The sequence below is a fragment of the Nuphar pumila genome, chromosome 11, assembly GCF_984573655.1.
Source record: "Nuphar pumila chromosome 11, dmNupPumi1.hap1.1, whole genome shotgun sequence".
NCBI classification, from domain to species: domain Eukaryota; kingdom Viridiplantae; phylum Streptophyta; class Magnoliopsida; order Nymphaeales; family Nymphaeaceae; genus Nuphar; species Nuphar pumila.
The window spans coordinates 33,349,229-33,421,317 of NC_143259.1; the positions used below are offsets into that span (position 1 = coordinate 33,349,229).

The window sequence follows — 72,089 nt, forward strand, 5'->3', positions numbered from 1 at the left end:
GATTGTCTTAAGAAAATTTCATTCTCTGGAAATCGATTCCTCAAGAAACTATGAAGATTTTCGAAGTTGGATTTCCCAAGTCAAAGTTTTATCGTGATTTTCTCTGAAAATGTTATTTTTTTAATATTCATTTTCAAAAGGAATTTCTCATCTTTCTCAGGAATCAAAATCGATTTTCAGATATTTCAAGGACAATATTCTCAGGATTTCAATTTCCTGAGTTTTGATTTTCCATCTCCAAAGACTTTTCCAATGAATTCCAATCATTTTCCAAAGAAAATTTTCAAAGTCAGAGTTTTCTTGACAAATATTTTCCTTTTCAAATATTCATCTTTTCTCGAGAATTCTCTCTATTTTCTCAGAATTTTCTCACATCTTCATAAACTTTCTGGTGATTTCCAAATACTTTCATCTGAGTTTTCTGAGAGATTGATTTCCATCTTTTTCCTGAGAATTGCTTTTCAACTCCAAATGTTTTTTAAGCATACATTATCTTTTTCCAACTTACAAAATCTCATAGCACATGCCTAAATTCTCTGTGCATTTAGGATAGAACACAATTTCGATGATTTCACTAAGTCAAGCACATTTTTTGTCCTTGGTTCGATTACCCCTGTTAAAGGCGGCATGAACGGTCGAACCTCGTACCGACAGGTCGAGCTTCATCCCATGGATTTCCCACGATTTTCAAAACAGAGGCGAGTATTTCAAAAATAAATTTCCAAAATCCGATCAAGTTTGAATCGCGAAAGCATTTTCCTCTCTCCCCCGCAAGGGAAGGGAAGAGGGAAAAAATTTTGCGATGATAACAGGTTTGGCGACCGAGATGGGACCTGTCCTTGTCTGATCAAAATTGTGCTTGATTATCGAAACTGTGTTCACAAATTGTCAGCTCTTTTATTTTTGATATCATGGAAACCTAGGAGCCTAGATTCTGACCTAGCTGGCATTGACTGCATATAGCTTAGGCATGGTTTGGTAGGACCAGATTGAGGAGATATTTTCATGCTCACATAGACTTAGGTCTAAACACAACCCTCCTGAATTTAGGATCTGAATGCAAACAATGTATGCTTCTTCAAAGTTTTCAAAATCTATCTCTTTAGGATTTAGAGCCCTCTATTTCTTGCATGTGATCATTTTTTCAAACCCCCTTACCTATCATTACTCGACCATCACGTTGTTGGGCTCTCTTCCAGAACCCTAGTTCGGGACAGAGCCTCACAACTGGGCCACTTATTTGGGTTAACACCCCCTACCACGTACTGTGGGCCACAGTCCAAAGTATATCGGTAGACGCTCAAGGATGTTGGAAAACCTTACCTTAGAACCAGAGTTAAGATTATATGCCATGTACCACAGATTTCAATTCGAGTATATCGGCATAACTGGATTTGACAAAGATGATCTGAACCTAGAGTTAGGATTAAGGTCCTACAACTATTTTCAAAATGATGCATCTAGAGTCAGCCTTTTAGAGAGTACTATATGTGCATGAATGTTTGTGCAGGATGTGATTGTTTGTACGTTACCTTTATCTCTCTCATATTTTCCCCAAAATTATTTTTAAATATCCATATTCTCATCTTTTCCCTTTATTTCTCAAACCCTGGATGATTTTTCCAAATATCCAATTTCTTTCAAAACTCCGGGTGATTTTTCATTCCACCGTTCTACTGGATCTCGAATTTTCAGCTGCATTTTATATCCTGCCTGCAAATTTTTCAAAATTTCTTATATTTTCCTAAGTCTCATTCCGAGTCTTTTTTTTCCAGTCTGATGGCAACCAGTCAAGTCGATCCTATCTTTCCTGAAGGTCACATCTCCTACGAGGTGCGACAAGGTCGTCTTGAACATCGAGCCCTTAGCACCGGAACTTTTATTTCCTGGTGGTACTATTCTTGGCTCAAAAGCTTTTCTCGAATGTTCCCGAACCATTTGAGCGAGTGCGGATTAGAATTGGCGTCAGCAGTCGGAAAATAGACCATCAATGACAACCTGATCCACGCAATGGCGGAGCGATGGAATCCACGGACGTGTACCTTCTGGTTCCCATGGGGAGAAATGACCGTTTTAATGGATGAATTTTCAGAAATTATGGGATTACCAGAACCAGCCGGTCAACCTGGAGATTCGTTAGAGCATCAATTCCTTATCAATGTCAAGGGTTTGGACCCCCGAGACTCCTTAGCTCGTATGACAGGCCACCGATTTTGGCCCCTGATCCAGTTGGACGAAAATGAATATGTCAACTTGCTCGAGTTGTACCATTAATACGGAACCTTTGTTGAAGTCAGCTCAATATCAAGGACAACTAGAGAAAGGATTCAAAATGCAATGGTTCTATGCGCTATAGGATTATCTCTCTTCCCAGATGGACAAAACTACATGGATATTAGAATAATCCAGCTTATGAGAAGATGGGGAAGTCGACAGACCAACCGACTCTCCATAGCCATGGCAGCGTTTGCTTTCCTATATCGGAGTCTGACTTGTTTCTCACTTGGAGAATCCATCTTAGTTGAAGGATGCATTTACGTGCTTCAATCCTGGTTCTTCCAGCACATTCCAACCCGAGCAAATTCTCTCAGATACAATGGGCAATAACTTCTTCCAGTGGCGCAGTACCGATCCATGATCGACAGCATCCAAGAAGACGACATAGACTGGGACTATTTTGATCGACAATTATCTCCTCCCAGATATACGTACGCTTATGGCAAGCGGTTCAAGTTGTTGGGACCATTCTTCTGCACTTACTACCAACTGGAGCGATGTGTTTGGCAATTCTCTCAGAGACAGCAGTACATTGAAGCCAGACTACTATCAGGAGCTATGGCAGAATTCGATCTCACTTCCGCACAATGGTCCGGGGCATATCATTCTACCCGCTATGGCTGAGATTCCTTTGTTTCTCTTAAATTTTTTCCTGGTCCTAAAGTATCTGCTGACTATCGTGAATGGTGACAAATTGTTTGTCCTCCACCTCTCTGTCAAGATCAATAAAAAAAATCCAATTTTTCTTACTTCAATAAAATCTTCTCTTTTTCTATTGTGGTTTGACGACCTCGCCTAGGTAACAAGGCACATTTTCCGTTGTTTATTTCTCTTGCAAAAGATGACAACACAATTGTCGTGATTTCTGCGATGACTCAGTCCCTAGTAATGGGATATCTTTTTTTAAAATTGTCTACCATACTTCCAGCAAATATTGTTTCCAAAAGCAAATTCCTTCAGAATCTAATCAGGTCTTTGCCCTGCAGAGAGCATCCACAACATTTGATGGTTAGAACAAGATCAGAAATAAGAACCACATCACCCCAACACTTCTCAGCCTCAGAAGGAGAAATGGATCCCCCCAGAAACCAAGATCAGCAACAAGAGGACGATGGCATAAATTCACAGATGTACTCCATATTCTAGAAAATGATGAACAAGATGATGAGTGAACAAGCTAGGACCAGTGCAGAGAAGAATCCAATTAGACAGAAGTTCCATGGTCACAAGGATAAGAGGACTTCCAAGAAGCAAGTTCAGCCAGAAGAAATTTCAGATGAATCAGAATCAGCGGAAGACACCGATGAAGAGTATGATGTGCCTCCGACATTTCAGAAACATGGCCGGGAACAAAGGAAAAGCCGCAAATTAAAAAATCAGGTCACAGAAGAACCCCTGCAGACACAATTCAAAGAAATGGCTAGAGTGATAAAAGATCTGCAAGCCCGTGACAAGGGCAAGAAAGTCTTCACCAGTGAAGATTTTTATGATGGTTTAGAAGGGGATGAAAATCTGGAGAATTTGCCCCGCAAGTTCATCAAGTTCGACGGTTCTAGTGACCCGAAAGCCCATCTCGCCACGTTCTTCGCAGAATGCTTTAGGTTCAAGAGGCACAACAGAGCATTGTTTTTATGCTTCCCTCGCAGCTTGGAAGGAGTCGCGACCAAATGGTATGTGGAACATATCAATTCTATAGAACTGAAAGAGTTCGACAAAGTTGTGAATTTGTTCATTGAACGATTCCTATTCAATACTGAAGCACTACCAATGCTAAATCACCTCTATAATCTGAAGCAGGGAGATAGTGAAAAAGCCAGGGACTTCATTCGCAGATGGAGAGAGACCTGCAACAAAATGAGGGACCCTATATCCGAGAGGCATGCTTTATCCCTGATCCTCAACAATTTTTCACAACCTCTGAGAAGATTAATTTTTACCTCACCCTCCAAGTCTTTCATTGAACGAGCCAAATGACTCGAAATGGGAGTGGAGAATGGAGTCTATGAAGGCATTACCATTGCAAGAAACAGTCAAGATGCCAAAAAGAAGGCTCACTTCACTTTTGCGGCCAAATCTTTCAATAATAGCAAAGGCAACAAGAATGATCATGGCAACAGTTTGGAGAGAATCAAAAGGCAAAAAGGGAAGGACATCAACAGTGATAAACCTCTCCAATCCAGCCCTCAACATCAAAAGAAAGATCAGGAAAAATCAAAGCGCAAGGACTGGAGAATTGATAGAGAATTCACCCCTCTGGATCAGACACTCGAAAGTATCCTCGAGTATATGCTTGCGAAAGACATTGTCCGGTTGCCTAAAGTCGCTGATCCTCCAGCAATTATGGGCATATTCAAAGAACAGTTTTGCAAGTTTCATCGAGCAGTAGGGCACGATACAGAAAATGGCTTCGTCCTTAAGAACATTGTTCAAGACTGCATTGACAAGAAGCTCCTCGTTGAAGATGAAAAGGAGGACTAGTCATCCTGACAAAGATTTTTTTTTCACAATCATTCCAGAAGATGACAATGCCAACACTTTCTCATTTCTCATCTTGCTTTTTCAAAAGAATAATGTAATCCCATTCTCTTTCCTTGATTTTAAAGCATCAATAAAGTCATCAAATTTTTCAATAGCTTGGCGCCATCTTATTTGCTTCTTCTTCCTTTTCACAATGTATCTCTTGTGAGAAATGATTTTGAGAACGTCTATCATTCAAGAAGCTTGTCGCCTTATTCATCAATTATCCTTTTGTTATTCAAAATTTTCCTCCCTAGTCACACTGGGGCATTTTTTTTTGAAAATTTATTTTTACCTCAAGACATCCTGTATGCAGGCAGGATAAACCAATCTCTCATTTTGCATATATATGCACCCATTTGCATTAATTTTGCATTCATTTGCATTAAATTTACATCAAAATTCTCCTTTAGGTTAAGGGATAAACTTGAATCATTTTTCATAATTCTTCAATTTTGACCCTTGGGTCATTCAATTCTTCAATTTCGACCTCTGGGTCACCCAATTTCCAATTTCCAATTTCCAATTTTCAAATTACCAAAATTCTCAATTTCGACCGCCAGGTCATCGAATTTCTATTCTCCGTTCAGGATAAAGGGATAATCCTGAAACTATTCACAAAAGCGATCCAACTCTCTATAATGGTCCTCGTTCTTCATTGAACTGATAGTGTTCCCAGTGAACTGATAGTCGTTCTTCATTGAACGGATAATGTTCCCAACGAACTAATAGTTGTTCTTCATTGAACTGATAGTGTTCTAAGTGAACTGATAGTTGTTCTTCATTGAACTGATAATGTTCTGAGTGAACTGATAGTCGTTCTTAATTGAACTGATAGTGTTCCAAGTGAACTGATAGTCGTTCTTCATTGAACTGATAGTGTTCCAAGTGAACTGATAGTCGTTCTTCATTGAACTGATAGTGTTCCAAGTGAACTGATAGTCGTTCTTCATCGAACTGATAGTGTGTCAAGTGAACTAATAGTCGTTTTTCATTGAACTGATAGTGTTTCAAGCGAACTAATAGTCGTTTTTCATTGAACTGATAGTGTTTCAAGCGAACTGATAGTCGTTCTTCATTGAACTGATAGTGTTCCAAGTGAACTGATAGTCGTTCTTCATTGAACTGATAGTTGTTCTTCATCGAACTGATAGTGTTCCAAGTGAACTGATAGTCGTTCTTCATTTAACTGGTAGTGTTCCAAGTGAACTGATAGTCGTTCTTCATGGAACTGATAGTGTTCCAAGTGAACTGATAGTCGTTCTTCATTGAACTGATAGTGTTTCAAGTGAACTAATAGTCGTTCTTCATCAAATTGATAGTGTTTCAAGTGAACTGATAGTCGTTCTTCATTGAACTGATAGTGTTCCCAAGGAACTGATAGTCATTCTTAATTAAATTGATATTGTTCTCAGTGAACCGATGGTCATTCTTAATCGTTCCAATATTATTCCCAGCGAACCGACTGTCGTTCGTAATTGAACTGATATTATTCCCAGTGATGGTCATTCTTAATCTTTCTGATATAGTTCCCAGTGAACCGATGGTCGCTCTTAATTGAATTGATATAGTTCCTAGCGAACTGATAGTCGCCTCCTTTGGGGAAAGGAGAGGATAATTTTTGTCACGGATGTGTTGAGTCGGACCTAAAATACTCTCTTTCACCAAGGATTTCAAGAACACATTGTCAATTTGTCAATCAATTACTTGTTGATTTAAAAAACTTTATAACACAAATCTTTACCTTAGCACCTTCAGTATTACTTCCAAAAGAGTGAAGCTTTTGCGAAGAGGGATTCCAAAATCCAAATTCTTTCCGTTGGCCAACCAAAATGATGAAGGATAAGTCCTTGATATGACCAGCAAAGAAAATTCAATGTTATTTCAAAGCCATAAATGATTGATATTGATCGCAGTCAATGACACATTTTTAAAGACCATTCTTGTAAAGACGAGGCAGTGAAAATATCCTGAGCGCTAGAAAAAGAGAGCATTCACCCAAGCCATGTCTCCTCAAAATCACCCAAGCTGCAATTAAATACCCGCAAAAGGGATCTCTCAATTGTCGCCAAGATGAAGGCGAATTAAGTGAGTAGACCCCCGGGGCCAAAGAAGATTTGAAACATCTCCAAGATGACGGACTTTGTAACGGATCCTTCCAGGGAAAGTCCAAAGCACTATCGAGATGAAGGCAGATGCGATGAACCTCCCGACAATCCCCAAAAGATATTTAATTTCAGCTATCATCCAAAGATCTCTAACCCATGAGCCAACATCGTCGAAGAAGGATCGAAACATCTCCAAGTTGAAGGAGTTTGTGATGTACTCTTCCCCAAAAGAGAGCAAGAGAGGAAAAAGAAAGAGAGAAAGTCAGGACATCTCCAAAATGAAAGAGAATGTAACCGAAACCTAAAAGAGTGCAGAAAGATTATCATGAGAGAAACTCCCAGGATATCAAACTTCCAAATCTATCAAGAATCTTCTTTAAATTTGTGAAATACTATTATCAATATTCTTTCGTCAATGACTCTCATAATATTAAATTTTCTCTTTCTTGTTCATATCAAGGAAATTGATATCTTCCTTGAAGAAGGTCAATCGCAAGTAATTTGGATTCCAAATCTCGATTCTATGAAGTTAATCTTGTTTGGAGGTAATGCTTCAGGTAGAAAAGAAGAAATATTTTGCAACAATGTGCATCATTTTCAAATACTTTGAATCAACAACAAAATTCTCAAGCATTTTGATAATATTTTCTAGCCATCCTGACGTGAAGCGAGAGTTTGATGTCCATTTTTGATACATCCTGACACCAATTTTACATGCCTCTTAAGGACTTGATTCCTTCCCTTCTTTGAGAGCGTGAGCTCTCAGATTTGCACACTTCCCTGTGTCTCCACTGTCCAACCATAGACAGTCCTATTTCGGTTCGAGGTCTAACCACCAATCATTTTCTCGCAAAAGGCAATTCAAAAGCTAATTTTAGTCTCAGCAATGAGACGTCCAAGATCAATCCCTTTTCAAGCTTTAGGGACCCCATTTTCCTTCCTTTTGCAAAACCCTATCGGATTTATTGTGCAAAATCCGAAGGTTCCATCATGGTCTTTTCTTTTGAGGACTCCATTCATTTTCCACCCAATCAGGATAAGGGTACAAACCTGAGCCTCCTTCGATGAGGTGTTTCATTTTCCGCCCAATCAGGATAAGAGCACAAACCTGAGCCTCATTTGATGAGGTATTCCATTTTCCGTCCGATCAGGATAAGAGTATAAACCTGAGCCTCATTCAAAGAGGTATTTTCATTTTCCGCCCGATCAAGATAAGAGTATAAACTTGAGTCTCATTCAAAGAGGTATTTTCATTTTCTGCTCAATCAGGATAAGGGTATAAACCTGAGCCTCATTCAAAGAGGTATTTTCATTTTCCGCCCGATCAGGTTAAGGGTACAAACCTGAGTCTCATTTCCATGAGATATTTTCATTCCCCAATCAGGTTAAGGGTCAAACCTGAGCTTCGTTCCATACGAAGCATTTTCTGTCTCATCCAGGATAAGGGCAAAACCTGAACTTCACTCTCACAGAGCAAATCTATTCGTCTTCATTCTATATTTCATGTCTAGCATCTTCATCAGGCCAATATTGCTATACCCAGTTAGATCCTTCTGACTGGGGCATTTTATATATAGCCCAAATTTGGTGTGCTTTTCTTTGCCACTAAGCTCAGCCACAAACCGACTTAGTAGCAAAGAGGGGCATCTGTAAACACCCCAAATTTTTACTCACCTCCCTGACATCTCCACCAATCATCACATTTCAGTTCTCTGAAAGCAATGAAGGGCAAAATGATCATTTTCTGAGATTGAACCTTGCAGAAAGTCCTAAATTCCATTCTTGAGCCTTAAAATTGCTATATTTAGGTTCAGAAACATTTTCAAGCTGCAAATTTTCAAAATCTTATTCCTGACAAGAAGTTAGAATTTTCAATTCTAGATTCAGAATGACATTTCATAGAACATGTCTTTGCATAGCATTGCATGAACACTTCACATCATTTCACTGCACATCATGTCATTTTGAGATCCAGAACTCCTGATTTTCAAAATTGTCAATCTAGATTTGATTTTTATACTTTTTAAAATTGATTTTTAAAACCCTGGGTCTTCAAAATTACCAATTTTTCCCATTTTACCCCCAGGACTTTGAATTACAAAAGTTTTTCTTAGGAAAACAATCTCGATATTTGGATATTGATTTTAAAGATTTTATCTCAAAACTTTTTGCAAAAAGATTTTAAATCTCTTTACAAAATTTCTGTATTTTCTTTATCCATATTTTTGCCCTGAAAAACCAAAATTTTCCAAATTCTTGAAAACAAACAAAGTTTTATCTCGTATTATAAAAATTCCAAAAAGAAGTTATTTCTTTTGCTTTTTATTTATTTTTTTTAAATAAATGGTGTGGGACCCGCCTTGAACTAGCATCACACTCAGATTCCCAGGTATGTTTCTTATTTTCAAGCGGGCCCCACCTGTAGATGGTACCAATTTGCAAATTCCTCTTTTTAATTTCTTAATGTTATTTATTTTTTTATAGTTAGTGGTCCCACACACATGTGGCACCCCACTTGAAAATAAAAGATTTGCCAAAACAAAATAAAACTTTATTTTTCAAAAGGATTTTAAAAGTGGGTTGAGGTGGCATTTCCCTAAAAGCCTCGCATTTATTTCACTATTCATTTTTATTTCTTTTTATTTATTTGCTTGCATAAGATTTTTATTTTCAAAAGGAAGCAGCCTTAAATGGCACCACAATCGAGCATTCAAAAAAAAAAATATTCATTTTACCTAAAACTTAGGTAAATGAAACGAAAATTTTGAAAAACATAAGATGCGCCCCTTTTGAAAACGACAAATTTTCAAATATCGGTTTCAAAGTTTCAAAAACCATAACGGAAACTCAAAAAAGAGAAAACTGCATTTTTTTAGAAAGAGGCTGAAGGTCTTTAAAAGGACCCAGCTATTGATCGAGAGGAGAATCTTGGCCGATTGAAGGGGGTCTTTTCGTTCTTACCGCAGGGGAGTCACAAGGCTTTGAGCCAGTTCCTTTCAGCTGAAGAGAAGAGGAGGGGGCCCGATTGATTTTCACCCCTTTGGTTTTATCGCAGGACATCCAACAAAAGAAGGAAGGTGGGCTCTGGCCGATTGAGGTGGTCTTTTGTTCTTATTGCAGGGGATTCACCAAAAAAGGGGATCCATTTTCCTTCAGCCGAAGAGAAAGGAGGCCAATCTGCGTGCCCTCTTCTCTGCCGTGGAGCTCTTTCCACATTGGGGGTTTCATCTCCTCCATCCAGCGTGAGGACCATCCATCAAGATCATTTGACGCAGGAGATTCACCAAGCTTTTACCCCTTTCCTTCAGCCCAATAGAAGAGGACCAGGCCCCTTTATCGCTGGTTACAGAAGATCCAGCTGGTTCCTTTCCCTATATTTCTTCAGCCCAGCAGCAAGTCACATGGTGCAAGGGATCCAGCTGCTCCCTATCTTTCTTCAGCTCAGCAGCAGGGAGTCCAGCCAGCGTTTTCCCCATCCACCTTCAGCCCAGCAGCAGAGGAAATCCAACAGGGGATTCACAAGGCCTACTTCTCATCTTCTTTCAGTCCAGCAGCCGAAAATCAATCTTCATTTCCCTCCTGCAGATCTCCAGCCACATTGTAAGATTCACCAACATTCATCTTCTTCTTTCTTCAATTGATTCTGTGGAAAAACAAAAGGAAAAATTTAGATTGAATATGATTATGTGTGAAAAACGAAAAGAAAAAAATTAGATCGAATATTGTAGTTGTTATTTCCTGATTTTTTTATGATTCTTTGAGTTTTTCTGTTTTGTTATTTTGATTTTTTTTTGTTGCTCATGCTTGTGATTTCCTGCATTAGCTGTTTTAACATTGTTTGAGTTTGTTGTTATATTTCAATTTACAAATAAAATTTTGTTTCAATGTATCGTATAAATTGAATTTTCTCTTTTGCATTAGTTGATGTCATATTTACTGAATCTTTGATTTTTTTTCAGCTTTGTACATTCCGTTCTGCATTTTCTAGTGTGTTTGTCTCTTTGCTTGTGATTCATCACATTGACTTATCATTCCTTGTTTTAATTTTTAATTTCCAGTTTTAGTTCATCACATTTGCTGTTTTCATTTTCCATTGATTTTCCAGTTTTAGTTCATCACATTGAATGTTTTTTTTTTTTTTGTCTCTTTCATTCATCATCTATTCCTGTTTTTTAAAATTTCCTATTTTCAGCAAGTTCTTATTTTCTGAAATCTGTAATTTCCTTTTGTTTGCTTTTACATTCATTCTATGCTTTCATTTACTCCATTTTCCAGTTTTTTTTAGTTCAATTCCTGTTTCTTTCATTTCCAATTCCTTGTTTTCCAGTTTTCCATTTCATGTTTTGTTTTTCCTGTTTTGTAGTTCCATTATTTCTCAGTTTCCATCATTACTTCTTGAGATTGGCCATGAGACACACATTGTATTTGGTTGGTTCTTGCAAAATGCAGTTTTAGATGACGTGGTAGCCATATAGGTTCCATCGACCCCTTTTGGATAACTTGTAGCATATGATGAACTGTTCATTTTCTGCTGTAGGTACCGAGTCTTGATAATTAGTCATATTCATGGATGGATATGTCAGTATCCATTCATGATTTCTAGACCATCTTTGGCATGCTCTTTTATTGGCATATAAAGAAGCTTCATACCAAATTTTACTGAAAAATATGTTATAATTTAGGAATTATGACTTTGCAAAGTCATGTACAGAAATTGTGTATATCCTATATTTTCTGATTTATGCATTATACATGAAATTTCAATTACTATATGTATTTTCTCATTATATGTATACATATCTATATATATATCTATGTATATCTATATATCTATCTATCTATATATATATACTTATATATATATGGATATCTTCATGTGCACTTGTTTTCACATATAAGCATTTAGGTAGATATTTTTTTTTTATAAATACACCTCCATTGTCATATGTCACTTAGCATAAATTTGAGCATTTAGATATATACATATATATCTTCGTTGTACATGTTCTATATATACCCATTTCTTTGGGTATCTTGTATATCCATTCCTTGTACTAATTCTCATTTTGCAGGAAAATCTGGAGGATGCTGATTCTTTTACACTATGTATTTTTTTTATTTCATTTATTTTGATTTATGTCAGAGATGTAATAATCAAACTTGGAATAATATTTACTTTTACTGCTTAGATTAGGATGCATCTCATGTAGTTTGATTCCTGCAATATCCTGATTTTATGATTCATATATCTCTTTTTGCAAAATCACCATGGATGTACATGAATGGCATGTGCACCAACTCTTAAAGAGTTGATGAACTTGGTGGAGTACATATTTACGGCCCTAGTCAGAATATGGACGAGACCCAGATCCATCATCTTTCTACTAGTCACATTGAGCCTACACTCTTAGGCTATCTTAAAAATGTACATCATCTTTTCAACTTTGCAAAATATTGTGAATTAAATCAATTAAACTCTGAACATGTTCGTGGCCACAGTGAGAATATGTGAAGGATTTATTTTGACTTAATACACATTTTTCCAACAAATTTCTCAGAAAATCTTTTCAAAGTGCATTCATTCATTCAAATCATCTGCATCATGGCATCACTTGCTTTTCTCAAGAAAATTTCATTCTCTGGAAATCAATTCCTCAAGAAACTATGAAGATTTTTGAAGTTGGATTTCCCAAGTCAAAGTTTTTCCGTGATTTTCCCTGAAAATGTTATTTTCTTAAGATTCATTTTCAAAAGGAATTTCTCATCTTTCTCAGGAATCAAAATCGATTTTCAGATATTTCAAGGACAATATTCTCAGGATTTCAATTTTGTGAGTTTTGATTTTCCATCTCCAAAGAGTTTTCCAATGAATTCCAATCGTTTTCCAAAGAAAATTTTCAAAGTCAGATTTTTCTTGACAAATATTTTCCTTTTCAAATATTCATCTTTTCTCAAGAATTTTCTCCATTTTCTCAGGATTTTATCACATCTTCATAAACTTTCTGGTGATTTCCAAATACTTTCATCTGAGTTTTCTGCGAGATTGATTTTCATCTTTTTTCTGAGAATTGCTTTTCAACTCCAAATATTTTTTAAGCATACATCATCTTTTTCCAACTTACAAAATCTCATAGCACATGCCTGAAATCTCTGTGCATTTAGGATAGAACACAATTTCGATGATTTCACTAAATCAAGCACATTTTTGGTCATTGGTTCGATTACCTTTGTTAAAGGCGACAGGAATGGTCGAACCTCGTACCGACAGGTCGAGCCCCATCCCATGGATTTTCCCGCGATTTTCAAAATGGAGGCGAGTATTTCAAAAATAAATTTTCAAAATCCGGTCAAGTTTGAATCACGAAAGCATTTTCCTCTCTCTTCCGCAGGGAAGGGAAGACAAAAAATTTTTGCGATGATAACACTTGGCTTCTGTTATTGGAGATTAAATGCATGTCTATTGGTTCCACATTACAGTTTTTTTTGCAAGTTGATATACCTGGATTCCGCGAAGAACTCTGCAAAAAATTGACATCCTTTCTAATTGCGGAGAAGAAACTAACGCAACCGCCACGAGGATCTAAAAGGCAACGAACAACGGTGCCCACCATGCCAGAGTAATTTCATGTTCGTCTATTTCAAGTAGATTTTAGAGACGGTACAACCAACTTATGTGTAATCAATCCTATTTTGACCGAATATTATAAGCCGTTGTTAACTGTATGAATCGCAATCCTATTTCGCGGTTTGCATTTAAAGTGTCTCAGCAAAAGAGCGATTTCTGATCAGCAAACATATCTTACTGCTTTTGACCTTTATCATGCGTGCATATCTTACTGCAAACATGATTTATGCATGCTCTAAAAAACCATGTATATGTTCGCCCTAAAATAATAATACTCAACAACGATAAGGAACGTTTGTTGTTCTGAAATCGCAATATTCTTCGTCATCATTAAATGCAAATCGCAAGGAAAATATGTGATTTATACAGTCAACATGCGCAAGTAATGAAATCTTTTAATTGATAAAAGATGTGCGCTCAACCTGCATGATTGACAATCGCAAAATTAGATTGCAATGTATGCAATCAACAAAGGCTTCTAATGTTCGAAATGATAATAGTCAACATCGATAAGAAATGCTTGATGTTTACACATCGCTTTATTACTCACACTCACAGAATGAAAATTGCAAAAGAGATTCGCGATTAATGCAGTCAACAAGAGCCATTAATGTCGCTTTCATAATTAGAAATAGTACACAACGATAAGACAGGTTTGTTGTTCAGAAATCGTAGTCTAACGTCATATTGACTGCTACTACCATGAAATCTTGTGTAATAATTTGAAAAATTTTGGACTGTGAAATGACGTTTCCTTTAATTATGAGTTTGCGGACATCTGAAATAAGTCTAGACAGATACCTCAATTGCGACGAAGCCGGTTATACACTCGATTCAAGAACAAGTCGTTTATGAAGGAATTGTCGGTTTGTTGGTTCCTTATTCATGAAGCAAAGTGGAATACATCCTTAACCTGTGTGATGTGTCATTCATATATAAATGAAACGTCCTATCACCCTCCGCTAGTTTTCGAAAAAATACGACAGTTTTAAAAAATAGCGAACAAATCTCAAATAAAATACACTCCACATTAATGAAATTAAACAATGTCATTTCATACAGCTGTATACAAAACTAATCAATGCGATTGGACATAGTAGTTCAAATCACTGTAGCACGTATCGTGTGAGTTTGATTTTAGAAATATTTTTTGGTCTTATATAAATCCACAACTTCGTCCACCCTCATCCCAACAAACCGCCTTAGGTGTAGATTATGGATTTACACCTCGACAATGGGTCAGCCTGAGTCACTCTCCCAACTAATCCCTTCACAGAAAATGAGACATTGTTCAGACCGGTTCACCATTTGCGATTTTAATTCAATGACATTGAGCAATAGAACAATTTCTAAGCATCAAGCATCTCTTCTAGCTATGCACTATTTTTGTTCACGATGGAGCATATATATTATGATTTTCATTCTCGTAAGTTCAACAATACAATGATTACTGAGGAACATACCTTTCTTATCGATAATTACTTCATCATTTGTTAAGGGAGAACATTACGTGCCTTTGTGGACCACATAAAGCAGAAATCTATTTCCGCGATTTTCGTTCACGGAGTGTGAGTTATACAAAGATTTCGGAACAACAACAAAATATCTTTCGTTGTGCAGTATTTTTAATTACTGAAGAGCAGCATTACTAGCATTGATTCACCGCATACAACACAAAACTATTTGTCGTTACGATTTAACTTTCGTAGCTGAAGCAGTACAACGATTTACAAGCGTGTTTAGTAAAGTTCAAATTATATTTCAACCAAGACAGATTTACAAAATTTGTAGTCTTACCAAATTTGCCTACGGAAATTGGTGTAGACAGTCTTTAAAATCTGTTAAAAATCTATTTACATCCTTTTAAACTTTTCTGGATCGTGTCGTTCATTTCCTTTGTAAGTAGTCTTGTTAGCTGATTATTTATGTCTGCCGACTTTTTAAACTCAATCAAATTTTGACATAATTCATCGCGTACTTCCGATATATCTTCCTACAACAAAATATGTAATGTGAAACCAATATATAAAAGGATTCTCCAATAACAGCGGATATAAAACTCATACATCGTCGAAACAAGGTTCTTTTCCATTGTATATTGCTTCAATATGCTTCATTATGAATATGCCACAATCGACCCCATTAGTTTGTAAAGGAGCATCGTCAGCACAGAGCAACATCCACTCGGCAATGTCGACACCCAAAACGTCGTTTAGGAATCCCGCCTGTGATAAATGGAGAATATAGTAAAATTCGGTCCATCGCAAATAGCTACGATTCACCTATGGATAAAAGCTTACCAAATGCATAGTGTCACGTTCTACACCACTGTGGCAGTCCAATGAGTTGTAGCACCATAGTTGTTTTTCCCGTAAATTCATCTCATATAAAACCTAATGTTCGGGATTATGACAGAGTGTAGGAAGTAAAATCTGCGAATCGATACAATATTTTATAAATCCATAGACATATCGTGATGGGGATGTTAGGACTAAACCTTGGAGAAGAGGTTTGTTCACTTACCTTTTCAAAATTCGAAAAGTCTACGCAGTGATCATCGGTATTCCAACAAGGTAGTGCATCTACGAATCCATTGGTGTATGGCTTTCGTCAGACGTACGTCTGTTGCACAAAATAATAAGGTTTAACCACCAAGAAACGTGAGTAAGTCATAAAAGCAAATAAAACAATAGCAGAACAGACATACCATGAAATAAAGGGTGATAATGCGTATGATATTGCTTGTTGCGTTGCTTTGAATATAATTGACAAAATCACATATTGTCTGGTTGCAAAAATTTACGAACTTCAAAACATACTAACCGATGACCTAGAAAATGATAGTGGTTACATATGTACAAAATTACTGATAGTGTTCCCATCTGCAAATTCATCTTGCATCAGATTGATGTTCTCTTCGAACTCTTTAGGGCGTTGTCACCCACCCTTGTCTGTGGATATTGTACTGAGTGCGCCATGAGCATAGTATTCAGAATTTGACATTGAAATTATTTTCTACAGTAAACAACACAAATCGAATATACGACATAAAAAGGCAAATGTTGCCTAAACCGATCACGAGGTTCAAAAAATATATGCCTTAAGCGCTAGTGTTGGTTCTGTAGACGTGGTTGTCTTCTTCGTCGTCGACGCTGACTGTCTATATGTCGTCTTCTTCTTCGGCGCCATGCTTGGTCATATTGCTCCCATCGTCCTCTTCTTTGGCGCCATGCCTGGACGAAGATATCGATGACCCCTTTGCGACGCAGCTATAAAATCGACAACGTCAGTCAAATGTAAAGAAAGCCTCATTTCACATACCACCCTTTTTCAAAAAATGCACGCATATTAATTGATTATGTTTTAAATAAATAAAAAAACTTCATTTCAACTGCATATTATAACAATAATTGAGTGGCAGATTGACCCGACCCAACCAAACCCGGTGTCCAGGTATGTATAATCTTTGATGATTATTGTATTGATTATCATAAATGGATACATCGATATATTCATGCCACATATTTTCCTTATCAGGTTTTTAACAACAAACATTCATTATCGCTTTAGACTATTATCATTATCGCGATTTGCATTTACTGATGATCATCAATAGCGATTTCTGAGCATAAAACTTTGCTTATCGTTGTTGACTGTTATCATTTACGACATCAAAACTTGTAAAATTATTGTTCACGACATACATCGCAAATCCTTTTTGCGATTTTATATCAAGACGGAGCCAAATACAACGATTGTTGAACATAAATGATCTATTATATCGATGCTGACCTTAATCACTTCCTAACGTCGATTACGGAACCTTGTTGACCGCATAAATCGCATGTGTTTTGCGATTTTCATTCAAAAATGATAAGTTATATTGCGATTTGTGAACAATATTACTCGTTCCAATCAGACATCTATTGCGATTTTCATTGCGATTTTCATTAAAAAATGACGAGTTATATTGCGAGTTATATTGCGATTTTCATTCAATCAAGGAGGTTAGTCAATGCCACGATTTCTGAACAACAGACATCTATTTTCGATTACAGTTTATTTATTTACGAGATCCATAGACGAAACATGTCTGTTAGATGTAATAAAAAGGAATTAAACAATAAAAGAATGTCACGTTACGATAATTACTTATAGAATTACAACAAATAACTATAGCGATTTCTGAGCATAAAACTTTTCTTATCGCTGTTGATTGTTATCATTTACGATGTCAAAACTTGTTCAATTATTGTTCACGGCATACATCGCAAATCCTTTTTGCGATTTTCTATCAAGACGAAGCCAAATACAACGATTGCTGAACAGAAATGATCTATTATATCGATGCTGACCTTAATCATTTCCTAACGTCGATTACGGGACCTTGTTGACCACATAAATCGCATGTGTTCTGCGATTTTCATTCAAAAACAATGAGTTACATTGCGATTTGTGAACAATATTACTCGTGCCAATCAGACATCTATTGCGATTTTCATTAAAAAATGACGAGTTATATTGCGAGTTATATTGCGATTTTCATTCAATCAAGGAGGTTAGTCAATGCCACAATTTCTGAACAATAGACATCTATTTTCGATTACAGTTTATTTATTTATGAGATTCATAGACAAAACATGTCTGTTAGATGTAATAAAAAAGAATTAAACAATAAAAGAATGTCACATTACGATAATTACTTATAGAATTACAACAAATAACTATAGTGATTTCTGAGCATAAAACTTTTCTTATCGTTGTTGACTGTTATCATTTACGACGTCAAAACTTGTTCAATTATTGTTCACGGCATACATCGCAAATTCTTTTTGCGATTTTCTATCAAGGCAGAGCCAAATACAACGATTGCTGAACAGAAATGATCTATTATATTGATGCTGACCTTAATCATTTCCTAACACCGATTATGAGACCTTGTTGACTGCATAAATCACATGTGTTCTGCGATTTTCATTCAAAAACAATGAGTTATATTGCGATTTGTGAACAATATTACTCTTGCCAATCAGACATCTATTACAATTTTTATTCAAAAACGATGAGTTATATTGTGAGTTATATTGCAATTTTCATTCAATGAAGGAGGTTAGTCAATGCCACGATTTTTGAACAACAGACATCTATTTTCGATTACAGTTTATTTATTTACGAGATCCATAGACGAAATATGTCTGTTAGATGTAATAAAAAAGAATTAAACAATAAAAGAATGTCACGTTATGACAATTACTTATAGAATTACAATAAATAACTATAGTGATTTCTTAGCATAAAACTTTTCTTATCGTTGTTGACTGTTATCATTTACGACGTTAGAACTTGTTCAATTATTGTTCGTGAGATACATCGCAAATTCTTTTTACGATTTTCTATCAAGATGGAGTCAAGTACAACGATTGCTGAACAAAAATGATCTATTATATCGATGCTGACCTTAATCATTTCCTAACGTCGATTACGGGACCTTGTTGACCGGATAAATCACATGTGTTCTGCGATTTTCATTAAAAAATGTTGAGTTATATTGCGATTTATGAACGATATTACTCGTGCCAATTAGACATCTATTGCAATTTTCATTAAAAAATGACGAGTTATATTGCGATTTTCATTCAATCAAGGAGGTTAGTCAATGCCACGATTTATGAACAACAAACATCTATTTTCGATTACAGTTTATTTATTTACGAAATCCATAGACCAAACATGTCTGTTAGATGTAATAAAAAAGAATTAAACAATAAAAGAATGTCATATTACGATAATTACTTATAGAATTACAACAAATAACTATAGCGATTTCTGAGCATAAAACTTTTCTTATCGCTGTTGACTGTTATCATTTATGACGTCAGAACTAGTTCAATTAATGTTCATGGCATACATCGCAAATCATTTTTGTGATTTTCTATTATGGCGGAGTCAAATACAACGATTGCTGAACAGAAATGATCTATTATATCGATGCTGACCTAAATCATTTCCTAACATCGATTATAGGACCTTGTTGACCGCATAAATCACATGTGTTATGCGATTTTCATTAAAAAACGACGAGTTATATTATGATTTGTGAACAATATTATTCGTGCCAATCAGACACCTATTGCGATTTTCATTCAAAAACGACGAGTTATATTGCAAGTTATATTGCGATTTTCATTCAATCAAGGAGGTTAGTCAAAGCCACGATTTCTAAACAACAAACATCTATTTTCGATTACAGTTTATTTATTTACGAGATCCGTAGTTGAAACATGTCTGTTAAATATAATAAAAAAAAATTAAACAATAAAAGAATGTCACGTTACGACAATTACTTATAGAATTACAATAAATAACTATAGTGATTTCTGAGCATAAAACTTTTCTTATCGTTGTTGACTGTTATCATTTACGACGTCAAAACTTGTTCAATTATTGTTCACGGCATACATTGCAAATCCTTTTTGCGATTTTCTATCAAGACACAGTCAAATACAGTGATTGTTGAACAGAATTGATCTATTATATCAATGCTGACCTTAATCATTTCCTAACGTCGATTACGGGACCTTGTTGACCATATAAATCACATGTGTTTTAAGATTTTCATTCAAAAACGATAAGTTATATTGCGATTTGTGAACAATATTACTCGTGCCAATCAGACATCTTTTGCGATTTTCATTCAAAAACGACGAGTTATATTGCGAGTTATATTGCGAGTTATATTGCAATTTTCATTCAATCAAGGAGGTTAGTCAATGCCATAATTTCTGAACAACAGACATCTATTTTTTATTACTGTTTATTTATTTACGAGATCCATAGACGAAACATGTCTGTTAGATATAATAAAAAAGAATTAAACAATAAAAGAATGTCACGTTACGACAATTACTTTTAGAATTACAATAAATAACTATAGCGATTTCTAAGCATAAAACTTTTCTTATTGCTGTTGACTGTTATCATTTACGACGTCCGAACTCTTTTAATTATTATTCACGGCATACATTGCAAATCCTTTTTGCGATTTTCTATCAAGACAGAGTCAAATACAGTGATTGCTGAACAGAATTGATCTATTATATCAATGCTGACCTTAATCATTTCCTAACGTCGATTACGGGACCTTGTTGACCATATAAATCACATGTGTTTTAAGATTTTCATTCAAAAATGACGAGTTACATTGTGATTTGTGAACAATATTACTCATGCCAATCAGACATCTATTGCGATTTTCATTAAAAAATGATGAGTTATATTGCGAGTTTTATTGCGATTTTCATTCAATCAAGGAAGTTAGTCAATGCCACGATTTCTAAACAACAAACATCTATTTTCGATTATAGTTTATTTATTTACGAGATCCATAGACGAAACATGTGTTTTAGATGTAATAAAAAAGAATTAAACAATAAAAGAATGTCATGTTACGACAATTACTTATAGAATTACAACAAATAACTATCGTGATAAAAAAAAATAGCTAGGGTTTATTCTGTGACACTTGACGAATCAGATGAAATATGATAGAGAACTCGTCTCTTTCTTGGTGGACTGTCTATCCTCGGTGGCCTCTTGGTTGTGTCCGTCTGATTAAAAAAACTGGTCATTATCTCTACCACTGAGTTCAATTGTCTCCCCATATTGCTTACATCCATCCTTAATTTCTTATTCTCTCTCTCCATCAGTTCGAACCTTGCGGCGGAGACAATGTTATCTTTTGTAACAAGTGTTCGCTTTTCATCGCAATTTGTTACTGAGGGAATCATTATTGTAACCAAAGGGGACTACATACAGGTTGTAGATGCTGGGATGCAACATGAAAGGGGGCAGTTGGGAGGCATGGGTTCCCAATTTTCTCAATCTCCATATTTCGCCGCATAGGTTCCCAATACCTTTGGAAATAGAAGGGATCAAATTGTCATCCTTTATAATCATACGTTACGGCACAGACACCACCTGTGTTCCAAAATAATAATTCGTCCTTATAGCGTTTGCGTCAATTCACGTTCCTGCCCCCACCACTATTCATCTTCCTTCTCACTTCCAAAGGCTTATTTGGGATAGACTGTCTCAAGCCAGATTATAGGAGAACTCGACTATCATGTTGCAACTCGGCTTCATAATTACAAAACAGCCACAAATCACAGTCAAACAATCTAGCAGCCTCTGCAACAACGTCTTGATCATCGTCCTCCCCATCTACATACGGTCTCCACAAAACCTGTACATTGGTAATTCTTTTTAATAACGAGTGACAAATATATTACAATTTACTTAAGAATGATATGACGACAACGATATGTACTAAGGAAGACCAAATCCTGCAGTGATGATTACTTAAGAATGCTAAACATTACAACGATTTATAATACTGAATGATAAATGTTGAACCGATTGTAAACAATTTTAGAACGTTTACCTCATTTAGTTGCAACCCATCTAAAATTGACTTAGCATTATGAACTGTGACGTGTATTCTAGCCCAACGACCGATCTTTGGAAAACCACAAATCGCAGGGTCACATTGTGGACGCAGTGGGATAATATGTTCACACACCCAAGCCTAACAAAAACAATATATTAGTAACACTACAACCTTCAATGAGCTTAGTTTACAATTACTAAGTATGTAATAAACAAATACCTAAACAAATGGCCTAAATCCTCCGGCTGTTTTCGTATCCTTACTCGCACAGTAGAGTTGACTGTACAAGTGTGCGAGCATAGCATCACCACATGCATAGTTGTCGACTTCGTCTAAGTCTTCCAGGTACTGCAGCCACATGTAACTTATTCTCAAACCAGAACAATCGAAAAATAAAGTAAGACCAAAAAAATAAAGAAGGAAGTCGCGCAACTCTTGGTCAGCTATTTCAGATGCACAAGTAGCGGAGCGGCCTTCCCATTTATTACGAAAAGATAAGACCTTCATTGTTGTGGAATTGATTCTACTAGAAATACATTGACTACATTCATCCATCGACATTCCTAGAAGGACTGTGCATTTTTCCCTTGCGTTATAGTTTGAATCCCGTAATAGGACAACACTGCCAACACAATTAAGGTCAGTTATCTACGTCACATCTTCTAGGGTCATGGTGATCTCAAAAGAATCAAACTGGAATGTGTTCGTCTTATCATTCCACTTATTTACCAGGTGGGTTATCGTCTTCCAGCAAGTTTCAAAATATTGCTGGTCCAAAAGGCCACAAAAGTGCATATTTCGTAATCAATCTTTCTAATATGCACTCAGCTGACCATACCATGACAGAACTACAGGTCACTGACACCGACCTACGAGCTTTTCACCTGGTGCTCTACTTCTTCTCTGACCTCCCTGTAACACACAATAACATATTATTCCTACCAATTGTAAATTAGTACCATTTGTACTTATAGATAATATTCTACTAATCGTAATAAATAATATTAGTTGCACACACACTATCACAGTAATCGCTATACAAAAATCGCTAAACATATTATTAAATCTTCACAGACAGGACATATTTATTTACCTTGGTCACACTTTTCTCTTGTTCAACCAATTCCTCCAACCTAGGCCTTTCTGGTTGGTCCACTGCCTCCCACTGCCTTTCCCTTTCCTTTTCTTCCTCCTCCACCTTCTCCTTCCTTTCTCTTTCCTTCTTTCTCTCGTCCTCCTTCTCCTTCCGCCGCCTTTCTTTCTCTTCCTTATGTTGTTTTCTTCTTTCCTCCACTTCCTCCTCCTGCTTCTTCCTTTCTCTTTCCTTTTCTTTCTCCTCCTTCTCCTTCCTTATTTTCCTCATCCTCCTTCTTCTTCCTTTGCCTTTCCTTCCCTTCCTCAAACTCCTTCTCCTTCCTTTGCCTTTCCTTCTCTTTCTCAAACTCCTTCTCCCTCATTCACCTTTCCTTTTCTTCCTCATGCTGAAGCTTATTTTGTTCTTTCTCTTCCTCCTCCTTATTCAATTGCCTTCGCCTCTCCTTCGCCTCGCTTTACCCTGTTTCGCATTTCTATGTGCTCCAACAATAACTTCCGCGTTTTCGTCTTAGCATCCTCCTTTAGATTGTTTAATTTCTTTTCCCTCTCCTCCTCGTTCTTTTTTTGCCTTTCCCTCTCCTCTGTCTTCTTCCTTTGCCTTTTTTTTTCATTCTCCTCCTTATTTCTTTGCTTTGTTTTCTCTTGGTCATCCTTCTTCTGTATCTTTAGTTCTTCAGCATTCTTCCTTTGGTCCGCAACCTCGATATCTGATGGATAATCCTCTGCATAATACAATTCCAGTGCTTTTTTCCTGTCTTTATCATTCTCAATCTTAAGTATATTTTGGTACCTTTCAAAAAACTGAGATAGATGGGACTGGCGGATCACTTCTCTAATACACAACCCATAGAACGACGAAATATCTCTTCTCTGATGAGCCACATACATTGCTAACCTGCACAACACATTAAACGATCATCATGATTACAAATCATCGCAATATTTGGCTTCATAAGTACACATCGTTGTAACCAACACATTCTCAATCTTAAATCATCATCGATTCAAACTTACAAATTGTTATATAAATCGCAACCTTCAGATTGCATAACGAAACCTTACATGAAACTCACCGAAACGATAGGATTTTGGGTATTCCAACTGTAGAGTAAGAAACAGTCAGAACGTATACGCAACAGATGGTGGCAACGATGTTGCGACTGCGCGTAAGACGGAAACGGATGCTCTGGTGGTAGCAGAGCAAAGGAAAGGATGCTCCGACGACAACAAAAGAAGGCAACGAATGATCCAGCGACAACAGATGATCCGACGACAACAGATGAAGGCAAAGTATGCTCCAATAGACTTTTCTGCTTAGGGCAAAAATGAATTGTTTTGAACTATTTAAATCCTACAACATAAAGCTTGCTTGCTACATACGCAAACTTTGCTGAAAATTTTGGCGCGATCACGATGGAGGGCAGTTTTGTCCTTTTCACGAACCACCATTTTCGTTTTCTAGATGGAGGGCATTTAGGTTTGTTCCAGGAAAAGGAAGAGAATGGCGGTAAAGGTTACTTAAGTCTTTGCGATGACACCAAATTATAATGCTATGTGATGCAGACACACATGAGGATACTAGACGGTCTGCATCTTATACATGGTGCTCATTGGGACCCCCCCCGAACATGAGATGTAGCTACCGGCCCTGTTGGGGGGGGGGGGGGTAACATATAACCTGCTCTGCTCATTTAGGGATAAGCTGAGCTTGAACATGCCTTGTTTGGTTTGTTTGGCTCATCTACCAGCCCTAATAACTGTGGCACCCAGTTTGGATCTTGATCTAAATTTCAGAAACATTAGTCAAATCGGACCTTTATCCAAATCCTGCTTTAATCCAACTCAGCCCTTGAATACAATTGAAAGAAAACAGAAAATTGCTAGATAAGCGACAGCCAGCTAGAGCTAGACTCGATACAGTTAGGAGCTGGAAATATACACGTGTATCCATCTCATCTTGCACTTAAAGAATTCAGGCCAATCTAAGCCCATGACTCTTTTTCAGCCTTACAATGTTCCCAACGATGCCAACCAGTCTGTGATCTGTCCTATCTTAGCCGTGTCCAGACCAGTATACAAATCAGGACCACCTATGCCCTGTTTGGATCTGGGTCTACCAGAAGATAACTTGGGCATTTCTGTGTCAGGGATAGAACGGGTACGATTGGGGATTCACTGAGTTGGATACCTGGACCATCAGGTTCCAGCTGAACCAATGGAAAGGACATGGAATATTGGTTCTGGTACTGAGTTGCATTGGGTCAAGAAATTGGGAGCCAAACCCACCCCATAGAATACAAAGAATGTTTAATATGGGCATTTTCAAATGGAAGTTCATAAAAATACCAGATCCGGATCAGATTTCTCACAAAAATATATCTTAGCCCAACCCAATCTGGATATTATTGGAGTTGGACTCAGGTCGATCCAAATAATACTCACTCAGTATTTTTATGCCTATATACAAAAAAAATCAGACTCATTACGGTTGGATCGACACGACTTGACCCCACTGTTAAAAATCATTAACAGAGTGGGTCGCGACTGGATCTTGGTTAAAAACTGGTCTGTTTTATAAGCACAAAACCAGATCCGCTAGTGATCGGACCAAAAGGATCCACTCGATTAGTTTAACAAGCGAATCCTTACGTGGCTCTCACGATGGGGCGGAATATTCTTTGCATCAAAGTCCACAAAAGTGGTCAACTATTGAATGGTAGTAATCCAAATGTCAAGTTCCGCTGCCAACTTCAGACAGAAAAAGAAATTTAGTGTTGTATCATTATCTACATGACATGTGGCAGGTTAATGTCTCAGGCTTGTTCTATACGTTTAAAAAGAATTCTTGTAGAAGATAAAGGTTCAAAACTGATGGCCATGTCTTTCTTCCTTCTTCCCGCCACGCCCATCGCATTTTTCTGAACCAGTCGAGCGTTGAACCAAAAAAAAAAAAGGAGAAATAGCCAACCGCAACCCTAGTGGCCGCCATGACCGGAGGTCAACCCTATTTTCTTATCCTTGCTGTTTGAGGAAGCTCTAGAAAAACCGCCGGTAGTAGATGCTCGCTCCCTATTGTTGGATCTTCTCCCTCTCTCCCTCTCCGCAACCTCTTCCCCTTGCATCCCGTCCAACTGAGCCAGTTGTTCTCAGCGAATCCCCACCGTTTTCCCCCCTTCCCTTCCCTTTGCTTTGATCTCCAATCTAGGGCCTTTGATCGATCCTTTCCAATCGTCCATCTGGACTTAGGGTCTAAGGTTAGGCGCATCGGCGCACCTTTGGATGGTGTAACTTGCTTTCTCTGGAAACCTTTTGGGGGTTTTCGTAGAGTCGATCACAGAAATTAGGGTGCGTTTTGTCCGGATTTGATTTCTCTCTCTCTGTTTTTTTTAGGATCCAGAACAGGGATCGTAGTAATTGGGCGATCTTGTCAACCTTTGGGGCTTCTGTTTTTTCCTTTTTGTTTGCTTCCTCCGAGCTCTGTTTCTGGGTTGCTGGTGGCTAAACAGTGATGGCTTTCACCGGGACGTTGGATAAATGCAAGGTGTGCGACAAGACCGTGTACGTCGTCGATCTCCTGATGGCCGATGGGGTCTGGTACCACAAATCTTGCTTCAGATGCAGCCATTGTAGGGGGCCCTTGGTGGTATCTCTCTCTCTCTCTCATACTTCTAGTTTTTCTGTATAATTGGGATTAAAAACTTGAGTTTAATTTATTGTGGAACTTGTAATTAAATATAATTCTCATGCAATTTTGAGTGCTCTCTTGCTTGCAATTCTATTCTAAAAGAACTTTTGTTTTAATACATGATTTTGATTCATAACTATGATAGACAATGCGAAATTGACTCCAACACAGAAAGGCATTACCTCACAAAAAGATGAGATTTGGCTGGAGGACGAGTCTGACTGGTTTAGGTTATGATTTTGGAGTCCCTATAAAGTTGCCGGAGTTCTCTGTTCATTAGAGAGATCCAGGGATCGCTTAAGTGCTGCTTATGTGACGCAGACCAATCACATGACAGCATTCCATGGGTCACACAGCAACAGAATGCAGGCTCCACTCAGAATGTTGTCATGTGATTGGCCTGTGTCACATAGTCAGGCACCAGTGTTTGCATTGCAGGACAAACGCCACATGGGCAGAACGCGTGGCATTTGTCCTGGTCTTGCCAGTCACACCCCTGTGTGTCCTGTGTAACGCTTTATAAAGAGTCTGAACAGGACACACTTTGTCCAGTCCTGGATGCCGCACACCCTGCATATCAAATGCGGGTTAGCACCGGGGCAGTGATGGTCGTTCTCTTCACGGGTGTGTCCCACGTATCAAACACATCCTTAAAACAGGGATAATAAATTGAACTGCAAATGGATGCTGCTGCGATATTGCGTTATTAAATGTGGAACTTCCCATTCATGATCTGTTGGTGGTCACACTCAGTGAAAGGGCTAGGCTACGTACTTCAAGTATGAGAGAGGAGGCCTGTCTTATGCCATCATGACTTTTGACCTTAATCATTATGTTCTGTCTTGATTCATGAATTGTTGCCTGCTTTCATTTGCTTAGCCCCTTTTTTTTTTTCTCTTAACACACTGGATCCCATTAAATCTTGTGAGAATGCTGGTTAAATATAATCTAGCTTTGTTAACTAGCGGAAAGTGCAAGTGGGAATCAAAATTGCCATGAGTAGGTCTCCTAATCACAAGCTGAGATAATTTAAGCAACCACTGTGTTGTAGTAGCAAAGTGATTTTTCTTCTAAATTCGACCTATGTAAGGCAACTGAAAGGACATATCTTTTTTCACCACTTAGCAGTTTTAACTGGACTTTCCCCTTGGCACCTTGAATATCAAGCCATCTAAGTGGAAGACTAAAAAGTTCAAAAAACAGAACAATGGGGAATAATTGGAAATGATTCCTTCGAGTTGGGTTGTTGGGTATCTCCCTGATATGTGAGGATTTAGCCTGAGATCAGTTCCAGACTGCAATATAACTGTTTGCTTGATCTGAGATGGCTGTGCCAAATCAAGTCAAGTTTCCATTTTCTTTTTCTTGCAATCATTTCAAAATTTCTCATCAATAAATCATTGAAACATTGTTCTTGTCGATGGATCTGGTCAACATTGTCCATGAGATTGATAGATTCTCATACTGTTGGTCACATTGAGGAGAGCTACTGATGGCGTTGTTTTTGTTTGAGATGGAGTAGGCTTTCACAGTGCCATTGCATTTCCAAATCAAGCTATATTTCTGGTGCCTCAACTCGAACAGAAGCTTTCTTAGATCTCTTCTTTATTGTTGTTAAGTGAATTTGCTTTTGTGAGCTTGGTAAAAATGTAGTGAAACAGCAAGATTTCTTTAACTCAAGTCCCCTTTAGATGATGATACAACAAGTGATTGCTTAAACTATTGTCTGTATTAACCTTTTACTATATTTCCCCTAAACAGAGCCTTGCAGAGGCAATTTAAAGCACAAAGGTTTTTCACTTTTGATAAATGTAGTCGGACTTCTGTTCTTCTGCTGTTCTGCATGGAGAATTAAGCAAGAAAGATTGGGAAGTTCTAAAATTTCATTATCTGGAATATTAGGAAATGCTAAATCTCTACTGGTTAATGGTTAAGCATTCAACTATCCTGGTTGCATGAGAAAGTACCTTTTACGCTTTCTTAGTAACCAAGCTTGATAAATGGAGATGTTGATCTATACCATATTTGGATCGTTCTATAACTGCTTTCTGGTGAAACTATTTTGGATACTCAATCAATGAGAGCATTATTTCTTCATTGCTTATTTACTTGTTAGGTTTTCCTATTTCCTGATTCCTTCCATTCAAATTTTTTATGATTAGCCAGTGGAAATCCAGTTTCTTTTACATTCATGCCTGTGTTTTTCTGTTGTTAGTACAGAAGCTGTACCCTCTTTCATCCCTAATATTGTCTTTTCCATCTCTTCCTTGTTTTCTCTGAAGTCTAAAAGATCAAAGATCCATTTCCCATCTTTATTTTCATTTTATATTTGTTTTTGTATTCAGATGAACAACTACTCTTCTTTGGAAGGTGTCCTTTACTGCAAGCCTCATTTTGAGCAGCTTTTTAAGGAAACAGGCAGTTTCGACAAGAGCTTCCATTTGCGTAAGACATTTCTATTTTTCTTCATATGGTAGATCTACTTTGTGTGCTTTGAAAATGATCTCATTTGTGTTTCTGTTTTCCAGCTCCAAAATCTCCAGAAAAGCTTGAACTGGTAATTCATATCAGAACTGTCATTTTTCCATTCATTAATCTCCCCTATTCAGTAATAATGCTTAGAAATGCATGCCTTCAGTTTTATGCTTCTTTTGCTTCCATATCCGTCACTTCAAATATTGGAATTGCAGACTAGAGCCCCAAGCAGATTTTCTTCCATATTCACTGGTACACAAGACAAGTGTGCTGCATGTGACAAAACAGCCTATCCTCTAGAGAAGGTTGGTATTTATATGCTACCTTTCAAATTTTCACTTTTAAAACTATGTTATTACATTTATGACATGCTTTTTTGCCAATTTTTAGCAGAATTATATTTTAGTTTGTCCATAAAATAGCTTACCAAGACCTTATGGACTTACGTAATAGGGTGAGCCAATTTAAGTGTATCTGTTCTAATTTGGGCCTGAGCCACTTACAAATTCTATCTGGTTTCCCATCGACTTGAAATTTTCAATCTTGGTTGAATATATTTAATAGATCTGACAACTGCATATAGCACGATTGCTTGTATGAGCTTTTCTGTTGTCCGTACAAATCTTTTTTGTTGTAAAGTTTCCGCCAAGAGATCATATATATATATATATATATATATAGAGAGAGAGAGAGAGAGAGAGGATTATGCTGCCCCCTTTTTCATTACGTCACCATTATGACCCTCCAAAAATATAGTTTTAGGTGTTTTATGCTAGACCTGAGCCATTACATGTGTTTATCATTGTTTACTCAACAGAAAACATGGTTTTGATTAAGCATCTTTATGCTTAGATGTGTATTTTAAAGAGGTAAAAAAATTCAATGGTTGATATTGTACTAAAATTTGATGATAAAATATTCATATTTTTATGTCAAATCAAGTCGAAACATTGTTTCTACTAAATAAGCAATGATAAGCACATCTAACAGTTCATATCTAACATAAAATGCCTAAAACTATGATTTCTGAAGGGTCCTAACGGTGACCTAATGAAAAAGGGGGCAGCATAATCCCCATTCTCATATATATATATATATATATATATATATAGAGAGAGAGAGAGAGAGAGAGAGAGAGAGAGAGAGATAGAGAGAGAGAGAGAGAGAGAGAGAGAGAGAGAGAGAGAGAGAGAGAGAGAGAGAGAGAGTCCTGCTTTGCATTTTCCAGTTGCTTATTGAAGAACACATGTAAATTACAGTACCTTAAAAAGTATTGGCTCAAATCTACTTCTGGAAATGTTGAGACTAGAATTCTGATTAGTGTTTTTTCATTGTACTACTCTAATAAAATGTTCAAAGCAAGCTTTTATATTTTTTGACCTATGCATTCATCCATAAGGTTAAAATGACACTTGAGGGGGAAGGGATTTTCCTGGAAAACGTTGAAGGACTAACTTTGAAATCGTTAGCTATTTTTCTTTTATGCTTGGAATATCTCGCTAACATCTCATGATCATAAAATTCATGTAGGACCTCTCAAATATCAAGATAGTTTCAAATTACTGGGAAACTTTTAGAGAATCTTACTTTCGTATCCTCTCTATAAAGCAGGGAAAAACTCAAACTCTTGATTGTTACCATGAGCTAAACTCTAACCTGTAAAAGCAATCTTTGTTTGAGTGTCTCATTGAGGATGATCATTTCTGTTTATTCTCGTTAGCATATGATAATAATGCTCATCTTTGACCATGCTTGCATTCTGTCTACATTTTTTAAGTGCACCATCTTCTTATTAGCACGTATAATATTCTTGATACCAGCACAATCAGCTCGGTGCTTCTTGCAAACACTGTGTGATGCAAATAATCAAATAAGCACCATATGGCTGTATGGTGTAAATTCATTCTGAAATAAACATGTTCCACCACCTGTATAGAGATAAGGAGAATCACATGTTTTCTTCCATACTTGTTCCTCTAGGTCATGAAATCATGATATGCCATTTTTCAAAGTGACCTTTCTCTATCATTTGCAAAATCACTTGTTTTTCAACATCAGTACCTTTAAGCTAATGGACCGTTGGTTGGATTTTCATTTAGACTTTATGTCCATAGAGATGGCCACCTCTGTCCCACTCTATCCTAATGCCCTATGTTGGAAAGGCAGCTCCTAGGGGTCTTGACCTCTACTTTTAGAGTGATTTTTGTCTACAATCTGCTAAATACCATCTTTTGTTTTCCTAAAATTTTGTTGGTTATGAAGTTCAGCAATCACTTCATTTCAACTATTATTTTCCCCTCCTCTTAATTTTTGAAAGGAATTACCAAGGGAAAAGTGGTTACTAAACTTTGTTAAAATATACAATGTTTAAAGTTTGGTTGATTCTAACTGATGTTGAGCCAGCTGAGCCTATAAATTGGGTTTCTAAATGTGAAATTATAGGATATCTTTTGACTTAACCTGGTTCATTTCTAACTTGGAACTGTTATTTCATCCACTTTCATTAATCAAGTTCCCAATTTTAAGTTGTACTTGTCTTTAAAACATATGGTTTTAAATAACTTTTTTCATTCAAATTTCTCTGATAGGTAATGGTGGAAGGGCAGTCTTATCATAATAAGTGCTTCAAGTGTTCCTATGGTGGTTGTGTCATCACACCATCGACGTATGCATCTCTTGATGCCATTCTTTACTGCAAGCATCATTTTGCTCAATTGTTCAAGGAAAAGGGGAATTATAGCCACCTCAGACGATCACCGTCCATGAAAAGCAATGCATCTCAATCTGCAGAGGAATCACAGCAGCCGACGTCAGATCAGGCGAAAAATGAGTCATAGACTGTTGTTGTAGTCTTTCTAGTCTCCATTGCCGCTACTGTTTTAGTTTCTCTTTCTATTGAACACCATTTTTTTTATTCCTTATGTGTAACTTTGGTGTGAAATATTCAATCTAGGCATTTGGGTTTGTTTCCAATTGTGAATCATCCCCTATCAGAAGGTAAGTTGGTAAATTTACATCTTCGTTGTGTAAAATTGTATATCTTTAGACATGCCCTTGCTATTATTTTTTAACTAAAATCCATTATAATAGGATATAACTCATTCATGTTCGGACTTGTATGGAAATTCTGATGAAAGGAAATTTCTCTCTCTGTCTCTCTCGCTTTCCATTCCACACTACCCCGTTTATGAGGGCGTATAGACAGTCTTAAAAGCCTGGAATTTCAAGGGAGGATATGGGTGTCAACTGAGGCCTTAAGCATTGTCTCACATGAGGAAGCTAGATAAGAGAATTTAGAGGTAATATGACTGATTTTGAAATATGAAATTGGTAAATATAGGAATAATTAATGAAGGAAAATTTATTCTTGGCTGCTTTTTTGTCGTTGAAGACCAAGTCTTCCAATGGTCTACTCCCATATCCAAACACCCAAAGGTGTTCTTGTGCGTGTCTTGAATTCTGGACCCAGTCCGAAAATATTTTGGTGGCTGTTGAATGAGAACTTTCAATGAGGTTTGTGGTAGTCACGGAGGGCTTGGAGCTCACCACAAACCTCTCTTGAAGGAGGGTTGCTCTATCCCTGCAGTATGGACTTGTCTAGTTTTGTAATTTTCTTTTTTGTATCAGTTAGAGTATTATGTTTTGTCATATATATATATATATATATATATATATATATATATATATATATATATATATATATATATATATATATATATATATATATATATATATATATATATATATATATATATTGGGGATTAGGGTTTTTTGAGAGCTTTGTATCTTGCCATTGTATTTCTTCACATTTTGCTAGTAGATTTTTTTGCTCCTCCTTCGTCTGTGACATAGAACTAAGTGCTGAACCAGGTAAATCTTGTCTTCTCTTGTTTTTCTTCTTCTCTTTATCGTGATTTGATTCATTCCAGTTGTGGTTTTGTATAATAGGTGTGATAACATTTTCTCTCAAAACCTCTTGCATTATTTTCTCTGATTTACAAAACAAATCATGCTTGTGCATGCGTCAGTAGTTTGGGGGTAAGTTATTGGTTTGTTTGGCAGTCATTCTGTCACTACCCAAATCTTCATTGGATAAATTTCTGAGAAAAGTCATCGCATTTGCATAATCAAGCCAAAAAATTTTGCCTCTGGATTCTCACCTCCTAAGATAAGATGGATTGACTTCAATCAGTATTATTAGATGCTTGAGAGGCTACTCTAAATATCGTAAAAGACTTGAAAGCTCTTGGAAGTCGGATATTATCATCCTCATCTCTTAAAGCCCCACGCAGAGGGGACAAGGATTGTTAATGTGTTCTCTTTTGGTCAATCCAAAACAATGTGGTCGCCATTGGAGCCAAAAAAGGCTCAATGAATATGTCAATTATTATTGCCCTTTTGTGGTACAAGAAAGTACCATAATTTTTGGTCTTCAATTTGGACTGCAGTAAATGTGGCTGATAAAAAGCAAATCAAATGTAGGTCATGGTCTTCTATGGAACTGATCAAAGAACCGATTGACAAAATATTCATGAGGTCAACTAACTTACCCTTGAGTCATTCACTACACCTTTAGTTAACAAATTTCTTGCAAGAATCAAGTACATCGGTTTTCCCTTCAATTTCTTAAAGGTGGAAGGAGGGCAATCTTGTGCAAAATATTGATACAGGCACATCTTTTTCTAATGACATGCTATGTGTTGTTATCTACATGTCATTTATAAATTTGTTTAAATTGAAGGAAAAACTGCCCCGTCACGCATGAGAGAGCCAGAGGAGGAGAGAGAGAGAGGGAAATTAGGAAAATTATTTACATGGAGAGAGAGAGAGAGAGAGAGAGAGAGAGAGAGAGAGAGAGAGAGAGAGAGAGAGAGAGAGAGAGAGAGAGAGAGAGAGAGAGAGAGAGAGAGCTATGTTCACAGGTTTGAGCGACACGAGTTTGATTTTTTTTGTTATTGGATCCGGAGCTGTCAGCAGACCCAAAGCCTAAATGCACATTAGAGTCTATAGAGGAAACGTGATTTGTTGGTGATAGAGATAAATCAAAATCAGAATTGCTTTCAGGATAAGTTGCTTGATTTTAGGGACTGCATTAGGAAGGCTCCTGCAGTTTCCCTCTTGTATTAAAAGTGCCAGCCATTGTATCATTATTTCTTGAATCAATGAAAGAGACAGAGGGTGAGAATTGGAGGTCTTGGACATAGGTTCTGAACCACGTTAAATGGCATTTTATGTTTTGTGTTTGAGATCTATTATGGTATCAGAGATCAGAGTGATTCTGCTGATATCTCTCTTGTGCGCATTTCAAGCTTCCGTTTATCGTCATGGTTGTGTCAAATTTTTCGTGATCGTTATGGCTACACAGTATGATATGTCGGCTTCCTCTCTAAGTCCTGTTACTCAATGAAACACATTCTCCAACTAATTTTCAATTAAACTAGATAAAAATAATTATTTACTTTGACGCTCCAAATCAAATCGATTATGCATAGGATCTTTTAAATTTGTTGATGGATCATGTCCTACACTGTCTATGCATCTGAATACCGGTAAGGATGGAGAGACTACCTTTAATTCTGAATATCAGAATTAGCATAGGGCTTTAAGTTGGATCAAATCAATTGTAGCTGAGTCAGTCTTAAGTCAGATCATTAGGATCCCTACGGCTAGGGATGCTTGAAATGTTCTTGAGAAAGCTTATGCTTCTCAATCATCGCTTCATATTCTTCAACTTAAAGACCAACTATGTGTTGAAAAACCTGGTAGGACAATGTCTAAAAAATAACCTATAAACTTTACTAAATTTAAAAACTATAAAGAATATTATTAACGAAAAATGACAGTATTGTACTTCAAAAATAACATATTTCCCCTAAAAACCCTGCAATGTGCCAAAAACTACACAATGACCAAAATAAAAAAATAGTCAATTTTGTTAAGACCTTTTTACCCTTCGTACATGTGAAACTCAAAAAGTTTGCACAATATATTGCTATGCTCGGTGGGTATCGCAAACTCCCACTTAAAAGGAGGTCTGCATGAATGTTTTTGCAGACCTTGCATAATAATATTTGCGAACATCCTTTATACCCAAACCTTGAAACTTCACAAATACCTAACTAAGTGGGCATATATATGCAAACTTACTCCAAATATGCAAAGTTCTTCCCAAATATCTGAATTTCCTCCCTAATATGCGATTTTTCTAAGAGATCCCTGCAAATACATATCAATCTGTGCAAATTTTTAGCATGTGAACCTGCGTAACTTTGCATGCTTTGCTAAATCATATATAAAATCATTTTTGTTCATTTTGTTTATCTTTTTCGTTTGTTTCTAGAAAGAACCATAACCCTTTTCCCTCTAGAACCATAAGCGTTTTTTTTTCTTGCTGCGAGTACCATGAATTTTTTTTATTGCATTTCAATGAGGTTGTGGTATCATCCTTCTCATCGACTTTTCCGATTAAGTCGAAAGTTGAGTCTCATAAGAACAATATATATATATATATATTGTTTTATTTTTTTCTAAACTTTTTTTCTTTTTTTGTAGATATGAGCATTTAATTGCCTCATGCGTAATTATGTTTGGTTGTTATTATGGACATTTTTTGTTTGTTTCTTGTGTTTTATTTAATATTTGCCACTAGATTTACCGTTAAGGGTTTACTACGTTTAGGATCTTTTATATATATATATATATATGTTTGTTTTAGTGATGTAACTAATTTATGTTTGTTTGCTTATCATTTAGTTGATATTCAATGTTTTTGTATTAGTGTAATGGGGCTAGAGTTTACTCTGCACAACCATTGAATATGAGTTAATCGATTATTATGGGTAGTTGGTTTTAAGAGTGGTTGTTGTAGATAGTTATGTTAATTGAATACATGAAGTGTATATGGATGGTCTTTTATCACATGCTATTTTCAACAAAAATCAGGGTTGTTGGTGAGTTCTGATAAATCAATGTTCATTCTTTCAAATGAGTTATGTTTCTATTCTTTGTTATTGGAAAAAAGGTACCCACCCTATTTGTTATTTGGGTCTTCCTTTCTTTAGAGGTTGTCTAAAAGAGTTCATTTATGAGCTTCTTTTGAATAAATTTTGTAAGATGCTTGACAGTTGTAGTAAACCCCTATTTGTGACTAACCGCCTAGTCCTTATCAAATCCGTCCTTGCATCCTATCTAATTTATTGGATGTCTTGTTTTGCATTGTTGAGCACTATGATTGAGTAGATGAAGCACATTATGAAGAAATTTCTTTGGCATGATTTTACAATAAATTCCCACATCCACCTTCTCTCATGGGAAAAAGGTATACAAACCGAAAGAAGAGGAAGGATTCCTAGCAAAGTGAGGATGGGATGTTTTACAAGGGACTCAAAATCGATGGACTCGATTGATTCATATCAAATATTTATAGAGAACCTCAATTTTCTAGCCCATAATGCTTTTATTATGTGTTTGATTCTAGAAAATGCCCCAAGATTCATGCTCTAGGATCCAAACGCCGCCTTAGCAGAGGAAGAGGGCCTCCCAAGTTAAAGTGGGCCCCATAAGAATGATGTAGCAGCTGAGGTATCATTTTCACAAGTGAAAAATTCAATGAATACATGTCCATTGAGGGAGGAAGAAGAGCCTAACAGTGTCCCAATCAGAGCCATGGTGAGTTTGCAAGTAGGGCCCACATAAGAGGCTTTAATTAAGAAGTCCAGCGTGGGACATCCCCAACTCTCTAGATGATTCTCCCTCCTTCCATTAAGGGGAAGATTGTGTAGAGTCCACCTATGCTTTCTTTATTTGTTTTTTTATTTTTAGGATTTTAGGCTTATGAAATATAACACACCGAATTTCCAAAACAATACTTAGCCGAAAATTCATGGATTTTTTTTCCTTGTAGCAGAATTTAGAAAATGATTTTAACAACAAAAATAGACGATAATGAGTCATCAGTTTTAGAAAATACCGGGCAAGTCACAGGTATGTGGCCAAGCACTCATTGACCACCAAAGTGTTCAATTTATCAAAATGAGTTGTTTATTACAAACATCACGGCTTGAAAAAGCAGTATTCTATAAAATTAGTTTTATAAATGAAGCAGTGCAACACTGTCTAGAGAAACCCTGAAACTCGATGCCGCCTTGCTTCGCATATCGCATCGCAGGTTTAGTACTTGTATTCTCCATAAAACAGGGTCAAAACCATTGCTGATCTGGTAGAAAAGCATTCAACTTCAAATCAAGTATAAACTCATAAAAATACATGGAGTTGCTTAGGTTCATAGTTCTTAACAATGATGCTCAAGTCTTCATGACTTAATGTATATAGCGAAAGCTTCCTCAGGGCCACGATTGAAACACTAAGCTCAAGTCTGCAAGACTTAACATATATCACGTAAGCCTCTTCAGGGCCATGGTTGGAACATCACAACTCAAGTTTCCAAGACTTGGCATATTCATATCCCACAAATTCAAGCAAAAGCTTAGCTTAGTCATGCGGATATAACACGAGTATTTGCCTTATCAGTCCAATAGTATACTGATTTCACCACCTTCCATAAGGTTATGCAAGACTTATCAGAATAACGCACATTCATTAATACATTTATACAGTGCTAAACCTAGAACTAATGCATTATTTCAATATTAACCGTTCACTCCCTGGTACACGAAAGAAGCTTGAACTTCGACATCAATGTGATATTCTGGGGGTTTATTATTCTATGTATTTTAGATACCCCATAGGCTTGATGACCATGTCCATGGTGGGGCGGTAGAACTCATGAAAGTGCACTAGGATCGAGGCAACGAGCACTAGAGGGGGGGGTGAATAGTGCTTAAAAATTTCTGCGGAATATTGAATGATTTTGCAAATCTCAAAGCAAACACACAAAGAACACAAGATTTTATCCTGGTTCGGTCAAACCCGACCTACATCCAGTCCCCAAGCAAAACCCGCTTGAGATTTTCCACTATCAACCTTGTAAACTACAAGATCACACAGACCATAACCGGTCCCACTTTCAGTAACAATCCTACTGAAAGCAAACAACTCCTTTACACCAAGGAGTCCTTCTTTTTACACAAAAGAAATAACAACTTACAATACAACCTATGAGCCTTCTTTTTGAATGCAAATGAGATGCAATTGGCTTTTGAGGTTGTTGAAACACTCTACTCACGAATTCACTATCTCTTAAAGTGATTTGAGTGAAAAACTGAAGTGAAAATATCACGTGAGTGAGAAAACAAATACTTGAACGAATAGGAGTAAAAAGAAAGAAGTAATTCAATATGATTCTATTGAATTTTCATTGTTTTTGAGTGTAGAATGCACTCATATTTATAGTTAAAAGATTCCATACGTTGAGAGTATGAAAGGGTGTCAAAACTGTCCATTTTGAACGATCAAAACATTTGAAAAATGAAAAGACACGCATTTTTGAAGTTTCAGGAAAACAGCAAAATTAGTCAACTGAAACATCAGTTAGTCGACTAATAGTTAGTTATTAGTAGACTGACCGTTATCGTCGGTCGACTGATCTGTTAATCGAGCCGTTTGAAAATCTGAACTTTTGAAACTTAGTCGACTGATAATATCATCAGTAGACTGAAAAACCTTTTAGTCGACTGCTGTTAAAATCTTCTGAAAAACAAACATTCTGTTCGGTCGACTGATAAAAAGCATTATTCGACTGCTGCTAAATTTTCAGAAAACACATGTTCTGTTCAGTCGACTGATAAAATCTTCGGTCGACTAATTTGACAAGAATGACTTTTTAGAAAATATGGCGCGAAAGGATTAGTCGACTGATAAGTCGATTGGTCGACTAATAAACATGAAAATTTAAGAAAAGAGTTTTCTAAAAAGATTTTCAAAAGAGTTTCTTTTAGAAAAGTTTTTCTAAAGACTTTTAAGGTGAAATGCAACCTAAATATGCACTCTAAGTAAGGCTCTTACAAGAATCTAAGACTTTTAATGAATTAAACATTTGCACACTAGTCTTCAAGGATTCTTCACCGAATTCTTCAATTTCTTCATAGCCTTAGCTGAAATGCAGTTGATTCTACTTGCTCATCATCAAAACCTTGTACTTGAAGTATCATGTATGGCTTCATTGTTGTAACAATCTCCCCCTTTTTTATGATGACAAACTTAATCAAAGATGAAGCATTTAGATGCATAGATGGAGATTTTACTCCCCCTATCAATATGCTGCAAAACATTAAAAGTTAGCACATTTAAAGCACATATATCACATATTGATTGGTTTGCATTTCCATTCATCATTTCTTCATGCATTTAGAAATACATTCATTCAAAGCTTTCTTTTTCTCTTAATTTTGCATTTCTCATGCAAGATCTCCTGTAATGTAATTGCTATCATCTTTTTCTCAAGATCTCCCTGCAATTTCAAAGTAATGCTATCTTTATCTTTTTCTCCCCCTTTTGTCAGAATCAAAAAGAGTAAGGGCAAAAATAGCATAAGCAAAATAGAGATACAAGTTTAAAAATATTACAACCCATAAAGTAAGTTTTTCAAAGATCAAAGATCAGAAAAGAGAGTTTAGCAAATCCTTAATGGCAGTTACATCCTTCTGAATTGAAGCAAGTTGTTGAGTCACATCTTCACGAAAGGTGTGTTGATGCAACTCCAAAGCTTCCAGTCTCTGCATAACTTCATCATGGTCTTGATTTGTCGAAAATTTCTTTCTTTTTGCATGAGATGAAGGTGTCGCAGAGGGTGAAGGTTCAGAAATAGATGGTTCATTAGGATCAGATGGTTCAGTTTGATCAACATTTAAAGGAGGCAGATATTTAATTTTCATTCTTTTAAAAATTGTTTGATCAAAGAACTCTTTTTGCTCAATGTACTTTTCATTTGTTAAAGGAACTTTAAAATGTCTAAAAATACGGGTTAAAAGACAACCATAAGGAAGAAATGGTTTTTGTTTCCACAAGTTTGTAAAATACACATTGGCCCAGTTGACAGAAATATTTTCAAATAAAACATAAAGAGCCGTAGATAGATCTGTGGAATAATAATCAAAAGAACTAGTTTTGGGTAGAACATTGTGGGCAAGGATTCGTCCAGCAATGCGTGCACGAGTTTGAAGATTAGTATTTTTGAAAGGAGGGCAGTGAGCTGCTTCTGGAAGAAGAATTTGTTCAAAAACTCTTTCATCATTCAATTCAATAGTGTTGAAAAGAGTGTCTGAAGGTGGAATTTCAAGAATTTCTCCAAGTAATTTTGAATCAAACTCGATTTCAACATCACGAACAAGAGAAGACAAAACTCCAGTTTCATGATTCATTTGTAAATTCGTGTAAAACAAGTGAATAAGAAAAGGATAGTGAAGGGTGTCTGCACAAGCATAAAAAAGATGTGAAATACCAGGAAATAATTCTCTTATTTTGTAACGAGAAAACAAGTGAAATAGAACATTTCGGCCAGGTAAAATAGGTAGTGCAGAAATTGATCCAAAAGTGTCATAGAGAAGAGGATTGCGAAGTAATCTTAGTGAAAAACCATGTCTTGAAGTAGGTGTAGGAGGAGGAGAACCTAAACCTTTTGCAGATGCAGACTTCGTGCGAAGCATGGTTACCAAAATGTCGGCTTCCAAATGACGTCCGGCAAGAAAAAAAAAAAGGTTTCCGGCGATCAAAAAACGAAGGACAATGTGGTGGCTAACGATGAGGAGAAGTCGGCCAAAAGGGGATTCCGACAAAGCACTGTCACGGCAAGAGAGTTCCGACGTTTAAAGATCACGGTCAGAAGATTCCGACGTCTCCCTGTTACAGTAAGAAAATCCCGGCGATGATGGAGTCGAACGGCACTCCGAGGGTTTTTCGGAAGAGAGAGAGGCAAGAGAGAAAGAGGGATTTAAGGGTTTCGTTTTTAAGAAAAAAAACGAAAAGGTACGAAGTGAAACGATGCGTCCTTTTTTTAAAAAAAAAAAACGGGTTTTAAAACAAATCCAAGGGGTGTCGGGTCCCTTCACTTAAATTTTTTTTTTAAAAAATTTAGTCGACTAAAACTTTATCGGTCGACTAAAAAGTGTGACTTATTCTAAAAATATCACCAGTCGACTAGAAATATATCGGTCGACTAATATGGTGCGATACATTCCAAAATATAAAACACCAGTCGACTAAAATTTTATCGGTCGACTAATATAGTGCGATTTTGAGATTTTGTTCAAAAATCAGGATTTTTATAAATCCAAAAACGAGCAAATACCTAGTTCTCTCCTAATTCTCATAAAATCTTCATTTTTAAGAGGTTTAGTGAAGATATCAGCATGTTGTTCTTTAGTGAAAATAAAATTTAACGAAATATCTCCTTTTAACACATGATCTCTTAAAAAATGATGTCTAACTTCAATATGCTTAGTTCTTGAGTGCTAAATAGGATTTTTCGAAAGATTTATAGCACTAGTGTTATCACAATAAATAGTTGTTGTGGAGTAATTCAAACCAAAATCTTTTAAGGTTTGTTTCATCCAAAGTACTTGTGAACATGCTAAACTAGCCGCTATATATTCAGCTTCAGTTGTTGAGAGTGATACTGAATTTTGCTTTTTACTAAACCAAGAGACTAAGGAATTTCCCAAGAAATGACAAGTTCCACTAGTACTCTTGCGATCAGATTTACTTCCTGCAAAATCTGCATCACTATATGAAACTAAATCAAAGGAAGATGATTTTGGGTAAAACAAACCGAAATCTGAAGTATCTTTCAAATAACGAAGAATTTGTTTTACTGCAGTTAAATGAGATTCCTTTGGATTAGCTTGAAATCTTGCACACATACAAACACTAAACATAATATCAGGTCGACTAGCAGTTAAGTATAATAGAGATCCGATCATACCTCTGTAGAGCTTAGTATCTACACTTTTACCATTTTCATCTTTATCAAGAGAAGTAGTTGTACTCATAGGATTCCTTCTTGATTTTGATGAGTCCATCCCAAATCTCTTGAGAAGTTCTTTTGTATACTTAGCCTGATTGATGAAGATTCCTTCTTCAGTTTGCTTTATTTGAAGTCCAATGAAGTAGTTTAATTCGCCCATCAATCTCATTTCAAACTCTTCCTGCATAGCCTTAGCAAATTCTTTACAAAGAGAATCATTAGTAGAACCAAATATTATGTCATCAACATAAATTTGCACAATAAGAATATCTGAATTAAAATGTTTAATAAATAAAGTGGAGTCTACCCGACCAATGGAAAAACCAGATTGTTCTAGAAAATTTCGTAGTCTTTCATACCACGCTCTTGGTGCTTGTTTGAGTCCATACAGAGCTCTTTTCAATTTGTAGGCCTTTTCTGAATATTTCTCATTTTCAAAGCCTGGAGGTTGCTCTACATAAACTTCTTCATTGATGTGTCCATTTAAGAATGCACTCTTAACATCGATTTGATATAACTTGAAGTTCATGTAACTAGCAAAAGCAAGCATCATACGAATTGACTCTAATCGAGCCACTGCTGCATAGGTTTCATCAAAATCTATGCCTTCTTCTTGATTATAGCCTTGTGCCACTAGCCTTGCTTTGTTACGAATGACTTCACCATTTTCATCCAGCTTATTTCGGAAGACCCATCTTGTTCCAATTACTGGATGATCCTTTGGTCTATCAACTAGATCCCAAACATCATTCATAGTAAATTGGTTAAGTTCTTCAGACATGGCTAAAAACCAAAATTCATCATCACATGCCTCATTGATATTCTTTGGTTCTAATTTAGATATGAAAGCAACATTTGCAATATATTTTTCTAACTGCCTTCTAGTTTGGACACCACTCTTTATTTCACCAATAACTTGTTCATGTGGATGATTAGGAACTTCTTTCCAAACCGGTTGAAGAGGAATATTTTCTTGAGAAGTACTCTCTATCAAGGGTTCTTCTTGAAGTATTGCTTCTTCTTCTTCGCTTAGAGGAATAACCTGCTCACAATTCTCATCAAATGCAACATGTAGAGATTCTTCAATACAAGATGTTCTTTTATTGAAAATACGATATGCTTTACTTCTAGAAGAATATCCAAGAAATATTGATTCATCTGATTTTGAATCAAACTTATCAAGATTATCTTTGGTATTTAACAAGAAACATTTACTACCAAAAATTTTGAAATATGAGATCTTTGGTATACGATCATAATACAATTCAAAACATATTTTATGTAAAATTGGTCGAATAAGAATACGATTTAAGACATAACATGTTGTATTAATTGCTTCAGCCCAAAAATATTTTGGTAAATTTTTATCTTGAAGCATGGTTCTAGCACATTCTTGCAAAGTTCTATTCTTTCTTTCAATAACTCCATTTTGTGGAGCCGCTCTAGAAAAAGCAAAGTTGTGAGAGATACCATATAAATCACAAAACTTTAGAAAAGATTCATTTTCAAATTCACCACCATGATCACTACGAATTTTAATAATAGATGTAGATTTTTCATTTGTAATTCTTCTACAAAGTTTAGAAAATTCTGAAAAAGCACCATTTGTGCTTTTTAGAAAAATCACCCATGTAAACCGAGAATAGTCATCTACTATAACAAAAGCATACTTGCTACCATTCAAACTTTGAATTCTAGATGGTCCAAATAGATCTAAATGTAAAAGTTCAAGAGGACGTTTTGTTGAAACTATATCTTTTGCTTTAAAAGAACTCTTGATTTGTTTACCCCTTTGACAAGCATCACATAAGTGATCCTTTTTATATGGTATTCTAGGTAGGCCTCTTACAAGATCATTCTTGGATAATTTTGAAATAATTTTAAAGTTAACATATCCAAGTCTCTTATGCCATAACCATTGAATTTCATTTGAAACAATAAGACATTTTTCATTAAAAGAGGGTAATTCATCTAGATATAGCTCATACACATTGTTTCTTCTTTTACCTTTAAAAATGATCTTTTTAGATTGAAAATCAGAAATTAAGCATAAATCATTTTCAAAAGAAACATGAAAACCTTTATCACATAATTGACTAATAGATATTAAATTATGCTTTAAACCATCCACTAAAAGAACATTTTCTATCAAGGGAAATTTTGGATTACCAATATTACCAATACCTATCACTTTTCCCTTGTTATTGTCACCAAAGGTGACGGTTCCTCCATACTTATTTTGGAGGGTGAAAAATAACTCCGACCTTCCAGTCATATGTTTGGAACAGCCGCTGTCCAATATCCATTTGCTCCTTATGTTGTGTACCTACAACAAAATCAGAAAACAGAGCATTTGACCCCTTTCTATTTTTGGGTCCATGAGAGTTAGTCTTAGGAACCCATATCCATTTGGATTTTGGTTTCCTTTGATAATAAATATTCTTTCTATAAAAGGATTTAGAATAAACATTTCTAGAATAATCATTTCTAGATGCATTTCTATTAGAAGTAGAAAGTTTAGTTTTATGAACAAAAGGTTGAGAATAATGTCTTTGATTTTTCACCACATAGTTTGGTCTATTTTGAGTATCAAAGAAGCTATATCCTAATCTAGTTTTATTAACCGAGCATCTTTGAGAACCAAGAAGTTTTTCTAGATTCTCTTGACCATTTGTGAATTTGGTCACTATAGAAAGAAGATCATTTGACTTTTCTTTAAGACTAGATATTTCCTTTTGTAAGAGATTGGTTCTAACTCCAATTTCTTTTATCTCAATTGCCTGGCAAGAATTTTCCTTCTTGAGATCTTCTATTTCTTGAAGTAACACTTTATTTTGAGAGTCAAGAGTTAAATTTTCAGTTTTTAACTCTTTATTTTTAGAACTAAGACTCTTAAATTTAGCATATAAATCATTAAATGCTTCAAATAACTCATCATAGTCAAATTGACTTACCGATTCTTCTTGTGCTACAAAACACATGTTGGCGACTTCTTTATTTGATTCTTCATCGGAAGAGGAGTCACTATCATCCCAACAGGCTTGAAATGCCTTTTTCTTCTTGAATTGGTCCTTGGGCTTGAATTTGAGAAGAGGACAATCTTTCTTGATATGTCCTGCCTTTTTGCAGTTAAAGCACTTTACTTCATTGGGAATGGAAGAATCTGCTTTCTTTGCCTTTCTTTGAAATCTTTCCTTTTTGATGAATCTTCTGAATTGCCTTGTGATGAGGGCAATATCTTCATATTCATCTTCTTCAGAATTTTCTAAGTCAGAAGTAGCCTTAAAAGCAAGAGATTTCTTTTTAGACTCTTCTTCTTGTCTGTCTTGAAGTTGGACCTCATATGCCATTAGGTTACCAACTAAGTCTTCAAGAGTGAGAGTATTGAGATCATTTGCTTCTTCAATAGCAGTGGTTTTTCTCTCCCATTCAGGAGTTAAACACCTTAGAATCTTTCTGACTAAATCCACTTGTGAATATTCTTTTCCAAGAGATTTCAAAGTGTTAGTTATATCGGTCATTCTAGTTACCATGTCCAATATAGATTCATTTTGCTTCATTTTGAACAATTCAAATTTATGAACTAAAGAAGCAATTTTAGATTCCTTTACCTTTGACGTACCTTCGTGTGTTACGAGAAGAGTATGCCAGATTTCATTAGCTGTAGAGCATTGAGAGATGCGATTGAACTCTACCTTGTCAACGCCACAATATAAGGCATTCATTGCCTTGGCATTAAGTGAAGCAGTCTTCTTTTCATCATCGGTCCATCGGCTGAAATCAGTTGATGGAGTTTGGTACTTTTCTGAAACAACTCTCCAGATATCGAGATCCATGGATTGCAGAAATATTGTCATTCTTACTTTCCAGTATCCATAGTTTGTTCTGTCGAAGAGAGGAGGACGAACATAGGAGCTTCCTTCTTTGTGCTGAGATGTTGTAGTTGCCATGCAATTTGATGGTCAAATCAAAGTAATAGCAAACCTCTGCTCTGATACCAAATGAAAGTGCACTAGGATCGAGGCAACGAGCACTAGAGGGGGGTGAATAGTGCTTAAAAATTTCTGCGGAATATTGAATGATTTTGCAAATCTCAAAGCAAACACACAAAGAACACAAGATTTTATCCTGGTTCGGTCAAACCCGACCTACATCCAGTCCCCAAGCAAAACCCGCTTGAGATTTTCCACTATCAACCTTGTAAACTACAAGATCACACAGACCATAACCGGTCCTACTTTCAGTAACAATCCTACTGAAAGCAAACAACTCCTTTACACCAAGGAGTCCTTCTTTTTACACAAAAGAAATAACAACTTACAATACAACCTATGAGCCTTCCTTTTGAATGCAAATGAGATGCAATTGGCTTTTGAGGTTGTTGAAACACTCTACTCACGAATTCACTATCTCTCAAAGTGATTTGAGTGAAAAACTGAAGTGAAAATATCACGTGAGTGAGAAAACAAATACTTGAATGAATAGGAGTGAAAAGCAAGAAGTAATTCAATATGATTCTATTGAATTTTCATTGTTTTTGAGTGTAGAATGCACTCATATTTATAGTTAAAAGATTCCATACGTTGAGAGTATGAAAGGGTGTCAAAACTGTTCATTTTGAACGATCAAAACATTTGAAAAATGAAAAGACACGCCTTTTTTGAAGTTTCAGGAAAACGACAAAATTAGTCGACTGAAACATCAGTTAGTCGACTAATAGTTAGTTATTAGTAGACTGACCGTTATCGTCGGTCGACTGATCTGTTAATCGAGCCGTTTGAAAATCTGAACTTTTGAAACTTAGTCGACTTAAGAAAAGTTAGTCGACTGATAATATCATCAGTAGACTGAAAAACCTTTTAGTCGACTGCTGCTAAAATCTTCTGAAAAACAAACATTCTGTTCGGTCGACTGATAAAAAGCATTAGTCGACTGCTGCTAAATTTTTAGAAAACACATGTTCTATTCAGTCGACTGATAAAATCTTCGGTCGACTAATTTGACAAGAATGACTTTTTAGAAAATATGTCGCGAAAGGATTAGTCGACTGATAAGTCGATTGGTCGACTAATAAACATGAAAATTTAAGAAAAGAGTTTTCTAAAAAGATTTTCAAAAGAGTTTCTTTTAGAAAAGTTTTTCTAAAGACTTTTAAGGTGAAATGCAACCTAAATATGCACTCTAAGTAAGGCTCTTACAAGAATCTAAGACTTTTAATGAATTAAACATTTGCACACTAGTCTTCAAGGATTCTTCACCGAATTCTTCAATTTCTTCATAGCCTTAGCTGAAATGCAGTTGATTCTACTTGCTCATCATCAAAACCTTGTACTTGAAGTATCATGTATGGCTTCATTGTTGTAACAACTCATACCAGAATAACCCCACTAGGTCATTTCGGATGCATCCTCTACTACAGTAGTGGGGTTCATTCCTTAGAGCTTAAGGATAACCCAACCTCCAAACCTTCTGAGTGACGAGAGGTCCCTTGAATTCTTTGGTTTATAACAAATACGTGTCACTCACAATTGTACCATCACTGTCTGCCACAATGAGCAATAGTCTTGAAGGGGTTCGGTGGCATAATCATTTTTTATAGGATATTTGAATGTCACTCGGACAACCAGTGCATTCTACACTAAGAGAAATATATACCCCAACCCCATTCAGTTATTCTGAAGCACGATCCAACCGTGTAGTCAAGGAACTATCGTTAAGTTTTATTCATATGCATGCATGACTCTGCTCTCGGCATCTACGACCATCATGAGCGCTTCACCTCTTTCAGGTGGATAACTAAGTCTGGCACGCCGGCCTTTACTAGTCTTATTGTATAATAGTATTTCACATGAGCATGCATATACCATGACCACATTCTATTATTCTGAAGCACGGTCTAACTATGTGGTCAAGGGACTATCATTAAATTTTATTTATATGCATGCATGACTCTGCTCTCAGTATCTATGGCCTTTACGAGCGCTTCACCTCTTTAGAGTGAACAACTAACTCTGACACACTGACCTTTACGAGTCTTGTTGTGTATAACAATATTTCACATAAGCATGCATATACCACAATCACATCGGATCGACTACTCGGCGTATGTAGCTGCAACAAGCACTTGGCCTAGTCAAGGTACAACAACTACTCTTGCACACCGGCCCTTACGAGTATGGTGCCCTTACAGGTGAAGGTGGAATGAGCCATTCCGATAGGGTTCTGACAACAAAGGCATCATTGTGCCATTCAAACTAGTTTAGGCAAGCATTTTGCCAAACATTTTGGTAGCACTTTATCTGTTTGACGGAGGAAGCATGACAACCCCTTCTACTCGTAGAAAGTACTTGTCAGAATTTTGGAAACATCTTCTCTGTATGATGGAGTACGTACTATGATCTTTATAAGCTTGGTGAGCTTCTTTCAAAAAAATTGGTAGCACTTCCTCTCTTTAACGGAGAATGCGTTGCATTCTTTTAGGCTCGGTGAGCATCTTTTGAGAAAATTTGGCAGCATTTCCTCTCTTTGATAAAAGAAATGATACACTTAACTCGAGAATAGATGTGCACCATTGTGCATACTTCGCATCTATCATGGTTTATTAGAATCTTAGGCTTTAGTTAAGCCATGCGCAAGTGATTTAGTTTTTTACGAAAAAATGGTTTTGCGTAAGAGCGAAGCCTTTCCAATATAGTCTTCTTTCATCAATCAGGATCTTGATCGAGGAGTGGTATATGGAATCACATTTGACAATAGGAGTTAATCTCCATTTGAATAAATTTATGCACAAATATATATAATATAAGAAGAAACCTATGCGATATAGTGCTACGATATAAATGAAAACATATTTAATGTTTGGCGGGAGAAACCAAACTAAATAACTTACAGAAAGTAGGAGCCTTGACATCGTTCGACACAACAATAATCTTAAAAGCATAAGCAAATAAATAAATATATATATATATATATATATATATATATATATATATATATATATATATATATATATATATATATATATGTAAAAAGCAAAAGCCTTGATATCGTTTGACGTGACGACAATCTTAAAAGCATAAGCAAATACATATATACGTATATGCAAAAAGTAGAAGCCTTGACATAGTTCGATGCGACGACAATCTTAAAAGCATAAGCAAATACATATATATTGTGGAAAGCAGGAGCCTTGACATTGTTCGATGCAACAACAATCTTAAAAGCATACACAAATACATATATATTGCAAAAAGCAAGAGCCTTGGCATCGTCGATGCAACGATAATCTTAGAAGCATAAGCAAATACATATATATCGAGAAGAGTAGAAATTTGGCACTGTTTGGTGTATAAACCTACCCAAGCTATGCGGTGGTGCTCCAACAAGGTGGTTGAGGCACTTTTAGGTCGTGGTCAACATATCCTTTATGTTTGGTATGGTCACAACCAAGAGTGTCTCTTGCAACTTTCGATGAAATGACGATTCGACGAAGTCTAAACCAAGAACTGGTTTAGACCTAGCTTAGGTCCAACTGGGTTTGAACCTACCTCAACTAGGCTAGGTTAGGTCAGATGGGTTGGACTTAGGCAAGAAAATGGTAGAGGAGGTCGAGCTGTCAGGACCAAGGGGTCTTGTCCCAACTGGGTTAGATGTAAGTCAAGTGAGTCTAGACTCACTTCAAGTAAGTCTAGGTCAAGTAGGTTTGACCTACATTAGGACCAAGTTAAGAGATGAAATAGAAAAGCTAACCTAGTAGGTCAAGTGAATCTTGACCAACTGGGCTCAACCTAGGCTAAGCAGGTTTAAGCTCACTGCAAGTGGGCTAGGTCCAGGCTAGAACTAAGAGAGAGGAGAGAAGGGAGAGAGGCTAGAGAAAGAAAAAGGAGAGTGAGGGTTAGACAATTTTCTAAGAGGGCTCTCCTCTTATTTATAGACAAAATATGTAGATCTTAGATCCACATGGGGTATGGATTCAATCCAATTCAATTCACTTGATCCAAGACCCAAACTTGGTGACCAAGTAATAAAATGACTTCTATATCTCTGTGGGGCCCACCTAATGATTCCATGAGATATTTTGTGGGGCCCACATGATATTTTTGGTGAGATATTTTCATACAGTTCACCAGATATTTTTGTAGGTCCCACATATTTTTGGGGTTTTGCCGATATTTTTCTCTAAAAAATGTGAGTATACCATTTTCTTCGTATCAACAAAACTAAACAAGTTAGCTCATTGAAATCTCTTAATTTTACTAAGGAAGAAAGTTATGGTTCCTTGACTGTTTAAGCATATTTCTGTTAAGATACGTATGTCCTAAGTATAATTGGTTCGTTGAAATCTATTAATTTCACATTTCAGGTTTATATGCTATTTGTATATAAAATACCTTATAGATTTATTCATAATTTTTGCTGAAAAATTATGGGTCTTACATGAAGAGTCCAATTTAGGTCGAGACTTTAGTCGTCTGGACCCTCTTTATGTTTTTGTTTTTGTATTCTAGTTTAGTTCTGGTTGCCTGGTAGGATATAATTTTGGGTAACTAGAGGGTGTTTTGAGTTTATAAGTTAGTTTAATTTTATTAAATAAATGTGGACTCAATCTCAAACCTCTCATCTATATAAAAAGGACTAGGGACCCCCCTTATATTTGATTGATGAATAAGATTGATTAATTCTTGGTCCTCTCTCTAGTCGTCCCATTCTCTCTCTCCCAGGCATCTCTTCTCCCTGATATAATTCTCTCTCTACTCTCTCGCGTCTCTCTCTCTCTCTCTCTTCTTTTATCCATGTGGGGACCAAAGCCTCCCTTGGTTGGTCGTCCATCTCTATGTAAGTGCCCAGGCTCTCTCTACCTTATACGCTTGTGGTTTAGCTCTTTTGGCAATTCGGCCAAAACTTCTATGATGTGGACCAAGTGTCTACACTTCAGAATGTGTGAAGTACTTTTTCTACCTGCTACAAACCTTCTAACACTCCCTAATCCCTATCCTCAGCCTTAGCCAAGTCTCTACATACCTTCAAAACCCCAAAAACCAAAATTGCACACTACTTATTTAGGTAGACGCGTAATTTGACATGTTTGCCTTCAATAGCCTCTCCAACAACCTAGCCTGACCTTTATGACCCCTACACCTATATCAGACTCTAACACATGTACCTAGGTAACCCAAGAACCCCTGAACTAAGTCCTTTTAAATCTGGACAAAAATTCTTACATGAACTGCTTACCGGACCCAAACCACACCTACTCGGGTAGCCAATTGACCTAGTTTGTCTATGCATCTCCTAACTTGTAATCATGAGAAACGTTAGGACATTTCCTCCTCATGTCAATCAAGGTTCAGAACCCCAAACATGTCAGCCCCAAGCCCCAGGAACCGTAGGCTCGCTTGGTACATGAATTTGAATGGAGACGGATAATTGAGGAATATTGTAAGTTTGGAGCATACCCTGTTATGCTGCCCAATTAACATCCTAGCCTACGCCTCACTGTATAAAAAATCATAACTCTCAAGTCCTTGAGAGTTTAAACCAGATTGTTTGTATGTGAACTCATGTATATCAAATTTCATGATTTTTGGTGATCAATATGCCAAGATACAATTTTTTTAATAAAATTTGTTGATTCCAAAATCAGGTAGACTGAACTTGTTAGACCTGACCAGTTTCTACCCGTGACTCTTTAAAATCATGTAAACCTAGTCAAGTGTCCCCAAACTTGTGTTCACAACCTCACAGGATACCTCACTGTGTCATGATAGAATTTAGGCAACATAGATTACATTTTTCATCAAATCGCGAGACCCAAATTAAAGACGTATGAATTCTGCGAGTTGCTTCAAAAATTATATTCATATATATTTACAATCGTGAAACAAATGTATGATATGGGATTCAATCCAAATGTGAGGTTGAGAATTGAGTTGGTAAAAATGGTGAAAATGCTCAAACGCTATATGGAAGACCATATTGCGATTAAGGAGAATGTGAATGAGGGAATTCATTTGTGAAGTATGAATCAGTCACTTGAAAATTTATCCTGGACATTGCACGATAAAGTTTTAATGATGAACTTCGCCTCCTTACTCCACCTATTCAAACTAACTGAATTTGAATGAAGAAGGATGATTGACGAATATCGAATCTTCGCATATTTTGATTTTCCAACAAAAGGATCGAACACCATAATGAATGTGTGTGAGACTCTAAGTAGATTGGAGTAAGAGATGCACGCTAACAGCCCAACCACCTTAGTTGTGGCGACCAAAGCATGTTTCCAGTGAGTTCATGCTAAGCTCACATACAGAAAAAAAAACACCTTGTTTGTGCACAACCTCTATAAGCACAGTACAATCATAGGACACTTGCAGCAATGGCCTTTGGAGGCCCCAATCCCTGCACGGTAGTCTAAAAGAGTTGAATACCTCGTCGGTAGATTGGCCACCAACTGTGATTCCTCCCCCAACGTGGCCATCACCAAAGTCACAACAATGTGCCATAGGTCAAGAGAACGTCTAGCTAGACGGGCAACTCAACCAACCTGCAACACCTATCATGGCAACCATGATGATAGTCACACCATGCATAAGGACATGCCTAGATGTACAACAGAAAACCAGACACCCCAACTTGTCGGGAATGCCCCTGTGCACATTAGGGCACCACCCCTGTTTGTCATAATGAACCAACGACTCCAATCTGCAAGGATTGAAGCACTCTCAGGGGTGTAGGGCACTCAAACCAAGTCACCCCTAGCTAGGCCCGACTAACAACATAACACAATTGATTATGTGAAGAAAATAGTTGTCATCTATGTCATGAGATCACAAGCTTAAATTTGTCACAATGCGCGCTCAGGCTATTTAGAAATTTAAGGCATCACCCCATGTCCTGTGCTCGCTGAGTTAACTGATAGCCAGGTCTATAACAAGGAAACCCAAACTGAGTCACCCACTACGTGATCTAATCTGATCGAAGCAGATTGCACAAGGGAAGTGGTCGGGGACCCTCCTTAATCTGCACTACAGAAGATAGTCGTCAACTCAGAACAAAAAAATCTGATCTAGTGCAAGAGAAAGCCATAATCAAAGTGCAGGATAAGACGTTCACTTCGGCAGGGCATTATGCCCTTTGTGAGGGGTTGATCATGTGTAAAGAGGTGCTCAAGGTCAACCACCAAACACCCTCAGTGAAGTTGCATGTGAGCATAGTGGTGGGACAATGTCTGAAAGTCAATGATGTTGTGCAGTAGAAGGTTGATCATCAACTTGCTCCTATTACCTGCTGCCCCATAGAAGCAATTCAGCAAGGACAAAGTAGTGACATGTAGCTTACCAATTTAATTGTACTGAACAACCTCATGTACACTCAAGGACTGCAATCCATGGCTCTTTCCCTTGCACAAATGAAGCCCATTCGATATAGATTTGTGAGCAACATGTTCTGCCCTAGTGCAAGGAAATAGCATGCTCGACAAGCTGCCCAGGACCTGATTGTGTCATGGGAGAGGGTGTTGTGTGTTCTCCCCAAAACACAAATTCGTGTATTCTGGTGTGTAAGGAGGAATATCTTGGGACCCACAATAATTTATATGCCAATGTTGCCCACGATATGTTTATAATAAAATAACATATAAAAAAGGTAGATATGCATTTGACAAAAATGTCCTTCCATAAGATAGATATGCGTTGGACGAAAATGTCCTCCCGCTCTCCATATATAGATTTGCATGCTCTGCCTTTGTTTTTAGCTTGTGCTACAACACATGGCCGCCTTCTCGTTCCTGTCTTGTGTTAGATAGAAAAAATTTTCTGGTTCGTTCCTACCTCATGGAGATAACTATAAATTGAACGACTGTTTCAATCATTAGTGGGCGTCAAAGGGGGATTTGTCGGCCATCTCTTTTTACAGTCTTCTCTTCTTCTTCATTTTTGTTAGGCAGTATGGAAAAAAGCAATGATGCACAAACATTCCAACAAGTGCCATTAAAGCATGGTGAGTACCTTTCCATGTCATCATGCTATTATTGAAGAACATATATCATCATGAGTGTCATTAAGGCATTGTTTTGTTATTGCAGGTAGATTTTATCGTTTCAACGGTTAAAAACTTGAAGATATTTGTAAGGTGGTGGGATCTCCTGACAAGAATACTTGGTTACAGATGCGAGCAAGGGCCTCTACCCCATCTGGTATCGTCCATTCACTCAGTATATGCAATGTAACAAAATCGCGGTTGTAGTAACATGTATATTGATTTGTGAGATATTGTTTTGTTTGTTAATATTGATCTGTAATATATTATGCTGAATTGTCGTATATCAATTTGTAAGATATTATATGTTTTCTAATATCGATTTATGAGATATTGTTTTGTTTGTTGATATCGATTTGTAATATATATTATGTTGAATTGCCATATATCGATTTATAAGATATTATGTGTTTTCTAGTGTCGATTTGTGAGATATTGTTTTGTTTGTTACTATCGATTTGTAATATATTATGCTGAATTGCCGCATATCGATTTGCAAGATATTATGTGTTTTCTAGTGTCAATTTATGAGATATTGTTTTGTTTGTTACTATCGATTTGTAATATATTATGTTGAATTACCATATATCGATTTGTAAGATATTATGTATTTTCTAGTATCGATTTATGAGATATTGTTTTGTTTGTTAATATCCATTTATAATATATTATGCTGAATTCCTGTACATCAATTTGTAAGATATTATGTGTTTTTTATTGTTGATTTGTGAGATATTGTTTTGTTTGTTAATATTGATTTGTAATATATTATGTTGAATTGTCGTATATTGATTTGTAAGATATTATGTGTTTTCTAGTGTCGATTTGTGAGATTGTTTTGTTTGTTAATATCGATTTGCAATATATTATGCTGAATTATCGTATATCGATTTGCAAGATATTATGTGTTTTCTATTGTCGATTTATGAGATATTGTTTTATTTGTTAATAACGATTTGTAATATATTATGCTGAATTGTCGTATATCGATTTGTAAGATATTATGTGTTTTCTAGTATTGATTTGTGAGATATTGTTTTGGTTGTTACTATCGATTTGTAATATATTATGCTGAATTGCCGTATATCGATTTGTAAGATATTATGTGTTTTCTAGTATCGATTTGTGAGATATTTTTTTGTTTGTTAATATCGATTTGTAATATATTACGCTGAATTGTCGTATATCGATTTGTAAGATATTATGTGTTTTCTAGTGTCAATTTGTGAGATATTCTATTGTTTGTTACTATCGATTTGTAATATATTTTGCTGAATTGTTGTATATCAATTTGTAAGATATTATGCTGAATTGCTATATACCGCTTTGTAATATATTATGCTGAATTGTCATATATCGATTTGTATGATATTATGTGTTTTCTAGTGTCAATTTGTGAGATATGGTTTTGTTTGTTAATATCGATTTGTAAACTATAATGTTTAATCTTTGATATTGTGATTCGTTCAATCATTTCTTTGACTTGCGTAACTTATCAGTAGTCGTTGTTATATGCATCTTGAATAAATCAGAGTAAACGTATGCAGTGGCTAACACAAATTAATATTTTTCTCATGACAGTATTGAGCATATCAACTAGTTGCAGTGAAGATGATGTATCTCAATCATTGGGAAGTCATGCAGCAACGAACATTCGTACTATCTACGCACCTGAAGAATTGAATATGTGCACTAATGATGCACATGATAAGAAGGGTGCAGGCATTGGATTCACTCTTGACTTGAATATTCCAGCAGACGAAATGTAATTTGATAATAAGGTAGACAGTCATGACAATCCACTTGACAAAGGTGCAGGAACCTCAATTCTACATGATAGTATACTTGACTTTGTTCCCGTAGAGAGAATGCAGTTTAATAATGAGGAAGCTGCATACAAATTTTACAATGATTATGCCTTAAAACTTGGCTTAAGTGTTAGAAGGTATTCTTGGGCAAAAAATGCACAGGGTGTCGTGGTGAGAAAGGCATATGTTTATTCTAAGCAAGGTTGAAAGAAGTCAATTGGAAATCCAACAAGGAGTATGTCAGATTCAAGATGCAGTTGTCCATGAAGCCTCGTTGTCGAGGAGACCCGTGTTGGAGGAGCCTCCAAGAAGGCGGTCTGTGAGATTGCAAGAGCCCTCACGTTCACCATCAGCATCTCTTCTGTGCTTGCCATATCTATAATTCTTTATTGTAAATTGATAATTCTTTGTTGTAAATCGATAATTCTTTGTTGTAATGTCATAATTCATTGTTGTAATTCTACAATAGAAATCATACTATAATTATTATAAAAAATTGACACTAGAAAACACATAATATCTTACAAATCGATATACAACAATTGAGTATAATATATTATAAATTGATATAGAAATTCAACATAATAGCTTACAAACCGATATTAACAAACAAAACCATATCTCACAAATCGATACTAGAAAACACACATTTTCTTATAAATCAATATATGACAATTTAGCATAATATATTAAAAATCGATATTAAGCAATTCAACATAATATCTTACAAATCGATATACGGCAGTTCAACATAATATATTACAAATCGATATTAACAACCAAAACGATATCTCACAAATCGACTCTAGAAAACACATATCATCTTAAAAATCGATATACGGCAATTTAGCATAATATATTACAAATTGGTATACATCAATTCATCATAATATCCTATAAATTGATATACGGTAATTCAGCAAAATATATTACAAATTGATATTAATGAACAAAACAATATCTCACAAAATGACACTCGAAAACATATAATATCTTACAAATTGATATATAATAATTCAACATAATATATTACAAATCGATATTAAGCAATTCAACATAATATCTTACAAATTGATATACGACAATTCAATATAATATATTACAAATTGATATTAACAACCAAAACAATATCTCACAAATCGATACTGGCAAACACATAATATCTTACAAATCGATATACAACAATTCAACATAATATATTACAAATCGATATTAAGCAATTCAACATAATATCTTACAAATTAATATACGGCAATTCAGCATAATATATTACAAATCAATATTAATAACCAAAACAATATCTCACAAATCGACACTAGAAAACACATAATATCTTACAAATCGATATACGGTAATTCAACATAATATATTACAAATCGATAATAACAAACAAAACAATATCTCACAAATTGATACTAGAAAATACATATATTACAAATCGATATACGATAATTTTGCATAATATATTACAAATTGATAGTAACAAAAAAAATAATATCTCACAAAAATCGATATAATATCCTATAAATGATAAGATGTGTCAATTTGCAAGATATTTGTATTATGATTTTGAAACATGTGCCTGCAAAATTTATATTATTGCGATTTGCGTGCTTGAGGTGGTGATTTACGTATTCAACACACATGTGCTGGGTTCGTAATTTTGGTTTATGGATCAATGTAAATTTTGTACACAGTCTTACAAAATTTGTATACACAGTCTACAAAATCTATTACAAATGTCTGTACACAAAAAATTGCTCTCTCTCTCTCTCAACAGTAGAACGTAACCCTCTTCACGTTATCCTTGAGAATAGGTAGACATTTAAAATAACTTCCTCTTAATCCTGGGGACCTCGTATCCTTCGTAGCTTTCTAGGTAATCTTGCAGTCTGGGTTTTTGTATCTTCCTCAACTAAAAAATCCTTCAATTTTTCACATATTTATGTACGGAATTCACGTATATCATCCTGAAAAAAAAAACCCTGAAAGTTAGACCAATATAAAAATGTAGTCACCAATAATATAGGATAATAAAACATGTTTAAGTGTACAACATACAACGGTGAATTCTGGTGCTCGTCTATAGTATATTGCTTAAATATACTTCATTACAAAGATGCCACAATGGACACCATTATTTTGTAAAGGAGCATCCTCTGTGACGTGAAGCCTCCACGGGACAATGTCGACACCCAACATGTCTCTGAAAAATCCAACCTGTGGTTTATGCAAAAGCAAGTAAATTTCGAGCCACGGTACAAGATACTGTAATCTTAAAGATAAAAACTTACCAAATGCATAATGTCACGGTCTACACCAATGTTATAATCCAAGGAGTTGTATAACCATATTTTTTGTTCTCGTACATCCAACATGTATAAGACCCAATGTTTTTTTTATTACCATAATATAGGAATCAATCTCTGCAAATTGATTATAAAATATCTTAAAAAATAGATATGAAAATGTGTACTGATACCATAAAATTTGATGTTAAGAAACAACATATAAATCAATATTAAGAATCAAACCAATATCTTAAATCGATATTAGGAATCAACATAGAAATCAATATTAAGAATCAGAACATCTTAAATCGATATAGAAATTCCAATTGATAGCTTAAAAATAGATATTAAGAATCAACAAAGAAATCGATATTAAGAATCAAAACAATATCTTAAATCGATATTAGGAATCAACATAGAAATAGATATTAAGATTTAGAGTAATATCTTAAATCGATTTAGAAATTCGTATTGATATCTTAAAAATCAATATTAAGAATCAAAACAATATCCTAAATCGATATTAAGAATCAAAATAACATCTTAAATCGATATTAAGAATCAACATAGAAATTGATATTATGAATCAAAACAACATCTTAAATCGATATGAAAATTCGTATTGATATCTTAAAAATCAATATTTAGAATCAAAATAATATCTTAAGTTAATATTAAGAATCAAAATGATATCTTAAATTGATATTAAGAATCATCATAGAAATCGATATTAAGATTCAAAACAATATCTTAAATCGATATGTTGATAACTTAAAAATAGGTGATAAGAATCAACATAGAAATCAATATTAAGAATCAAAACAATATCTTAAATTGATATTAACAATCTAAACAATATCTTAAAAATCGATATTTAGAATCAGCATAAAAATCGATATTAACAATCAAAACAATATCTTAAATCTATATGCAAATTCCTATTGATAGCTTAAAAATTGATATTAAGTATCAAAACAAGATCTTAAATAGATTTAACATCTTACAAATCGATATGGTCATAAACCTTTTCACTTGAACAAAAGTCTGTCATTTAATCATCGTTACCCCAGTATTGTAGTTCGTCTAGAAATCCAGCTGCGTATGGCATTCGGCAGACAATACTTTGTTGAACAAAACAAAAATAAAAGTAAGTTTAAAACATGAACATTAGTAAATCAAAAAAGAAAATAAACATATAAGATAACCGATATACCATAAAATAAGGGGTGACGACGCGGACCGACATGGTTGTTCCCTTGCTTTGAATATACATGACAAAATCGTGTATAGTCTATTTACAACAAATATGCACTTGTTAATATACATACCCATGACATACGTAAATGTATAACTAATAGTAGTTTCATTTGTACAAAATTACTGATAGTGTGTCCTTTTGGAAATTCATCTCGCATCCGGTCGATGTTCTCTTCGAGCACTTTGCTGAGTTTTCTGACACCTTGTTTTGTAGATGTTGCATTGAAATTAACTGAATATTTAGTAAATGATCTGTAGCATTATATTCAGTAAACAAAGCAAGTTATAGGAATCGAAGGTACCCTTTTTTGTGGACGTTCGATTGAATCACAACGTCCTTCTTCGACATCGATACAACTTTTGCAACGAAGGAGGTTAAAAGAAACATCAGTTTTTCTATTCGTTGCTCACAAAACAGGTTATAGGAAAGGCTCCTTTTCTTTTTTAAATGAAACATTGTCTGTTCCATGCTCTTAAAGGAAATGTCTTGTGTTCCTTGCGAAACACACTACTAAAGTTATGTGACACTTTATTCATTTATTGTTCATGTCGTTTCACGTCTTGTCAGTTTTCAAAAATCATGCAAAAAGAATATTAACAAATAAATAAGTTATATTGTGCATTAATTAAAAGACATTGTTTGATTTGCTAGTATCATTGAAACAACGTTAGTACATGTAAATGAATGACACGTCACTTAATATCAGTAGCATGTCAGATGACGTTTCCCTAAACTCTAGACCCTAAACCCTAAACTAATGTTATGCGACGTTCCTTGCACCTAAAGGAAATGCTATAAATAATAAAATCTAAACCAGTAATCGCATAACGATTGAACAAACCTAAGTACAAATCGTGGTAACTTCATAATCGCTATACCTAGTAATCGCTATTACCAGAATTGCTATACAATATAAACTCAAAAATAGTAATCGCTATAGGATTTAGCAAACGTAAGTAAAAATCGTGGTAATTTCATAATCACTATACCTATTAATCGATATACTAAGTAATCGCTATCACATGAAACACTATAAGTAATAACCCTAAACTGGTAATCGCAATACAATTTAGCAAAAGTAAGTACAAATCATGGTAACTTCATAGTTGCTATACTGAGTAATCGCTATTACAGAAGTCACTATATATAATAAACTCAAAACTAGTGATCGTTATACGTAAGTACAAATCATGGTAACTTCATAATCACTATACATAGTAAGCTCTATACAGAGTAATCACTATCAAAGGAATCGTGATACATAATAAACCCTAAGACAATAAGCGTTATACGTAAATATAAATCATGAAAAAATTATATAATTATAAACCTAAGTTTATGTAGTCTTGTCAATTTTCCGTGGCACTTCTGTGTTACACTTATTAAGGAAATAATTATATAATTACAACAAAGAATGATAGAATTACAACATAGAATTATCAGGATACACAAATCACATAATATGTTTATTCACTGGCACTTGATGACTCAGCTGGACATAGAAATCGTCTCTTTTTTGGACTTGGTGGAGTCTCTTTATTCGATGACCTCTTCGTTCCCTTGATCTTATTAAACCCACTAGTAATCATCTCAACCAGTGACCCAATTTGTTTACTCAAATTCTACACGTCCTTTCGTAACTCCTTATTTTCACTCTCCATCATCGCTAACCTTTGGTCGGATGATACCCAGAGAGACACTAAAGACGTTACGTCTATGCTGGAAGATGACATGATCGGTGACAAGAGTGACCTCACTTTCAGGTTGCTTCTCCTCAATTTATCGATTTCCACACATAGGTTGCCAATATTGTTTAAAATAGTTGGGGTTATATTGTCATTCTTTATAATCATATGATATGACACAAACACCTCCTTTGTTCCAGCTATCCAATTGTTTCCTAAAGCGTTCGTGCCAATTCACGTTCCTGGCCCCACCGCTATTCATCTTCCTTTTCAATACCACAGGCAATTTTGGTATCGACTATCCCAAACCAGCTTGTACGAGTACTCGACTACCATGCTGCAACTCGGCTTCACATCTGCTAAAGAGTCAAATATCGCAGACAAACAGTCTCACAACCTCGACAACATCCTCGTCATTCTCATCCTCCCCATCCTCATAAGGTCTCCACACAACCTGTACAATCGAGATTATGGTTTAGATATAGACATAATTATTCAAGCAAAATGCAGAATGCGATAATGATTTGTACTAAGAAAGATAAAATCCTAAAGCGATGATTACTTAAGAATGCTAAACATTATAACAATTTATGCTAATGAAAGTTAGATGATAAGGAGATAACGATTTGTACTAAGAAAGACAAAATCATAAAGCAATGATTACTTAAGAATGCTAAACATTACAATGATTTACGCTAATGAAAGTTAGATGCAAATGCGATAAAGATTTGTACTAAGGAAGACAAAATTCTAAAGCGATGATTACTTAAGAATGCTAAACATTATAATGATTTACGCTAATGAAAGTTAGATGCTAAGGAGATAACAATTTGTACTAAGAAAGACAAAATCCTAAAGCGATAATTACTTAAGAATGCTAAACATTACAACAATTTTAAACCATTTACCTCATTTAATTGCAGCCCATCTAAAATGAACTGAGCATTTTCCTCCTTGACATTTATTGAAGCCCATTGGCCGATCTTGGGAAAACCACAAACTGTAGGGCCACACTGAGGACGCAAGGCGACAATATGCTCCCACGTCCAGGCCTACAAAAATAATATATTAGTAAGACTATAACCTTCAACGAGCTTAGTCCATAAGCACTAAATATGTAATAAACAAATACCTGAACAAATGGCCAAAACCCCCTGACGATTTTTGTACCCCTACTCGCACGGTAAAGTTGATTGTACAAGTGTACAAGCATAGCAACACCCCATGCTCAGTTGTCGACTTCTTCTAAGTCTTCTAAGAACTGCAGCCACAAGTAACTTATTCTCGAACCAGAACAATCGAAAAATAAAGTAAGTCCAAAAAAATAAAGAAGGAAGCCTCACAACTCTTGGTCAACTGCTTTAGATGCACTTGCAGCGGATCGACTTTCTCATTTATTACAGAAAAAATAAACTTTCACCATTGAGAATTTGCCTCCACCAGAAATACACACACGTCATTCCTCCATCGACATTCCTAGAAGGGTCGTGCAATTGTCCCTTGGGTTATAGTTTGAATCCCTTGTTAGGACAACACTTCTATGGCACTTGAGACCTGTAATCTGTGCCATATTTTCTAGGTTCATGGTTATCTCAAAAACCCCAAACTGGAACATGTTCGTCTTATGGTTCCACTTATTGACAAGGTGGTTATGGTGTTTCAGCAATTTTGAAAATAATTTTGGTCCAAAAGGCCACTGAAGTGCATCTTTCGTAATCAATCCTTCTGATATTCACTCAGCTTTTTGAACCACGACAAAACTACAGGCCACTGACACCGCCCTTTCAGCTTTTCACCTGCTGCTCTACTTCTCTTCTGACCTGCCTGTAACACAAAGTATCAAACCACAATTAATCGTTATACATAGTAATCGCTATCGTAGTAATCGCTATATAGAGTAATCGCTATACAGAGTAATCACTATACATAATAATTGCTATACAGAGTAATCACTATACATAATAATCGCTATACATAGTAATCACTATATAAAGTAATCACTATTCATAGTGATCACTATTCATAATAATCGCTATACATAGTAATCGCTATACAGAGTAATTGTTATTCATAGTAATCGCTATTCATAGTCATCACCATACATAATAATACTTACAATAATATAGTGTGACATACAATAGCGATTAACGTACCTTGGTCACACTTTTCTCCTCTTCATTCCCTCCCTTCCTCTGCTTTTGTACTTCTTCCTTTCTTCCAGTATTAACAACCATCGTCAACTTTTTCCTTTCCCTTTCATTCTCTTCCTCTTGCTTCCTTTTTTTTTCCTTTTCTTCCTCGTCCTGCTTCTTCCTTTCTCTTTCCTTCTCTTCCTTGTCCTCCTTCTCCTTCCTTTGTCTTTCCTTCTCTTCCTCGTCCTTCTTCTCCTTTCTTTGTCTTTCCTTCTCTTCCTCGTTTGCCTTCTCCTTCCTTTGTCTTTCCTTCTCTTTCTCGTCCTTCTTCTCCTTCCTTTGCCTTTTCTTCTCTTCCTCATTCTAAATCTGCTTCCTTTGCCTTTCATCTTCCTTCTTCTTCAATTGTCTTTACTTCTCTTCCTCCTCCTTCTTTTTCAACTGTCTTTGATTCTCTTCCTCCTCATTCTTCTTCAATTGCCTTCATTTCTCTTCCTCCTTATTCTTCCTTTGATTTTCCCTATCCTCCTCCTCCTTCTTTTGCCTTCGCTTCTCTTCCTCCTTCTGATTCTTCCTTTACTTTTCCCTCTCCTCCTCCTCCTCCTTTTGCCTTTACTTCTCTTCCTCCTTATTCTTTCTTTACTTTTCCCTCTCCTCCACCCCCTTCTTTTGCCTTCGCTTCTTTTTCTCCTTCTCCTTATTCTTCCTTTGCTTTTCCCTCACCTCCTCCTCCTCCTTTTGCCTTCGTTTCTCTTCCTCCTTCTCCTCATTATTCCTTTGCTTTCCCCTATTCTCCACCTCCTCCTTCTTTTGCCTTGATTTCTTTTGCTTTTTTTCATTATCCTCCTACTTCTTTTCATTTTGCTTCTCTTCGTCATCCTTTTTCTTCTTTTTCATCTGTACTTCTTCCTTATCATTCTTTGTTGGATTATCATCTACAATATCTGACGAATTAAGCTTCGCTTTATACTTTACTAGCAATTGCTCCCTTTTTTTATCATTCTCAATCTTCATTATTCTGTAGTATGCTTCTAATTGCTCATACAAAGCATACTGTTCAATGATTTTGTCAAGAGATTTCCCTGCCAACGATGAAGCATTTCTTCTCTTAAGAATGTAAGCCATTGGTAACCTGCACAACACAAAAACTCATCGAGATGACAAAGGGTGCTCTGGCGAAAGAAGATGAAGCATTAGATTTTTTCTGGAACGTTTAAGCGGAAATACTGCGAAGAACTCCTTTTATAGCCGAGGAGTTTAATGCTTATGGGACCCGCCAAAGATTTTTTGGCGGTTCACATTTTTGGCGGTTCACATTTTATAATAAAAAATTTTATAATGACGTATTTGTCGGCCACAAAGATTTGCCTTTGTTACGAAAATATTGTCATAGTATGACACAATTCGATGATCAAATATCATATAAATCAATATGGAAATTATTGTTGATAGCTTATAAATTGATATACAGATACAGAAAAGAAATCAATATTTAGCTTCAAAAAAATATCTTAAATCAATATTAATAATCAAAACATCTTAAATCGATATGTAAATTCTTATTGATATCTTAAAAATCGATATTTAGAATCAAAACAATATTTTAAATCCATATTAAGAATCAACATAGAAATCGATATTAAGATTCAGAACAATATCTTAAATAGATTTAGAAATTCGTATTGATATCTTAAAAATTGATATTTAGAATCAGAACAATATCTTAAATCGATATTAAGAATCAAAACAACATCTTAAATCGATATGAAAATTCCTATTGATATCTTAACAATCACTATTTAGAATCAAAACAATATCTTAAATCAATATTAAGAATCAAAACAATATCTTAAATCCATATTAAGAATCGGCATAAAAATCGATATTAAGATTCCGAGCAATATCTTAAATCGATTTGGAAATTCGTATTTATATCTTAAAAATCGATATTTAAAATCAAAACAATATCTTAAATTGATATTAATAATCAAAACAATATCTTAAGGGTTTAGGGTTTAGGGTTTAGGGTTATGGTTTACGGTTTAGGTTTAGGTTTAGGGTTAGGGTTTTTAGGGTTTAGGGTGTAGGGTTTTAGGGTTTACGGTTTAGGGTTTAGGGTTAAGGTTTAGGGTTAGGGTATAGGGTTTAGGGTTAGGGTTTGAGCATTAGGGTTTACAGTTTATGTTACTTTAGGTTAGGGTTTAGGTTTATGGTTTATGGTTTATGGTTTATGGTTTATAGTTTATTGTTAAAGGGTTTACGGTTTAGGGTTTAGGGTTAGGTTTAGAGTTTATGATTTAGGTTTAGGGTTTAGGTTTTAAGTTTTAGGTTTTAGGGTTATGGTTTAGGGTTATGGTTTTTAGAGTTTAGGGTTTAAGGTTCAAATCACACTCTTCATAAGTACATATCGTTGTAACGTTTTGGCTTCATAAGTAAACATCGTAGTACGATTTATCAAACTTAAGTACAAATCATGGTAACTTCATAAATCTTTACAATTTTGAGACCTTAAGTAAATTGTCGTTGCTCAGGGATTATATAATTAGTGAAAATCGTTCATTCACTCAGTATATGCAATGTATCGCAAATCACGATTGTAGTAATATATCACCAATTTGTGAGATATTGTTTTGTTTGTTAATATCGATTTGTAAGATATTATGCTGAATTTCTGTATCGATTTGTAATATATTTTCTAAGCTATTGTGAGATATGTATAGCAATTTGTAAGATATTATGTGTTTTATAGTGTCAATTTGTAAGCTATTATGCTGAATTAACGTATCAATTTTTAATATATTATCCGATATGTATATCAATTTGTAAGATATTATGTGTTTTTTAGTATCAATTTATAAGATGTTATACCATGTATTGTCCTATCGCGATCTACACAATGACATCTATGTCGGTCACAACTGGATGAAAATGACAATTTACATAAGTACAAATCGCGATAAAAGTGCATAGACAAATCGTTGTCTCATTTGGCCTTCAAATATACATATCATTATACACACTGTTTAGGGTTTAGGATTTAGCGTATTGGCTTAGGTATATTAATATATTATGCGATATGTTTACCGATTTGTAAAAGATATGACACAATTTGTAATATATTTTGCCATATGTACATCGATTTGTAAGATTTTATGTGTTTTGTAGAGTCGATTTGTAAGCTATTAGGCTGAATTGCCGTATCGATTTGTAATATATTATGAAGTAACTGAGACAATGATATGTCTTTGTTTGTCTATGTGAACAATATTCATATATAATATCACACTTTACTCATAATGGTTTGCAATTGTTGCTTAAATCGATTTGTATTTTACTAAGTCTAAACATCATGTCAATTTATGTACACGTGCGTAAAACCCTACAAAATATAAAACCCTAATATAGATATATATAAAATCCTACTCGACCTGACCCGTTGACCAGGTGTAAAACCCTAGTCTATTTAACATCTCTTTCTCTTTTCTGCGACAGCGCAACATCTTCTTCTTCTTCTTCTTCTCCTTCTTCGACATTTTCATCAAATGCATATCTATCTTTTAAAGACTCCCATTTTTATAGAAGAGGTACTCAAAACATCCATATCGTTCATCGTCGAGTTCCTTTTTTGCTGCAAATCAATTCTATGTGGAGCTGCAGATACATCGTCTCCAAGAAAATGAGCTCATTAGTAATGGGAGGCCACTCCACCATTTCCCTCGGGCTGAAACTGATAGAGACTCTAGCATTTGTGCACTCTTGAGAATATGCTTCACAAACTTCAGCTCAGGCACTGTCCCCTTGAAGGAGCTGATGGGCTACATCATAAATCGCTTTTACGTATTTCTCTTTGATATAATTTATGACAAATACGTAAAAGCGATTTATGATGTAGCCCATCGGCTCTTCAAGGGGACAGTGCCTGAGCTGACGTTTGTGAAGCATATTCTCAAGGTGCACCATTGCTAGAGTCTCTATCAGCCTCAACCTGAGGGAAATGGTGCAGTGGCCTGCCATTACTAATGAGCTCATTTTCTTGGAGAGGATGTATCCGCAGCTGCACATAGAATCACTTTGCAGTAGGAAATGAACTCGATGATGAACGATACAAATGTTTCAAGTACCTCTTCTGTAAAAATGGGAGTCTCTAAAAGATAGATATGTGTTTGATGGAAATATCCTCCCATAAATAGTTGTCCACATTCCTGCACCTGGATTTCATTAGAAGCACATCACTATTTTGGATGTGGTTTTCATACTGGTGATGACATCTATTTTCTTTCTTGATGATGGTCATGTATTGTATCTAAGCCAAACCATTGGTCATGATGTATTGTAACTAAATACTAATATTTTTTGTATATGAATGTGGTTTTAAATCATGTGGATTTGTAATTACGAGGTTCCGATGAGAACGATATGTCATTGTGAACGAAATTGATTTGTATGTAAGAAGTTGACTCAATTTGTATCGTTAAAGTAAAACCCAAAATCCTTAAACCAAAACCTAAACCCTAAACTCCAATCCCCCGTAAAAGCGATTAGGAAATATCGTTGACATAGACATAGCCCGTAAAAGCAAATCGCGATAGCACGTGGCCTTCATACATCATTGTGTAAATCGTGATGGTACGTGTCATTCACTTAGATATCTAGATAAAAATCACAGTGCATGAGTACAAATCGCGTTTGTGCAAATCGTTTAAGCCGTTTCTCAAAATTTATGCAAAGAGATTCATTACTAGTATATTGCTTTTACGTTTCAGAATTCACTGTTTCAGACATTTATCAATCATTATGTAAATCGCGATAGTAACACAACTCGTAAAAGCAAATCAGTGGCATTTTCACTGTACACAATGCTAAACGCTTGTTTGATTTTTATTTACAAATGTTGATCATTACAATGATTTTTTCAGTGGCAACGGTTTAGTCAATTTCCCTTTGTTACGAAAATATTGTCTTAGTATAACGCAATTCGATGATCAAGCATCATACAAATCGATATGGAAATTTCTGTTCATAGCTTATAAATCGATATATAGAATTAGCATATAACTCGATATTTAGAATCAAAACAATAGCATATAAATTAATATTAAGAATCAAAATAATATTTTAAATCAATATCAAGAATCAACATAGAAATTGGTATTAAGATTCAGAACAATATCTTAAATCGATGTGGAAATTCGTATTGATATCTTAAAAGTCGATATTTAGAATCAAAACAATATCTTAAATCGATATGGAAATTCCTATTGATATCTTAAAAATCGATATTTACAATCAAAACAATAACATATAAATCAATATTAATAATCAAAACAATATCTTAAATCGATATCAAGAATCAACACACAAATCGATATTAAGATTCAGAACAATGTCTTAAATCGATTTGAAAATTCGTTTTGATATCTTAAAAATTGATATTTAGAATCAAAACAATATCTTAAATCGATATTAAGAATCAAAACAATATCTTAAATCGATATGGAATTTCCTATTGATATCTTAAAAATCGTTGTAATGTTTAGTTCATTTGCCTTTGTTACGAAAATATTGTCATAGTATAACACAAATATCATACAAATCGATATGAAAATTCTTGTTGATGGCTTATAAATCAATATACAAAATCAGCATATTAATCGGGGGTTTAGGTAGAGGGTTTAGTGTTTAGGTTTTAGGGTTAGGGTTTAAGGTTAGGGTTTAGGGTTTAATAATATATTAAGGGTTTATTGTTTAGCATTACGGTTTAGTAAGATATTAAGGGTTTAGGGTTTGGGTTTAGGTTTAGGGTTAGGGTTTAGGTTGTAGGTTAAGGGTTTAGGGTTAACAATTGAGGTTTAGGGTTTCGGGTTTTAGGGTTTAGGGTTACGATTTAGGGTTTAGTAATATATTATGGGTTTAGGGTTTAGGGTTTAGTGTTAGGGTTTGGTATGATATTAATAGTTTATGGTTTATGGTTAGGGTTTAGTAAGATATTTAGGGTTTAGTGTTTAGGTTATAGGATTCGGTATAGTAATATATTATGTGATATGTGCATTGATTTGTAAAATATTAAGTGCTTTCTAGTGTCGATTTGTTAGATATTTATAGTATGTAATTGAAACCTGTGCGTGAGGAATTTACATTGTAGATATATGAGGTGACCATTTGCGTGTTCAAATCGTTGCTCATTTAGCGATTTCTATGAAAATCACTTCAAAGCGTTGTACCTGTAATTAAATAGCTGTCACGTGAATCGCTATCGTTAACAAGTATAAATCACTATTGCATCAAACGTATAAATCGTTCCTACTTTAAACATACAAATCACTGCTTCAAACATACAAATCGATGTAGAAATCACACCCTTCAGAAGTACATATCGTTGTAACATTTGGGCTTCAACAGTAAACATCGTTGCATGATTTAGCAAACTTGATTACAAATCTTGGTAACTTTATAAATCATAAATCGCTACTGCATTAAATGTATAAATCGTTGCTGCTTTAAATGTGTAAATCATAAATCGCCACAACGATTTGCCTTTGTTATGAAAATCTGTGTCATTCATTTATAAAAGAAACATATACGATAAGTCATTTCTTTTATTGGCACGGTAAATAACAACTCGATGCATAGTATAGTGCGATGCAACTGACGATCATGACAGATAACATGAAAAATGAAGTGCATCTAGATTTAATTTTGCATGGTCGGCATGAAGAAATCCTTTTGCCTCATAAGTACGCGTAGTTTTCATTCTCCTCCTTCTTCCTTTGTTTTTTCTTCTCTTTGTCATCCTTCTTCTAAATCTTTAGTTCTTCCTCGTCTTTCTTCGTTTGCATTTCATCTTCAATATCTGATGGATCAGGCTCCGCATAATAAATATCCAACAATTTTTTCCTGTCTTTTTCATTCTCAATGTTCATTATATTTTGGTACTTTACATAACCCTCATATATATCAGATTGGCGGATGATTTCTTCAAGAGTCATCCCCTCCAATGACGAAGGCTTTTTTGACTTAGGAATTGTAGTCATTGCTAACCTGCACAACACATAAATTTAATTACATCATTGTATCTTACAACCGCCTCTCCAAGTATATATTATAACAAATTATCATATTCGTTACACAATCACCAACATTACAAGTCATCGTAATATTTGGCTTTATAAGTAAATATCGTAGTGCGATTTAGCAAAATTAAGTACAAAACGAGGTAACTTCATAATTACATATTACTACTGCATCAAATATATAAATCGTTGTTGCTTCAAACGTATAAATCATTGTACAAATCACACCCTTCATAAGTACATGTCGTTGTAACGTTTTGGCTTCATAAGTAAACATCGTAGTACGATTTAGTAAACTTAAGTACAAATCGTGGTAACTTCATAAACCATAAATACACATGACTACTGCTTCAAACAGATAAATCGTTACTGCATCGAACGTATAAATCGCTCCTTTAAATGTAAAAACTGTTGTAGAAATCGAACCCTTCATAAATACATATCATTGTAAATCATAAATCCCTACTGCATTAAATGTATAAATCGTTGCTGCTTTAAATGTAGCCTTCATAAGTACATATCGTTGTAATGTTTAGCCTTCATAAGAACAAATCATGCTAACTGTTTTTCGACGCCTAGAAGGTAGATGGGTACAAGTTGATTTGTTTCAGTATGAAAATAGGTATTATTTAGCATAAATAGTATAACCAGTTGTAAGATTTAGCATAACAAAAATCGATTTGTTTACATAACCAAACCTTACACAAAACTCACTGAAAGGACACAAGTTTTGCTAATCCAAAGGTGGAGAAACACCTAGAAAGTAGATGCAGCCGATGGTGACAATGATGCTCCAACTACGCTCCGACGATAATAGACGACAGAAAGGGTTGCTCTAGCGACAGTAGACGACAAAAAGGGGTGCTTCGGTGGCAGCATACGACGACAAAGAGTGATCCCGCGACAACAGACAATGTCAAAGGCTGCGTCGTCAAAGGGAGCTCCTGTTACAGCAAATGGTGCATCGTCAAAAGGTGAGACAACGTTTAGGGTGACATATTACGAGGAGCTCCTGTTAAAGCAAAATCGTTTACTCTTTAGGGCGAAAACGGTGATGATTTTAACCCTTTATCTCTTCTAACGGGAGGATATTTTTGTCATTTACTCGAAACATCGTTTTATGACACTAATGACGGGAAAGGGTACTTAAGTTTTTGCAAACAAACCAGACTCCGATGTTAAGTGATGCCGATACACACGGAAAAATGAGCCCCACGTGCTTACATACGTCGAGCTTATTCAGACCCGAGAACACGCACCTGCATGTTCTTGGGGGGAACATATAACCTGCTTCGGTGTCATGGGGCTGCACTTAAGGCGCAACCCTTCACCCTTCAGTATTCAGCTCCCTCATAAGTTGCATTTGGCCGCAAGAGGTTTCCAAACGCTTCATGGTCGAGATTGTGTGTGAAAGGTCAGTAATCACGCTTTGTCTCGAAAATTCGATTTTGTGGTTTTGAACGTAGGACAAATATCAGATGATGGTGTTTGACCTTGGAGGAGACCCGCAACCGACATGCTAGAGTTCCTACTATCAACTTGGAGCTTTTCTCCCGAAGATCGTGAGCTGACGGTCAAGCCAAACGTGTTAAAAGTAGTACTGAAGACTGTTATGAGATCTGTTGTGCGGTTGAACGGAACCCCCAAAACTTATACTGG

General features: G+C 35.6%; 1 protein-coding gene across 1 annotated transcript; it reads left to right on the top strand.

Annotated features, from left to right (window-relative positions):
- The first annotated feature begins 26,168 nt into the window (after window positions 1-26,168).
- LOC149822234 (LIM domain-containing protein WLIM2b-like) lies at window positions 26,169-32,377 on the top strand. The gene is made up of 5 exons (XM_089980821.1): window positions 26,169-26,711; window positions 29,099-29,198; window positions 29,282-29,310; window positions 29,444-29,533; window positions 31,817-32,377. The coding sequence occupies exons 1-5, from the start codon at window positions 26,577-26,579 to the stop codon at window positions 32,063-32,065; spliced, it is 603 nt and encodes a 200-aa protein (XP_089836947.1). The 5' UTR covers window positions 26,169-26,576; the 3' UTR covers window positions 32,066-32,377.
- The last annotated feature ends 39,712 nt before the right edge of the window (window positions 32,378-72,089 follow it).

Excerpts from the sequence above, each read along its gene's own strand:
- LOC149822234 (XM_089980821.1), top strand. The coding sequence starts at position 26,577 with ATGGCTTTCACCGGGACGTTGGATAAATGCAAGGTGTGCGACAAGACC. Across the intron at positions 29,311-29,443 it reads CTCCAGAAAAGCTTGAACTG|ACTAGAGCCCCAAGCAGATT; the intron begins GTAATTCATATC and ends TTGGAATTGCAG. Across the intron at positions 29,534-31,816 it reads CAGCCTATCCTCTAGAGAAG|GTAATGGTGGAAGGGCAGTC; the intron begins GTTGGTATTTAT and ends TTTCTCTGATAG.